General features: G+C 39.2%; 1 protein-coding gene and 2 pseudogenes across 1 annotated transcript in view; all 3 read left to right on the forward strand.

Moving 5' to 3' along the window:
* The window catches only part of LOC147005194 (igE-binding protein-like), a 1,079-nt gene extending 317 nt beyond the window's left edge, over positions 1-762 (forward strand). Inside the window, 2 exon segments of the mRNA XM_085836366.1 lie at positions 1-149; positions 152-762. The exon segment at positions 1-149 is cut by the window's left edge and continues 317 nt beyond it. Of these exon segments, the coding sequence (XP_085692492.1) occupies positions 1-149; positions 152-762 (760 nt within the window).
* A 25,759-nt stretch (positions 763-26,521) lies between these two features.
* Positions 26,522-40,475, forward strand: LOC147005195 (heat shock cognate 71 kDa protein-like; annotated as a pseudogene).
* LOC110294142 (igE-binding protein pseudogene) lies at positions 32,461-37,600 on the forward strand (annotated as a pseudogene).
* Positions 40,476-72,089: the final 31,614 nt, after the last annotated feature.

A 72,089-nucleotide genomic window follows, 5' to 3' on the forward strand; every position in this document is an offset into this window, starting at 1 on the left:
AATTAGCTCTTCTGAGAAAACAGACTTAGAGGAGGGAGCAGCTCGTTATAAGAGAGAAATGCGAGCTTATAGGTCAAGAAAAAAGCCAAAAGCAGCTGGCAAAGGCCAGCTTGCTGCTTGGCCTCAAGGTCATAGTGCACCTCCGCCCTATGCGAGCCCCCTCCCTGTGTAGTGCGTCAGCCCTGTGCAGAGAGGCAGTGCGTGGACTCGTTCATTTCAAGAGAGGCACAAAGGAAGATACAACAGGCATTTCTGGTCTTTGAAGGAGCTGAGGGTGGGTGTGTTCACGCTCCGGTAGATTATACACAGATTAAAGAGCTTGCCGAATCCGTTCGTAAATATGGAGCCAATGCTAATTTCACCTTGGTGCAGTTAGGCAGGCTTGCTGGCGAGGCATTAACTCCTGCCATCTGGCAAATGATTGCAAAAGCCGCTCTCCCCAGTGCGGGCAAATATATGGAATGGAGAGCACTATGGCAAGAGGCTGCACAAACGCAGGCCCGAGCAAATGCTGCCGCTTTGACTCCAGAGCAGAGAGATTGGACCTTTGACCTGTTAACGGGTCAGGGAGCTTATACCACTGATCAAACAAATTATCACTGGGGAGCTTATGCCCAAATTTCCTCCACGGCTATTAAGGCCTGGAAGGCGCTCTCCCGAACAGGTGAAGCCACTGGACAATTAACAAAGATACAGCGGCTGAACATCATTGTTCAGAGCCAGATAGGCCCAAAGAGATGGTTAAATGGAAAGATGTTTTAGGTAACAAATGGAAAGGACCGGATCCTATTTTGATAGGATCCAGGGGAGCTGTTTGTGTTTTTCCACAGAATGAAGACAACCCATTTTGGATACCAGAAAGACTCACCCGAAAAATCCAGACTGACCAAGGGAATACTGATGTCCCTCGTCTTGGTGATGTCCAGTGCGATAACAACAAAGGGAGAGCAGTGTTGGGAGATACAGAAATGGACGGCTAAATTTGAACAGACCCTTTGAAAATTGAGACTTGCCCCACGCACTTGGACCTGTCCCTGACCTAAGGACTATCTTTTCAACATTTTCCTTCTTTAAAGAATGGGTGGGGGTAGAATTATTTGGAGCTGTTCTTTGCTGTGGATTAGTGTTGCTTCTCTGATTGGTCTGTAAGCTTAAGGCCCAAACTAGGAGAGACATGGTTATTTCCCAGGCGCTTGCAGCACTAGAACATGGTGCTTCCCCTGATATATGGTTATCTATGCTTAAGCAATAGGTCGCTGGCCACTCAGCTCTTGCACCCCACGAGGCTAGTCTCATTGCACGGGATAGAGTGAGTGTGCTTCAGCAGCCCGAGAGAGTTGCACGGCTAAGCATTGCAGTAGAAGGGCTCTGTGGCATTTATGAGCCTATTCTAGGGAGACATGTCATCTTTCAAGAAGGTTGAGTGTCCAAGTGTCCTTCCCCCAGGAAAAACGACACGGGAGCGGACCAAGACCCCTTCGGGTGATGAGCCTGGGAGGAGGTTTTGTGTAAAGCCCCTATTTTGCACACTGTGGATTTGACCTCTATCTCCACTCTCATTATTATGGGTGGCCTATTGCTCTTAAATAAAAGAAAAGGGGGAGATGTAAGGAGCCGTCCTCACATTCGCCATTATAAGATGGCACTGACACCTGTGTTCTAAGTAACAAACAAACCATCTGCACATGCGCTGGGGTAGTTTCCCACCCCATGTGCTCTGCCTTTCCCGTGACGACAACTCTGGCTGATGGGCTGCAGCCAATCAGGGAGTGACACGTCCGAGGCGGAGGACAGTCCTCCATAAAAGGGAGGGGGCTCCGCCATCTCTCTCTCTCTCTGGCTCTCTTCTCCACTGGCTCCTGATGGGGTAAGCAATAAAGCTTGTGCCGCAGAAGATTCCGGTTGCCCTGAGTGTGTTCTTACCAGGGGGAACAAAAGCGGTGGGCAACATTCCTCTTACCAGAGATTTGAACTCAAACGTAGACCTACAACAGGAAAATGTAAAAAGAATGAAAGACTTTGGAGCACTTACTCCTAAGAGGGATATCTTCATCAAAGCATTCCCATCATACACATGAAAAAAGATAGAAAAAACAGAGGATATTGGTGATTCCAAGAAAACAGCATCTTCTGTATACATCAAGACTGACACACATGAACTCAAGGCAACAAGTGCAATGCCTACAAAGGGTCAAGCCCAGTGGACTCCTTGCACTGAGATAGGGAGAGCACATGGGCTTCCATTACTACAAGGAAGCTATTTGCAATTAATACGTGATTGGTATTTTCTCCAAAAGAGTCTCACTATGTGTATGAGCCACACTTCAGGGTAGGCTCCATCTTCAGGAGCTTGACAACATAAATCTAACTCAATGGCATTTTTTAAGTTTTTTGGCTCAGTTTTGTTTGATTTGGTTTGGGTTGTTTAGTTTTGGTTGTGATTTTGTAGGTGATTTCTTTGCATGTTCATTTTTGCAACATTTAAGGGAATATCTCAAACCAAACACGTGGTTGTTTGTTTGTGTGTTTCTGTGTGTTTGTATGTGTATTTTTGTGTATGTGTATTTCTGTGTCTTTGGATTCTTTAAAATAATATGTGAGTATTGGTTTGGTAACTCAAAGCTGAAGTAATGGCCACTCAGAAGACATTGTTAATTTCAAGACCACCTAGAGTAGTGGTTGTCAACCTGTGGGTCATGATCACTTGGGGTGACATATCAGATATCCCATATATTAGATAATTACATTATGAGTTCAAACAGTTTGGAAGTAATAAAAACAAAAATACAAAAACAAAACAAAACAGAAACAAAAACAAAACAAAAACACAAAACCTTGTGTTTGGGGTCATCAAAACATGAGGAAGAATAGGAAAGGCTAACAGCATTAGGAAAACTGAGAATCACTGACCTAGATTATTGAGTTTGACCCTGCATAATTAAAGGCAAACTCTTCCAAATTAAAAAACAAAAATGGATCACTACCAAACTAAAACATTCAGTCAACTGGAAATACAGTGCTCTGTGTTTACTCTCAGAATTAAACAAAAATGAATTTGCTAAGTCAACTTTGTGATATGTGAAAAGAATGCATGAGATCAGATGTGTAAAAACTTTTAAGTTCAAACTTAAAGTACTGCCTCATTGTTACACTTCAAAACTTAAAGCTGAAACCAACATAATCTAAGAGTAAGAGTCATTATTTCAGAAACTATAAATTTTATTACCATGGTACCCTGAGAGAGAGACAGAGACAGAGACACAGAGAGAGAGACAGATACACAGAGAGAGACAGAGAAAGACAGGCAGACAGAGATACTTAGAGACAAAGATAGAGAATATGTGACTAGCAACAGCAACAAGTTTTCAATTGTGAGGTTAATGGTCTTTCTTTCTTTTCTTTTTTTTTTTTCTTTTTTAGATTCTATATCTCTATATTCTTTTTTTAAAACTTTTTGTAATTAGGTATTTGTTTCATTTACATTTCCAATGCTATTCCAAAAGTCCCTCACCTGCTCCCCCACCAACTCCCCCAGCCACCCACTCCCACTTCTTGGACTTCGCGTTCCCCTGTACTGAGGCAGATAAAGTTTGCATGACCAATGGGCCTCTCTTTCCACTGATAGCTGACTAGACCATCTTCTGATACATATGCAGCTAGACACACAAGCTCTGGGGGGTACTGGGTAGTTCATATTGATGTTCCACATATAGGGTTGCAGACCCCTTTAGCTCCTTGGTTACTTTCTCTAGCACCTCCATTGGGGGCCCTGTGATCCATTCAATAGCTGACTGTGAGCATCCACTTCTGTGTTTGCTAGGCCCCTGCATAGTCTCACAAGAGACAGCTATATCTGGGTCCTTTCAGCAAAATCTTGCTGGTGTGTGCAATGGTGTAAGCGTTTGGAGGCTGATTATGGGATGGATACCCAGATATGGCAGTCTCTAGATGGTGCATCCTTTTGTCTCAGCTCCAAACTGTGTCTCTGTAACTCATCCCATGGGTGTTTTGTTCCCAATTCTAAAAGGGGCAAAGTGTCCACACTTTGGTCTTCGTTCTTCTTGAGTTTCATGTTTTTAGCAAATTTTATCTTATATCTTGGGTATTCTAAGTTTCTGGGCTAATATCCACTTAACAGTGAGTACTTTTTTTGTGAGTTCCTTTGTGATTGGGTTACCTCACTCAGGATGATGCCCTCCAGGTCCATCCATTTGCCTAGGAATTTCATAAATTCATTCTTTTTAATAGCTGAGTAGTACTCTATTGTGTAAATGTACCACATTTTCTGTATCCACTCCTCTGTTGAGGGGCATCTGGGTTCTTTCCAGCTTCTGTCTATTATAAATAAGGCTGCTATGAACATAGTGGAGCATATGTCCTTATTACAAGTTGAAACATCTTCTGGGTTTATGCCCAGGAGAGGTATTGCTACATCTCCCAGTAGTACTATGTCCAATTTTCTGAGGAACCGCCAGTTCTCACCTGAGGAATACCGAATGGCAGAGAAGCACCTGAAAAAATGTTCAACATCCTTAATCATCAGGGAAATGCAAATCAAAACAACCCTGAGATTCCACCTCACACCAGTCAGAATGGCTAAAAAATTCAGGTGACAGCAGATGCTGGCAAGGATGTGGAGAAAGAGGAACACTCCTCCATTGTTGGTGGGATTGCAAGCTTGTACAACCAATCTGGAAATCAGTCTGAATTAACCACTATCCCCCGAAGCTCTTGTCTCTCGCTGCATATGAATCAGAAAATGACCTAGTCGGCCATCAGTGGAAAGAGAGGCCCATTTGTCGTGCAAACTTTATATGCCTCAGTACAGTGGAATGCCAGGGCCAAGAAGTGGGAGTGGGTGGGTAGGGAAGTGGGTGGGGGAGTGGGGGGGGACTTTTGGGATAGCATTGGAAATGTAAATGAAATAAATACCCAATTAAAAGATAAAAAGTTAAAAAAGAAGAAGAAGAAAAAAAGAATAAAGCAGACAATAAAATCTCAATATATATATAAATTTGTACTGATAATTCTGGTCCTCTATACTCTACGACTCAAACTTAACTGACCAAAGTGTTTCTGAACAACATATTAACTGGCTAAGAATTTTCTCCAAGGTAAGTACCTGGGAATATGAAGCCCTTTAACTTCATGTTAAATGTTAACCATCCATCAGAAATATCATTTTTAAGGGCTGCTTATAAGATTTTCTTTTATGGCCTAGTAGGCCATCACTGGAAAGAGAGGCCCATTGGACTTGCCAACTTTATATGCCCCAGTACAGGGGAATGTCAGGGCCAAGGGGTGGGGGTGGCTGGGTGGGGGACTGGGGGGGGTAGTGTACTGGGGACTTTTTGGATAGCATTGGAAATGTAATTGAGGAAATTACCTAATTAAAAAAAAAGAAAAAAAAGAAGGAGGAGGAGGAGAGGAGAGGAGGGATGGAGAGAGAAAGAGAGAGAGACAGAGAGAGAGAGAGAGAGAGAGAGAGAGAGAGAGAGAGAGAGAGAGAGAGAGAGAACATTGCTAGACTCTCATATACCCCTATCTTCTGTCTGCTTCCGGGCACATCTCTCAATTCACACCATTCCCAATATGTCTCTTCTAACATGTCTCTCTTGGTGTGAATTCTATACAAATATTCAGGATGCCTTTCTGGGTTGGCTCTTTTCTATAGGCCTTCCTTATCTTGATGTGAAGTTTGTAAGAATTATTCATATGTTCCTGTGTTCGTTTTCAGTGAACTACTTCAATGCTCTATAGAATTACACCATGAGTGTGACCATTAACGGGCACTTGGATTATTTCCAGTGTGGTCTTTTGTGAATAAATCTATGGTGAGAGTAAAAAAAAAATAAGATATTCTTTTTATTACTGTGAGAATAAGTACCTAAAAAAATAACAGTGAGTCATAAACTGTATTACATTTTGAAAACTTATTCAAGCAAAGGAAAGTATTCATGTTGATCACCTAGAAGAGTAAGTGATTCCAACAAAGTAAGCCATTCCCTATTCTCCCACCTGTAACTTACGGTCCTTTAAAATTCTGAATGATGGACTACTGTCAGATGTATTCTGAAAGAGAATTGTTCTAAAGTATATATTTAAAACTAATTTTGCTTGATTTTAAGCTTCATATGAAATATAGTATAATAAAAACAACATGTGACATTTGTTCAAGAAAACTAGTGAAAAACTTTTGCTATGATTATTTCAAGGTTTACAGTGTTCACCTCCCACATTGAAGCTATCAACAGGGTTGACTAGAGGAGCTTACAGGCCATTGTGTGAAGTGGTATAAAAGAAGAATTCAGGCCATCTGACTCCAAAAATTTATCACAAACCTTGAGACACCTTAGAAGAAAACAGATCTAAATAACACTGTTCATGTCCTAGATACAATGGAACTCAGTTGCAAAACAAAAAGTAGATTTTAGCACACTCACTGTATACACAATGACTCAGTACAATGTTAAAGCTAGACTATGTATGAAGTTATGCTTTCATCTATTCTTCTATTTAATAGGAAGACTTCTCCCTTATCTATTCTTTGTCAAGAGAAATAAATGTGATCAAGTTAAAGTGATATCATCTCAAATATGAGTTTACAGAATCTTGATGCCATAGAACTGCAACTGTAAAATAAAACCAAATGAACAAATGAAAATGTCCACTACAAAACAATTACACTTAAGCCAAAGCTTTCTCTTTTAAATTCTTGGTTGTTCAGACTCTGGAAGGACGAATATGCAGCACTTTTCCTCAATCTGCTAAGCACTCAAAAATGAAAAATTAGCCCCATTGCTTGAGAATCAAAAGTTATGAGCTAACAATATTATGTTACTAATGCTGAGTCCACGATAAAAAATTAGAACGTTATTTTAAGATACATGAAACAACATATATTCCATGTCTTGGGACATGTTCCAAATAATGACATTTCATTTTTTAAAATAATGCTAACCAGCTATTGTGCTAACTTTCAGGAGCTACAAAAGTTGAAGTCACTGTGTTTGGTCCTTGACCTCTGTGTTCTTATACTATGCTTCCTGGTGAGTATCAATTTACATAACAAAAACTTTCATGTTCTCTTACTAATTTTTATGTCAGACATTTTAACTTTATATATCTGCATTTCCTAATATATACAAGTTGCAAATTACAGATGAAATGTCCACCAAGTGCTATAATTTCCTAATTGAAAATCTGTTTTTACTAAATAGTCACAAAGATAATAAAAAAATCACAAGGAAATTAATAGATATACCCAAGGAAGTTTACTACTTCCTGATATCCAATTCGATATCAGGATATCCGAAAGGAAACACAAAATAGTTAGCGAATTCTTTGTTGCATCAAAAACAAAAGGAATGTGAACTATATTTTACTACATTATTCTTTACATAATTAACAAGAAAAACAAGAAAATTGCTTGTAGATCAACATTTAAAATGGAACATCTTGTATCTAATGTTGGTCATGAGCCATTGAACTAAGATAGAGAGGGCACTAGTAACATAGACGTGTCTTGAAATAATATAGTTCGTCAATAATATGATTAAAAGTTATATGACATGTAGGAAGAAATAGAGAAACAGAACTCTGAGGAGCTATGAGGAGTGAGCAGGGCATACACGCCTGACCTTTATTACAGAGATGCAAATATAGAACCAGGTCACAAAAAAAGGAGGCAGTATGAAAATGCTGGTGTGCAAGATGTTTAAAATAGGTGTGATGTAACATGATATTCATTTTAATAAGAATATCTTCAATCTATATGCACTGTAGTTAAGAGGACAAGAAAAATAGAAGGCTCAGTTCAGACTTTATAAAATGTCATTATAGCGATACAAATAAAAATCAGAAAAGATGAGAGATGTTAAGAGCAGTCAAACAGAATAGAAGAGCAGGTGCAAAGATCTTGTTTGTGTTGGGTGGTTGGACATTGGTATGATTGATTTCTAAATGAAGTGTGCTAGGTACATATAGTGACACACAATTACAAAGTAAAAAAAAACAAGTCAAGAAACAAGGAAACAAGAAAAAAGACATTCTCTTGACTCATAAGTTACTTTACATGCTACAAAGTCTAGGACAGGGGAGATAATTCCTACCTACTGCAACCTACTTGTGAAAAAAAAAGAAGGGAGCCATCTGAAGATAAATATGGGGATTTAACATAAGGTACAAAACTAGGAGAAAGAAAGAGAGTGTCAACTTGGATCATTATAAACATCCACTAATCTAGAGAGGGCAGTTCAAAGAAACTTGAATGTATTATAAGTGAGCACTTAAGGACATAAAAGTCTGGCCATAAACTGCTCCTGAAAACTTCTACCACTGCTCACAAAATTGACCATGAAGGAATAAGTCTAATTTAGGGTTACTCAAAAGTTTGCAATTACTGAAGGCAATGTGTCAGATGGCAAATTACGGAAAGAATTTTTAAAAATGAGTGAATGAATAGGGTTTAATTCCAAAATATCAGCACCAGACCAGCTTGACTTTTGATCAGAAGCAAAGGAACAAGATCACATACTGTCCCTCTGGTTGACAGGGCCCTTTGTGTTCTATAGTTTTCCTACCAAATTTCAAAGAATTCCCTGCATCTGAAGCAATTTTTCACCTTTCATCTATCCAAAGCACACCAACTTCCTCATGCATTGGTTTTCCTCAACACTTTTCAGATGTGTTTATTGTTAATGTTGAAGCTTAGGGAAAAAAAAATCACTAAACAGAGGGTTAGCCCAGCAAGTGAGTCACTAATGGCTCACCAAGTGCTGTACTAAGGCAAGCACTACCTAGATATCTAGACAATATTTAATAACTCACAATGAATGAGCTTAGGAAAAGGGCTCAGGCATGAATATATAAGTGTCAAACAACAAACCTTATGACTCCAGGATGTGGAAATATGTATGACTGTCTTCATTCAAAGGACCAAAAAACCCAGAATTTGTTTAGCCATGCAGGTGGTACAGGATACCAGCACAGCATTTACAAAACAGAGACTACTAATCTGCCTACTTTGGCCTATATTAGAAACATAGGGCATTATAAATACTCAGTCTATATAGGAACCTGAAACTCATCTAGACCTCCCTGATGATAGGCTAAACTTATTCCTTCAAGTACAAACTCTGGAACATATTTTGATACTTATTTAATTAAAACCCAGGACAATTTAAAGATCTCCAGTAACAGAGACTTTTCCCAATATTTATGGCAACTACTTCCATTTGTGATTCATTTCAGTGACCAGGTTTACAAATCTGCAGCTTAAGAGTTTCTTCATAATATTTTCTTTACATTCAATGCAATCTAAGCTTTCACTGAGAATCTGTATGCTCAAAATGTAGGGGAAACCTTTTTCTCTGAGTGTTTGGAGGATTTTTACTTAAAAACATGTAACAGGTTTCTGTAGATACAAAATAAATTACCACAAAATAGGACTGTAGGGAGCCTGTTTGTCAGAGCATAATCTACACTTGGCATAGGCATGTCCTTTTCTCAAGTGACTCAAGAAGCAGAAGAGGATCCTGGAAGGCAGTTCCATTCTCATCCCAAGGTCATCCTTTCCCACTTCATAAATTCCATCCTTTATCATAGTGCTACATGACCCAAATTTTGTTTATTAATATTTAATGAACATGAAGTAACAAGCTTCTGTGTGGGGTTTTCATATGCTACTTGAGAGATGTTTTATAAACTCACACTAGTCTCCCCCAACCCAGGTCTGTGATCACTTTACCCACACTGTACAAATTTTGTTCAATGTTATTCCTTTTTATGTCTACTGAATTCCCTCAGTTTCCCTTCAGATTTTTTTTTGAAATAATGTGGAAATTTTAGACAAACGGATGAAACTAGAAAATGTAGTTAGCACAGTAACCCAGGCACAGAAGACAAATACCATGTATTCTCTCTTACTTTCTAGATTCTTATGAAAATGAGTATATAAAGGTCAGGATCAATATGGGTAATGGCCAAAACCAATATGAGTACAGAACAAATATGAGTAAATATGTGTAAAAATTACCACGTATAAATATGGAGCAAAGGGGGACATGAGAATCATTCCTGATTTTTGTGTATCATGGACCAGTGGCCACTCTGATCTCATATACTGAAATGGCACATGCTTGTCTCCACAACATGACACTTTATTACAAATGAAAAGAATTCTTTTCTGTAACATAAAATCTCTAACTTCATATGCTTCGAGTTTTATAGAATTTTATAAAAGAACAAGAACATAGCTGATAAACTCAAGCCAGCATATACTTGGGAAAGTAGAACTTTTAGAAGCCATCTAAAATTACCCCTTGTACAGAAAGTGCATATGCTAATAATTATCTAAGAAATATTCAATTTAAAGCTGTTTATTTTCTTTCTCACACAGTCTGGTGAGGGCCAAAGAGGCCGTATGGACAACATGATCCTACAAGACCACAAACTATTTCAACTCCTCTTTCTCATCTTTATATTCAGCCTGACCCCAGTCATGTACAGATTGCTCAACCAGGCATTATCCCCATTTTACTGTCTGAACAACTGCATTCTGTTACTCTTCCTGTTCCTCCTTCTTTTTACCCTGGAAAAGATTTTGAAAAACTACCTCCTACTCTTATATTGGATTATCCTTATATACCAGTTCTTTAACATCCTTGATCTCCAAGTAATCTTATTCTCCTTGTTCCCAGAAAAAAAGCAAATGAAATGTCACCTGTGAATAAATCTATAACACTTCCTATTGCACCAAATTCTACTGATACCTTTTTTAAGTGCTGGTAAATATAAATTTCCTCTTGGCAGTCAGATTAATATAAACCAAACCTCTGTACAATTTTGAGAGAAATAATCTTTACAGGCTTAAGAAACAACCTTTACCAGAGCATTATAGAATGTAAAAATTAAAAACTGATCAGGAAGCAGAAAACCAAGCCAGAACAGGGTCACAAATCCCTTCCAGTTAGGAACCAGCACCGGGTGACCTTGGGTGCGGAGTCTGTAGACACTCCCAAGTTCCCTAGAAGACTCTCCACACTATCTTAGGACCTCTGTTGAGTAGAACACAACTTCTATTACAAACCAATAGCATGGGACCTGAGACAGCATTAGGGAAGCAGAAAACCAGCCTGACCAGGGTCACAAGTCCCTTCTGGTTGGCACCAGTACCTGGCCACCTCGTGCACTATGTTGGCAGACACCCCTATGGTCCCTAGAGGACTCTCCATGAGATCTTAGGACTACTGACCAGACAGCTCCATGCTCCTCAAAGGAGACACCACTTCCAGGTACTGTAACATGTCCAGGATCTTTGACAACAGGATCCCAGGATAAAAGCTTGGTCATACCAGTATTTCAGTGTCTCAGAGGAACTTGACTACCAAAAACTCTGACACACCCATAATGTCAGATTCACAGGAGCCCACAAGATAAGGATCACATAGAAAGCTAGACTCTGAGGAGACCTGACTCAACAGGGATTATAGGAAGGACAGGTTCTAATCACATATATTGAGGACAGCAAATACTTGAGATAATCAGAAGTCAGGAGGCAAGCATAAGAACGGAAGCAACAGAAAACAAGGTTACTTGGCATCATCAGAAACAAACTCTCCCACCATAAAAATTCCTGGACACACCATCACACCAGAAAAGCAAGACATGGATCTAAAGTTACTTCTTATGATGATGATGGAGGACCTTGAGGAGGAAATACAAGAAAACACAGGTAAACAGCTAGAAGCCTTTAAAGAGGAAACACCAAAATGCCTTAGAGAGTTACAGGAAAATAATACCAAACAGTAGATGGCATTGAACAAAACAAAGCAGGATCTAAAAACGGAAATAGAAATAAACAATAAAGAAAACACAATGGAAGAGAACTCTGGAGATAGAAACACTAGGAAAGAAATCAGGAACCATAATATGAGCATCAGCAACAGAATACAAGAGATGGAAGAGAGAATCTCAGAGGCAGAAGATTCCATAGGGAACATGGACACAACAATAAAAGAAAATGCAAAACGCAAAAAGATCCTAATTCAAAACATCCAGGAAATCCAGGACACAATGAGAAGACCAAACCTACAGATAATAGGAGTAGATGAGAATGAAGATTTTCAATTTAAAGGGCCAGCAAATATCTTCAACAAAATTATAAAAGAAACTTTCCAAGCCTAAAGGTAGAGATGCCCATGAGCATACAAGAAGCCTACAGAACTCCAAATAGACAGATACTCCTCCTGAAACATCATAATCAGAACAACATATGCACTAAATAAAGACAAAATATTAAAACCAGCAAGGGAAAAAGGTCAAGTAACATATAAAGGCAGTCCTATTAGAATTACCGAAGACTTCTCACCAGAGACTATGAAAACCAGAAGATCCTGGAGTGATGTTATACAGACACCAAAAGAATAAAAATGCTAGCCCAGGCTACTATACCCAGTCAAACTCTCAATTACCATAGATGGAGAAACCAAAGTATTCCATTGCAAAACCAAATTCACACAATATCTTTCCAGGAATCCAGCCTTTCAAAGGATCAAAGGAGAAAAAAACAAAACAAAACAAAACAAAAACAAAAAACAAACAAACAATACAAAACAAAACTATACAAGGATGGAAAATACACCCTAGAAAAACCAAGAAAGTAATCCATCAACAAACCTAAAGAAAAACAGCCACAAGAACAGAATGCCAGCTCTAACAACAAAAATTATAGGAAGCAACAATTACTTTTTCTTAATGTCTCTTAATATCAATGGACTCAATTCCCCAAATAAAAACACATACATTAACATATTGGCTGCACAAACAGGACCCAACATTTTGCTGCTTATAAGAAATCCATCTCAGGGGAAAAGACAGACACTACCTCAGAGTGAAAGGCTGGAAAACAATTTTCTAAGCAAACTGTCTGAAGAAAAAGCAGGAGTAGCTGTTCTAATATCGAATGCAATGGACTTCCAACCCAAAGTTATCAAAAAAGACAAGGAGGGACACTTCATACTCATCAAAGGTAACACTTTCCAAGAGGAACTCTCAATTCTGAATATCTATGCTACAAATGCAAGGGTACGCACATTCATTAAAGAAAGTTTAGTAAAGCTCACAGAACACATTGTATGTCACACAATGATAGTGGAAGACTTCAACACCCCACTTTCTTCAATGGAAAGAAAAAATGGAAATAGAAACTAAACAGGGACAAAGTGAAACTAACAGAAGTTATGAAACAAAATGATTTAACAGATATCTATAGAACATTTTATCCTAAAACAAAAGTATATACCTTCTTCTCAGTACCTCATGGTCCCTTCTCCAAAATTGACCATATAGTTGCTCACAAAACAAGTCTCAACAGATATAAAAATATTGAAATTGTCCCATGCATCTTATCAGATCACCATGGACTAAGGCTGATCTTCAATAAAAACATAAATAGTAGAAAGCCAATATTCATGTGGAAACTGAATAACACTCTCCCCAATGATAACTTGGGCAAGGAAGGAATAAAGAAAGAAATTAAAGACTTTTTAGAGTTTAATGAAAATGAACCCACAGCATACCCAAAATTATATTACACAATGAAAGTATTCCTAAGAGGAAAACTCATAGCTCTGAGTGCCTCCAAAAAGAAAATGGAGACAGCACACACTAGCTGCTTGACAACTCCCTTAAAAACTCTAAAAGAAAAGGAAGCAAATACACCCAAGAGGACTAAACAGCAGGAAATAATCAAACTCAGGGTCGAATCAACCAAGTGGAAACAAGAACTGTTCAAAGAATCAACCAAAGGAGGAGCTGGTTCTTTGAGAAAATCAACAAGATAGATAAACCCTTAGCCAGACCCACTAGAGGGCACAGGGAAAGCATCCTAATTAACAAAATCAGTAATGAAAAGGGAGACATAACAACAGATCCTGAAGAAATCCAAACATCATCAGATCCTTCTACAAAAGGCTATATGCAACAAAACCAGAAAACCTGGATGAAATGGATAAATTTGAGACAGAGACCAGGAACCAAAGTTAAATTAGGATCAGATTAAGACCTAAACAGTCCCATATAACCTAAAGAAATAGAAGCAGTCATTAATAGTCTCTTAATATACTCCCAACCAAAAAAAACAAAAACAAAAACAAAACCGAAAAGTCAAGAACCAGATGGGTTTAGTGCAGAGTTCTATCAGACCTTCAAAGAAGATCTAATTCTAATTCTTTTCAAACTATTCCACAAAATAGAAACAGAAGGTACTCTACCCAATTCATGATATGAATACACAATTACTCTGATACCTAAACCACAGAATGCCCAACAATGATAAAGTACTTCAGACCAATTTCCCTTATGGATATAGATGGTTCATCCTTTTGTCACAGCTTCAAATTTTGTCTCTGTAACTTCTTCCATGGGTGTTCTGTTCCCAATTCTAAGAAGGGGCAAAGGGTCCACACTTCGGTTTTCGTTCTCCTTGAGTTTCATGCATTTAGCAAATTGTATCTTATATCCTGCATATCCTAAGTTTCTGGGCTAATATCCACTTATCAGTGAGTATATATTGTGTGAGTTCCTTTGTGATTGTGTTACCTCACTCAGGATGATGCCCTCCAGGTCCATCCATTTGCCTAGGAATTTCATAAATTCATTCTTTTTAATAGCTGAGTAGTACTCAATTGTATACATGTACCACATTTTCTGTATCCATTCCTCTGTTGAGGGGCATCTGGGTTTTTTCCAGCTTCTGGCTATTATAAATAAGGCTGCTATGAACATAGTGGAGCATATGTCCTTCTTACGGGTTGGGACATCTTCTGGACATATGCCCAGGAGAGGTGTTGCTGGATAATCCGGTAGTACTATGTCCAATTTTCTGAGGAACCAACAGAGTGATTTCCAGAGTGGTTGTACAAGCTTGCAATTCCACCAACAATGGAGGAGTGTTCCTATTTCTCCACATCCTCGCCAGCTACTGCAGTCACCTGAATTTTTGATCTTAGCCATTCTGACTGTGGTGAGGTGGAATCTCAGGGTTGTTTTGATTTGCATTTCTCTGATGATTAAGGATGTTGAACATTTTTTCAAGTGCTTCTCTACCATTCGGTATTCCTCAGGTGAGAATTCTTTGTTCAGTTCTGAGCCCCATTTTTTAAAGGGGTTATTTGATTTTATGGAGTCTACCTTCTTGAGTTCTTTATATATATTGGATATTAGTCCACTATCTTATTTGGATAGGTAAAGAGAGGTTTGCTAAAGGATTACTTTCTTGCCTTTTCTAGGGTGTAATTTCCCTCCTTGTGATGGAGTTTTCCCGTTATTATCCTTTGAAGGGCTGGATTTGTGGAAACATGTTGTGTGAATTTGGTTTTGTCATGGAATACTTTGGTTTTTCCACCTATGGGTATAGTAGCCTAGGCTGATATTTGTGTTATCCTAGGGTCTGTATCACCTCTGTCTAGGATCTTCCCACTTTCATAGTCTCTTGTGAGAAGTCGGTGTAATTCTAATAGGTCTGCCTTTATATGTCTTCACTTTTTCGCTTACTGCTTTTAATATTCTATCTTTATTTAGTGCATTTGTTGTTCTGATTATTATGTGTCAGGAAGAATTTCTTTTCTGGTCCAGTCTATTTGGAATTTTGTAGGCTTCTTTTTGTTCCTAAACTCTAAAGTGACAGAGACCTTTCCCCGTATTTATGGCCTCTACTTCCTCTTGGGATTGATTTTAATGAAGACATCTACAAAGAGCCAGTTTAAGAGTTCATTCATAATATTTACTTTCCATTAAATGTCATCTGAGCTTTCACTGAGAACTTTTATGCTCAGAACAAAAGGTGAACTATTTTCTCTGAATGTCTTTGAGAACTTTTACTTAAAAAAATATAATAGGTTTCTGTTATGGAAAATAAATTAGCACAAAGTAGGACTTTAGGGAGTCTGTTAGTTTATACTTGGTCTATACTTGGCATAGATATTTCCTTTTCTCAAGTGACTCAAGAGGCTGAAGAGGAACTTGGAAGGTAGTTATATCCTCATCCCAAGGCAATCCTTTCATACTTCATAAAATGTTATTTTGCATCATGGTGCTGACAAACTGCAATTTGGTTTATTAATATTTAATTAACAATAAGTAACAAGCTTTCTGTTGGATTTTCATATTCAAAATGGTTGGATCTTCCTTGACTGCACATTAGTCTTCCCCAACAGAGATCCATAATCCCCTCACCTATACTGGACTATGTGTACTCTGAGTAATTCAGCTTTGTTTCTATTAAATAGAAACCAGTTACTCTGGAACTTTGTTTTTTTTTTATTTTTTTAAAAGAATTATAGTATGAAAATTTCAGAAATACAGGTGGAAGTAGAAAACATCCTAAGCACAGTAACCCATACTCAGAAGACTAATACAATATTTTCTCTCTTACTTCCTAGACTGAAATATCAATTAGTCTATAAAGGTCAGGGTAAATATGGGTAAAGACCAAGATTGTAGAAAGTGTCCAAAAAAGACTCCCTGAGTTTTAATTGTGAGGCTAGACTTTAGCAGATGAGCCATCTCTACAGCCCATGCACATAACCCTCAAGAGACTGGAGGACCCAGGGTCTTTAGAGGTCAGCTGCTGTGGGGGTTGTGGAAATCCACTCAGAGATGGGTTGGGCTGGAGAGGAGATATGGGATGTGAAGCAATCGGAGGGAGGATGGGCTTGGGGAATAGAATATGGAGTGTAAAAGATAAATTACAAATGAAATTAAAAGAAATAAAATTTTAAAAAATCCCTAATTTTTGTAGGTCTTGATCAAGAGGCCATTCTGATCCCATATAGCCTAATTGTTATATGCTTCTCTCTAGTACAAAGATCGTTTACTACAAGTCAAAAGAACATTTCTTCAACATGAAATCTCTAACTTATTCTGCTTCCAGTATTACAGAATTTTTTAAAAGAACATAGATGATAAACTCAGGTCAACAAATGTTTTGGGAGAGTAGGTCTTTTAGAAGCCATCTAATATTACAACTAGCTCAGAAAGTTTAGATGCTAATAATTTTCTGTGAAATATCTAAATTAAAATTGTTTATTGTCTTTCTCCCACAATCTGGTGACTTTCAAAAAGGACCCAGGGGAAAACATGATCCTAAAGGAATACTAGTTCCTTCAAACACTAGCTCCCATTCTCTTCCTCCTCCTCCTTGTACTCCCCCTCATTCTCCTCCCCCTCTTCCTCTTCCTCCTCCTCCTCCTGCTCCTCCTCCTCCTCTTCATCGTCTTCTCTGTGGTCAATGACCCCTTTCACCCTTTGGTCTAGGATTATATCAAGTACCACCTCTTCCTCTTTTTGATTTTCATTATCCTTAGATAAGTCTTTCTCTACTTCCTAGACGTCCAAACAATCCTACTCCTCTACCTCGTCTGATAGTAAAGCAAACCAATACAACCTGCCAATACCTTAATAAATCAACCTCCTCTATCAAATTTCCCCATTAATTTTTGGACCTAGTGGAAAACACTAAATGAATTTGATGTCAGAATAAAATAAAGCAAAGCACTGTGGAATTTTGGGAGAAATAATCTTTAAATTAAACAACCTTTATGCAAGCATTACACAAAATGAAAATGAAGAGCCAGGCAGCACTATAAAGCATGCACTTATAGTCATTATGACTACTCTACAGTCTACTGTGTTATTGCCATATAATTAATCCTTCCAGAAATCCAACTTTGTTCCAGGAGACAAACTGGTTATTAGGGAAATACAACTGTAATGTACAATCATGAAAGCAGATGAAAAGATGATAAGATATCCCCTTATGAGTGTCACACATCAAATAAATATAAATCACAGAACATGGTGATATGTATATACACAAGATTTCCTGACAATTAGTGGGTAACGTGTCATCATTATATTTAACTCAAAGTGGATTCCACATCCATGGATTCAGACAACCATGCACACAAAAGATTCAAAATATGTGTACGGAGCACACATGGTTTATTCCACCACGAATCCTTCAACAATCCCTAGAAGCTGTATTTTACAGCATTCATGTCAACATGTGAATTATCACCAATCAAAAGTTTGTTCAATGTGTGTAAAAACTGATAGAAGTTAAAAGAAAATTATACATTATTTTAACTGGAGTACTTAAATGTGTACAATTCATACCACACACAAAAACTCTAGAAACAGGCCACCAAAAATACCAAAAGATTCTATTGCTTTTAACAAACTTTCACAAATAGTTTCAACTATAAAAAGGTGCATATTCCAAGAAGATCAAAATGAGATGGGTTATATACTGGAATGTAAGTGGCTTTTGTTTTCTTCTGTTTGTATTCTCACTCTGAAGGCTACTCATGTTTCTGAAGAGAAAATTAACCTATCTAAATCCAAACCGCATGAAAAACCTATATCTATTTGAAAACAAATAAACCCAAAAGTATCTGGGAACTCAAAATACTCTAATTGGCCTAAGCCACGACTTGCTTCCTGTTCTCTTAGAAACATGAATCCTTATCATTCAGTCTTAGACTGTACCCTGTAGCCCTCCATTTCTCTTCTGACTCCTCTTCTCCTAATTATCCAAGGAACCAGCATTGCAAACCACCTTGTGACAAAGTGGAAGCAACTTCAGCTACTTCAACTATGGTTGCCATTACAGCCACTTCTGATACCTCTGTCAGCAAATGTATAGATGTCAATGTCATCTGTCCTACCTCCTAGCACCCTCCAGCTTGATACTTCCACAAATGCTGTGGCAGCCAAGACTATCTCAGTGAGAACTTCACTGACATTTGTGTAGATGAATAACTATTAAGCATGTAGTTTGGGATTACTATGGCTTACAAAAGTGTGGGTTATATTCTCCTAAAAATATCCTGACTTCTCTAGGCTTGGGCAGATACAAAGTCCTAGTCACAGGTATGATTGCCCCCTTGTTGAATGGGCCATGAAGGAGCTGGTCTCCCAAGAGTTTTGACACACCTGAGAGCACAAGTAAGACCACAATAGCTAATCAAATTCCTGACCCAAGAGGGACACAACCAGAACCATCAGGACAAAGGAACCAAGAAACAGGCAGGGATCGGATACTTCTGGTTTCCTTCTGTGACACAGAGTTGATTCTGTGCTACAGTTCTCCATACCGAAATACTGCCTGGAGATAGCTGGACTTCTAAGAGTGCTGAAACACAGACTGACAATAGGGACAAGACACAATCAGAGACAGCAAGACAAGCTAAAACTACAGATAAACTGATGGCAAGAGGCAAGTACAAGAACATAAAAAATATAAGCAACAGAAACAAAGGATACATGGCATCATCAGAACCCAGCTCAAAATGATCATTCACCCTGTGTACTGGTTAGTTTTGTGTCAACTTGACACAGCTGGAGTTATCAAAGAGAAAGGTCCTTCAATTGAGGAAATGCCTCCATGAAATCCAACTGTAAGACATTTTCTCAATTAGTGATCAAGGGGGAAAGGCCCCTTGTGGGTGGGACCATCTCTGGGCTGGTAGTCTTAGGTTCTATAAGAGAGCAGGCTGAGCAAGCCAGGAGAAGCAAGCCAGTAAAGAACATCCCTCTGTGTCCTCTGCTTAGCTCCTGCTTCCTGACCTGCTTGAGTTCCAGTCCTGACTTCCTTTGGTGATGAACCACAGCATGGAAGTGTAAGCCGAATAAACCCTTTCCTCCCCAACTTGCTTCTTGGTCATTATGTTTGTGCAGGAATAGAAACCCTGACTAAGACACCCTGATCAATTTGGTTTCATCCCAGGGATGCAAGGATGGTTCAATATATGGAACTCCATCAACACATTCCACTATATAAACAAACTCAAAAAGGAGGGGCATGATCAGCTATTTGGATGCTGAGAAAGCATTTTCTAAAATTTAACCCCCCTTCATGATAAAACTTTTGGAAAGATCAGGAATTCAAGAGCCATACCAAAAAACAGTAAAAGGAATATACAGCAAGTCAGTAGCCAGCATCACACGATATCAGGAATAGACAAGTCTGCTAACTCTCTCTCTCTATCTCTTAAATATAGTATTCAAAGTTCTAGTTAAGCAGTTAAACAACAAAAGCAGGCCAAAGTGGTATAAATTGAATAGGAGAAAGTCAAAATATCAATATATTTGCAGATGATATGATAGTATACTTAAGTGACCCCAAGAATTCCACCAGAAAACTCCTAAACTGATATACAACTCAGTAAAGTGTCTGGATATAAAACTAAATCAAACAAATCAGTAGCTTTCTTCTACTCAAAGGATAAAAGGCTGAGAAAGAAATAAGGGAAATGATACCCTTCACAGCAGTCAAAACCAATATAAATTATCTTAGGGTAACTCTAACCAAACAAGTGACAATTTCTGTTACTTGAACTCCAAGTATCTAAAGAAAGTAAAATGAAAAGCACAAATGAAAATAGTCAATTTCACAATAACACCTGTTAAGCCAAAAGCTTTCTTTAATGTCTTCTGTTGCTCAATCTCATCAAGGACAAATATATGGCATTTTTCCATCCTCAGTTCAAACCTCAAAAAGGTAAAATAGCCCTAACATTTAAGACTCAAAGGATATGAGCTGAACAATATTATGCCACTAATACTGACACCAAGATATGAATCAGAAAAATATTTTAAGACACACTGTACTACATATACACCAGGTGTTAGGACATGTTGCAAATAATAACATTAAAAAAAAAAAACCCAATGCTAAGCAGCAACTGTGCTCTATCAGAGGCTACCTAAGTTGGAGTCACTGTATTTGGACTGGTCCTCTGTGTTCTTATAGAATCCTTCCTGGTGAATATCAATTGTCCCAAAACCAAACCTACATCTTCTCATATTAACTGTTATATCAGAGGATTTAACTTATTTTTCTGCATTTCCTAATATATACAAGCTTCAAATCACTGAGGAAATGTCAATCAAGTGCTTTAATTCACACTTTGAAAAATTATATTAACTTAATATTCACAAAGATAGTAATAAAGCATGATAATAATAACAGATATGCCCAAGAAAGTTGGCAACTGAATAATGTTCAGATCAAAATCAGGATGTCCAAAGGGAAATATAGATATGTATATGTACAGCTTGTAATTAAGTCTCTTCAAAAGTAAAATAATGTGAATTATTTTCCCACACTTTATTCCTAGAATAAGTATCAATAAAATTCTGAATGAACTTGCATGCAACAGTCCACATTTAAAATGGAACACCTTGTATCTCATGTATGCCATGGATCAAAGAACTAATAAGATAGAGAGAGTATTAGGAACAGATGTGTTGTGAAATAATAGTTCACAAGTAATAAGAATGAAAATAATATGGCATGTTGGGTGATTGGGCATAGGTGTGGTCATTTTCTAAATGAAATGTGCTAGGAAAATGAATTTACATATGTTACAGAGTAATAGAAAACAAAAAAAAAAAAGTCAGGTCCCTCAGGAAACAGTGGAGAAGTTCTCTGAACACATCAGTGACTGTTCAGGCTGCATGGCCTACATGGGAGAGTTCATTCCTACCTGCTGAGACCTCTTGGTAAAGTAAGATAGGAGCTAACTGCAGGTAAATATGGGGGATCAGGATGAGGTTAAAAACCAAGATAAAAGAACTATATATCAACATAGAACATTTTAAACCTCTCCCAAACCAGAGTAAGCTAACTAAAGATAGTTGAGAGGATTACAAGTCAGTGACTTAGAACAAGTCTGGCCATAAATTGCCTATGGCATTTTCTACCACTGTTCATGAAATTGATCTTGATAGGACAATTTTATAGGTACATCTTAAACTTTTGATTGCTGAAGGCAATGTGTCAGATGACAAACTAGAAAAAGAACACAATAGATAAGTCAATGATTTGGCCCAGAACAGTTTGATTTACAATCAGCAGCACAGGAACAAGAGTACATAATCTTCCTCCAGTTGACATGGTCCTTTCTGTTCTATAGTCTTCCCAAAATTGCCAACAAAACTTAATGCAATAAACACTCAAATCCCTTAAAGTGCCATGCAAAGTGATTATAGCATATACAGATCTTCTTCTTTTTCATTTTTTCTTTGATATTTTCTTCATTTAAATTTCAAATGTTATCCCCTTTAGCAGTTTTACACCCCCATTGGAGACCCCATATCACATCTTTCCTCCTCCTGCTTCTATGAGGGTTTCCTCCACCTACCAACTCAACCACTCCCACCTCCCCACCCACTATTTCCCTACCTGGAGCATCTAACCAGCCTTCATACAACCAAGGACCTCTCCTCCCACCAACTCATGAAAAGGCCATTATCTGCTATTTACACAGCTGGAGCCATGTGTACTCCTTTGTAGATGGCTTAGTCCCGGGGAGCTCTAGAGGAATTGGATTGTTGATATACTTTTTCCTGTGTGGTTGTAATCTCCTTCAACTCCTTTGGTCCTTTCTCTAACTCCTCTATTGGGCACCCTGTACTCAGTCCAGTGGTTGGCTGCAAGCATCCATCTCTGTATTTCTAAGGCTATGGCAAGGCCTCTCAGGAGACAGCTATATCAGGATCATTTCAATATGCCCATCTTGGCATCCACATTTCTGTCTGGGTTTAGAAACTCTATAGGGAATGAAGCCCCAGGTGTGAGAGTCTCTGGAGAGCCTTTCCTTCGGTCTCTGCTCTATACTTTATCTCCATATATACTCCTACGTGTATTTTGGTGTCCTTTTTAAGAAGAACCAAAGCACCCACACTTTGTTCTTCCTTCTTTCTGTTGGGTGGTCTGTGAATTGTATCTTGGGTATTTGATGCTTTTTGGCTAATATCCACTTACCATTGAGTACATATCATGTGTGTTCTTTGTCGATTGGGTTACCTCACTCAGGATGATATTTTCTACTTCTGTCCATTTCATGAATTCATATTCTTTTAATAGGTGAGTAGTACTCCATTGTGTAAATGTATGACATTTTTTGTATCCATTCTTCTGTCAAGGGACATCTGGGTTATTTCCAGCTCCTGGCTATTTTAAATGAGGCTGCTATGAACATAGTAGAGCTTCTGTCCTTATTACATGTTGGAGCATCTTCTGGGTATAGGCCCAGGAGTGGTATACCTGGGTCCTCAGGCAGTACTATGTCCAATTTCCTAAGGAGCCACCAAAATGATTTCCATATCTTCTAAGAAACATTTCAAATTCTTAGTAGACCACACTAAATGGTAAATTTTATTTTTTACAATTATAATCACCTCATTTTCACAATTTCATGAACTCTTCCCAGGGCTTCCCAAATTCCCTTCTTTGATCTCTGTAAAATTGGCCTCATTTCTGATTATCTATGATAACATATATTCCAATGTATATAAATACAACCTCCTCAGTCTATAAACATGAACTCAGGGATGACTGTTTTTGATTGCTTATCCAAATGAGAGGCTCTTCCCTGAACAAAACAATTTGCCCATTCTCAGCACTCATTAGTTGTCTGTAGTTCTTTGTCTAGGATTGAGGATTCATGACTGTAGCTTCTCTGATGTTTCTAGGAAAGCCAATACAACAGGAAAAAGACTCTTCCTCTGGCACATGCATTCTTATATCTCCATCTTCTGCAATGATCCCTGAGTCTTAGTATAGGAGCCATGCTGCTTAGGTTTCAGATGAGACTGGGGACCACAGGCTTTTGCTCCCTGCACTGTGATCTATTTCAGTTTTCTCTAAAGTTTTTGATCACTTCAAAAGGAATTATTTTGATGAGGGGGTGACAACTTCACTGATCTGTGAGTAGACAAAGAAATATTAAGCATAGAGTTGGGGATTACTGTGGCTTGCTAAAGTGGTGTTTATAGTTCCTCCTCCAAAATTCTGACTTTTGTAGCCTTGGTTATTGACACAGATACAGTCCCAGGCATGATTGTAGTTTTGTTGAATGGGCCTCAAATATATCAAATATCTTGGTTACCAAAGCACCTGTAGCAATATTGCACCCACAGAGTTACAATGGCATGGTAATCATTGATGTAATTTTTAGGTATCCTAGATGGGTAAGCATGTTGGTTGCTCTCCTCCTTTGGAATCATGCAAGCTACAGAGTGGAATTATGACAGATAGCACCCAGGAAGTTAGTTCTTAGGCCACATAATTTTCAAAACCTAACATAGAAAAAGTACTGTGAGAACAGCTGTACTGTTATTCAGATGAAACTGTCAAGAAGAAAGACTTTGTGTAAATAATTCAAATCTTCAGAATATGTGTTAAACTGACGAAGTTGGAACCCATCAAAAGAGACTCAAGCACATATGGAGGGTGGGGTTGTATATAAATACAAATATATATATATATATATATATCTGTGGAGAATCTCCATTTGTCAGAAGAATACATGAACTTGCTTCTAATATGCAATGTAGCCTGTACTGAAGATTTATATTTCTACTTCCTGTCTGCATTCCTATCAGAGTCCAAGCTCCTTGGCCCTGAAACTTTGGAACACAGGTGGACACTTACATATGTCAGAATTCAATCTTAAAAGACACTTATAATAAGATAATACTAAAAGAGAGCACGTGGATCCATACACCAGACTAAAGTGGGGATAGGGTATGAGTATATGGGAAACTCTTTGCCTCATGAGTGCTCCCAGGCCTCTTGGCAGGCCAATCAAATTTCACTACTGTGATTTTCCTAAGGACAAAAAAATAAAACCAGATTTTTCTTTAGTAATACAGGTGGTACATGATACAACAGCATTTAAACAACAGACACACCAATTCTGCCTCTCTTTGGCCTATATTGAAACATCTTGTAGTGTAACTACTCAATCTTTATAGGAACACGAAATGCATCTGAACCTCCCAGATACCAGGCTAAAATAGTTCTTAGTACATACTCTGGAAAATACTCTGGAAATTATTGAAATTTAAAAATAGAGCAATCCTATGCTCTTGAGTAACACAGATATTTTCCAGTATGTATGGCAAACAATTATCTGTGATGGATTATATTGAGCACTCCTACTAAGAGGCAGCCTAATAGTTTGTTTATAACATTTTCTTTCCATTCAATGCCATCTAAGCTTTCTCTGAAAACATGTATTCTCAGAACAAAAGGGGAAATATTTTATCAGAATGTCTTTGATGTCTTTTACTTAAAAACATGTAACAGGTTTCTGATACTGCAAAATAAATTACCACAAAATAGGATTGTAGGGAGTTTGTTTGTCATAAGATAGTCTAGAGTTGGCATAAACATATTCTTTTCTCAAGTAACTCAAAAGGCACAAGAGAATACTAGAAGGCAGTTCCATCCTCATGAAAAGGCCATAGTTTCACACTTCATAAAATTATATCCTGTTTCATAGCGCTAAGGCACGCTAATTTGATTTATTAATATTTAATGAACATGAGATAACAAGCTTCTGTGTAGGATTTTCATATTCCAGTTGGGTTGATTTTCCTTGACCCCACCATAGTCTCCCACAAACAAGATCCATGATGCCACTGCCTATACTGGACTATGTTTACTCAGCATCATTCCTTTTTATTTCTATTGAATCCCCACCAGTTTCCTTTAAAGTTTACTTTAAATTTTAAAAGAAATAAAATATTATAATTTCTGAAACACAGGTGGAGCTAGAAAATGCTATAAGCACAGTAACCCATGCTCAGAAGACAAATACCATGTATTCGTTCTCATTTCCTTCCTAGAATGTAATAAAAATCAGTGTATTAAGGTCAGTGCAAATATGGGTAAAGATAAAGACAGTAGAAAGAGGCCATGTGAATCATACTATCTTTTTTCAGGTCATGAGCCAGAGGACACTCTGATATCATAGAGCCTAATTGTTACATGCTTCTCTCCAGTACAAAGAACCCTTACTATACAAAAGCCTTTTTCTCCAACATGAAATCTCTTAATTCTTCTCCTTCCATTGTTATAGAATATTTTAAAAAAAAAACTTAACTGAAAAACTCAGGCCAACACAAGTATTGAGTGAGTAGAACTTTAAGAAGCCATCTAAAATAATGCCTTGCTAAGAAAGTGTACATGCTAACAATTCTCTGTGAAAAATATCTTATTTAACGTTGTTTATTTTCTTTCTCCCACTGTCTGGTGATTGTCACAGAGGCCCCAGAGGACAACATGATCCTCAATGACCACTAGTTGCTTCAACTCTTCCTCTTATTCTTGCTCTTCCTCCTCCTATTTGTCTTCCTCCCTGTGTTCTAGAATTTGTTCAACTACCCACTCCACCCTTTGGTGCATGATTACATCAACCACCTCCTATTTCTCCCTTTGATTTTCTTTACCTTTATATAACAGTTCCTCTATGCCCTGGACCCCCAAACAATTCTCCTTGCTTGGTGACAGAGACGTAGTCCCAGGAACAATTGCTCTCTTGTTGAGTGGGCCTTAAATCCAACTAAGCCTTCGGTTACCAAGGTACATGTAGCATTATTGCACCCATAGAGTTACAATGCCATGGTAATCACTATTGTGGTTCATAGGCATCATAGCTGGGTAAGCATGTTGGTTGCTCTCCTCCCTTGGAAACTTGCATGCTACTGTGAAATTATGAAAGCTCGTCACAGGAGAGGAAGGTGCTGGGTCACATCATTTTAAAAACCTAACCCAGAATAAGTACTGTGAGAATAGCTATGCTGTTATGCAGAGGACAATGACAAGGAGAAAGTCTTTGTGTAAATCTTTAAAATACCCAGAATATTGTAATATTGTATAAATATAATGGTTACAATGCAGAAATAAAAAAATTTATATTTGACCAAAGATATCATAATATAAAAAAGGTATATGTTCTTATAATAATGAAAAAAATGGGAACTTCATACAGATCTACATAAATTCTTATGACTGTTACAAATACAATTTCTTCATCTAATTTGATATTTGCATGCATTACTTAAGTAAAATTTTGTACTCTTTTTTCTGCAGATCATTTTATTTCAAAGTATTCTAGAAATCAATGTGTGTTTGATAGGTTTGTATATATAAACAATGATAAACTACCTCTTAATGCTATGCATGACCTTAAGTATTTTCATAATATACAACATATCTTCTTTGTTCCGTGTTTATGTGTGTGTGTGTGTGTGTGTGTGTGTAGTGTATTAATATTTTTATATTGTATATTTGGACGAGTTCATCGGTTTATCTTTGCCTTCTGATAGTGTTTTCCTTCTCTTTGACACATTCTATTTGTAAGGCTGTCCTTTGAATTCTTCCATTAGATTATTGGGATTTTCAGCTTCATGTTCATTTTAGTTTGAGTCCCCCTCATTGTTTCTATCTCTTTATTGGATTCTGCTTGCAAGTACTGCATTTTCCTTCTCATCTCCACCAGCCTTATCCTTTTTTTAATTAGGATTTTCTTCATTTACATTTCAAATGCTATCCCGAAAGTCCCCCATACCCTCTCCCTCCACTCCCCTACCGCCCACTCCCACTTCTTGGCCCTGGTGTTCCCCTGTACTGAGGCATATAAATTTTGCAAGACCAAGGGGCCTCTCTTACCAGTGATGACCGACTAGGCCATCTTCTGCTACATATGCAGCTAGAGACACCAGCTTTGGGGGTACTGGTTAGTTCATATTGTTGTTCCACCTAGAGGGTTGCAGACCCCTTTAGCTCCTTGGGTACTTTCTCTAGCTCCTCCTTTGGGGGCCCTGTGTTCCATCCAATAGCTGACTGTGAGCATCCACTTTTGTGTTTGCCAGGCACCAGCATAGCCTCACAAGAGACAACTATATCAGGGTCCTTTCAGCAAAATTGTGCTGGTGTAAGCAATGGTGTCAGCATTTGGAGGCTGATTATGAGATGGATCCCCGGGTATGGCAGTATCTAGATAGTCCATCCTTTCACCTCAGCTCCAAATTTTGTCTCTGTAACAACTTCCATGGGTGTTTTGTTTCCCAATTCTAAAAAGGGGCAAAGTGTCTACACTTTGCTCTTCTTTCTTCTTGAGTTTCTTGTGTTTTGCAACTTGTATGTTAGATATTCTAAGTTCCAGGTCTAATATCCACTTATTAGTGAGTACATATCATGTGAGTTCTTTTGTGATTGGGTTACCTCACTCTTGTTGATACCCTTCAGGTCCATCCATTTGCCTAGGAATTTCATTAAATTATTCTTTTTAATAGCTGTGTAGTACTCCATTGTGTAAATGTACCACATTTTCTGTATCCACTCCTCTGTTGAGGGGCATCTGGGTTTTTTCAGCTTCTGGGTATTATAAATATGGCTGATATGAACATAGTGGAGCATGTGTCCTTCTTACCGGTTGGGACATCTTCTGGATATATGCCCAGGAGAGGTATTGCTGGATCCTCCGGTAGTACTATGTCCAATTTTCTAAGGAACCGCCAGACTGTTTTCCACAGTGGTTGTAAAAGGTTGCAATCCCACCAACAATGGAGGAGTGTTCCTCTTTCTCCACATCCTCGCCAGCATCTGCTGTCACCTGAGTTTTTGATCCTAGCCATTCTGACTGGTGTGAGGTGGAATCTCAGGGTTGTTTTGATTTGCATTTCTCTGATGATTAAGGATGCTGAACATTTTTTCAGGTGCTTCTCAGCCATTCGATATTCCTCAGGTGAGAATTCTTTGTTTATCTCTGAGCCCCATTTTTTAATGGGTTATTTGATTTTCTGGAGTCCACCTTCTTGAGTTATTTATATATATATTGGATATTAGTCCCTTATCTGATTTAGGATAGGTAAAGATCCTTTCCCAATCTGTTGGTGGCCTCTTTGTCTTATTGACAGTGTCTTTTGCCTTACAGAAGCTTTGCAATTTTATGAGGTCACATTTGTCAATTCTTGATCTTACAACACAAGCCAATGCTGTTCTATTCAGGAATTTTTCCCCTGTTCCTATATCTTGGAGGGTTTTGCCCACGTTCTCCTCTATAAGTTTCACTGTCTCTTGTTTTATGTGGAGTTCCTTGATCCACTTAGATTTGACCTTGGTACAAGGAGATAGGAACGGATCAATTCGCATTCTTCTACATGATAACCGCCAGTTGTGCCAGCATCATTTGTTGAAAATGTTGTGTTATTTCCACTGGATGGTTTTAGTTCCCTTGTCAAAGATCAAGTGACCATAGGTGTGTGGGTTCATTTCTGGGTCTTCAATTCTATTCCATTGGTCTACTTGTCTGTTGCTATACCAGTACCGTGCAGTTTTTTGTTTGCTTGTTTGTTTGTTTTTTGTTTTTTTTGTTTGTTTTTTGTTTTTTTTTTTTTATCACAAATGCTCTGTAGTACAGCTTAATGTCAGGCATGGTGATTCCACCATAGGTTCTTTTATCATTGAGAAGAGGTTTTGCTCTCCTACGTTTTTTGTTATTCCAGATGAATTTGCAAATTTCCCTTTCTAATTCATTGAAGTATTGAGTTGGAATTTCGATGGGGATTGCATTGAATCTGTAGTTTGCTTTTGTCAAGATAGCCATTTTTACTATATTGATCCTGCCAATCCATGAGCATGGGAGATCTTTCCATCTTCTGAGATCTTCTGTGATTTCTTTCTTCAGAGACTTGAAGTTCCTATCTTACAGATCTTTTACTTCCTTAGTTAGAATCATGCCCAGGTATTTCATATTATTTGTGACTATTGTGAAGGGTGTTGTTTCCCTGATTTCTTTCTCAGCCTGTTTATTCTTTGGGTAGAGAAAGGCCATTGACTTGTTTGAGTTAATTTTATATCCAGCTACTTCACTGAAGCTGTTTATCAGGTTTAGGAGTTCCCTGTCCACAAGCCTTATCTTTCTGTTTTCCTGGGCATCACCGTGGTTTCCTTCCTCTTAAGCTCTTTCTCCTTAATTTCACTAAGCTGATGCTTTGTGTCATTTAATACTCTGAGTATTTGATGATGCTGATGAGTATTCATTTAAAGTCTGTGCTCTGGAGAGCATCTATTTCATTACCACTGGCAAGAATTTCTACAAGACTGGTAGGTTTTAGAAAGATGTTGGCTTGACCTTTCAAATACTTTGTACTTCTTCAATGAGATCTAAGCATGTTGAATACTTTGAATAGTCCTAAGCCTGATATGGACAGAGCAGTTTGCAGTAGAAGAGAGGATATTTAGGTAAGTTAGGTTTCCCTGACAATTGCATCTGTTCATGTTGGGCAATCTATGAACTAATTCACCATATTTTCACCAGCTATATATCTGTAATAGTCCACATTGGTTTCAAGGGAAAGAGAAATCATTTGTTTTTATAATGGAGAGCTATATTTACATACAAAGATGTAGATGTGGCCAGTATAATGACAGTGGCATATTAGATATGCATGGGGTCAAAAGAATTACTAAAGAATTCCATCAGCAGATGAGGAGCTACAGGTGATTGATGACTGTTGAGAAGGCGAGAAATACTCTAGTTCAGAGAAACACTCACATATGGAATGTAATCCTAATTTTTCAGCCCTGGACAGAAATATATATTTAAAAAAGGTAAATAAGCTCAGTAGGTGTGCTCATTGAACACAGAGGCAGCATTAGGTGATTTGTGTGGTCCTATAGACAGCATAGCCAGGCCTATATACAAGCAACCATATCCAATGGAGGTGTTGACACTGATGTTGGCACCATCTACTCCTGTGTGGCTGTCTTCCAGCATAAAAATGTGTAAATAATTACCATTGACAATAGTAAACACACCACACTTGTCTGTGTAGCTTTCACTGACACAGAATTAACTGGGAATGCTGCTAAAAATCTGGTTTAAATGAACTCCACCAACACAGTTTTGATCCCAAATGTCTGATTGGATATAGGTTTGATGATACTATTGTTCTGTATAATATGAAGCACTGGCCCTCATATGGTAAGTGATGCAGGCAGGTCCAAGATCTAATTCAAATACAAAAGAGAGACAAATTCTCCCCAGCAGAAGTGTACTCAATGGTTATGAAAAAGATGAAGGAAATTACAGAAGCTTACCTTGGAAAGGTGGTTATCAATGCTATGGTCACTGAGGCAGATTACTTCAAGGACTCTCAGAGGATGGCAACAAAAGGTGCTGGAACTACTGCTGGCCTCAACAGACTTTGAATTTTCAATGAACCAACTGCTGATGCTATTGCTTATGGTTTGGATAAGAAGGTCACACCTGTAAAGAAAGTTTTGATTTTTTACTTTGGAGGTGCCACTTTTGTTGTGCAAATTATCACTATTGAGCATAGAACTTTTAAAGTCAAATCAACATCTGGAGAAACCTACTTGTGTGGAAAAGACTTTGACAACTGAATAGTCAAACATCCCATTGTTAAGTTTAAGTGAAAGCACAAGAAGATATCAGTGAGAACAGCAGAGCTGTCGAGCTCCTCTGCACTGCCTGTGATCAGGCCAAGGGTATCCTCTCCTTCAGTACCCAAGCGAGTATTGAGATTTATTATCTCTATGAATGAATTGACTTCTATAGCTCCATTACCCAGGCTCAATTGGAGGGATTAAATGTTGAACTGATCTGTGGTGAGCTGGACCCTGTAGAAACAGGTCTTCAAAATGCCATTTAGACAATTCACATATCCATGATATTGACCTGGGGAGTCTTTTTTTTACCAGAATCCCCAACATTCAGAAACTTCTGTAATACTTCCTCAATGAAAGCTAACTGAACATGAGCATTAACCCCAATGCAGCTGTTGCTTATGGTGCAGCTGTCCAGGAAGCCATTCTAAGTGGAGACAAGTCTGAGAATGTTCAGGATTTGCTGCTTTTAGCTGTCACTCCTCTTTCCCAGGGTATTGAAACTGCTAGTGGAGTCAAGACTGTCACAATCAAGCACAATATCATAATCCACACCAAGCAGACAGACTTTACCACCTACTCTGACAACCAGCCAGGTGTAGTCATTCAGATGTATGAAGGTGAAAGGGACTTTGTAAGGAGCCGCCCTTGCAATGGCGCTGATATCCGGTGTTCTAACTGGTAAACAAGTAGTCTGCGCATGTGCTGGGGTATTTTTCCACGCCTTGTGCCCTGCCTGTCCTGTGGCATCATCTGGGCTAATGGTGAGCAGCCAATCAGGGAGGTACACGTCTCCAACCACTCTTTGTGGGTTATAAAATGACTGAGTTTCCTGTATTCGGGGTCTTCCTGATAAGTAAGCAATAAAGCTTTGCCATAGAAGGATCCGGTTGTCCGAGTGTGTTTTGCTGGCAAAACGTTACAAGGACATAGTGGCGCAGATAGCCGGGACTATATCATCACCAGGCACCTAAAGGAGACCCCCGTTTCACACGGGGCAGATTCAGAACTACAGGACAATACAGCTCTGCAAGGTATGGCCTTGAACTTTCTTCAGCGTTAGAAGCCTTTCTGTTCCTTTTCACAGGGCTTGTTCTTTTCTTTAGGTTGCGTACAGTTTCCACAGGAAGAATTGCTAACTAGTGTTCAGACGAGGTCAGGCAAGGTTAGAAAAAAGGCAAGAAGATAGCATGGGAGCCTCACACTCTGTGGTGACAGCCTTACAGTCGGTCCTGAGGCAGCGTGGCTTGAAAATCTCCACCAAGACACTAGAAGGCTTTGTAAAAGAGATAGATCGCATAGCACCATGGTTTGCGTGCTCAGGGTCCTTAACTATCCCCTCTTGGGAGAAACTCAGGGGAGATTTAGTTAGGGAGCAGGAGAACGGCAAACTTAAAGCAGGAACCATGCCATTGTGGAAGCTCATTAGATCGTGCTTAAAGCATGAGGAATGTCAACAAGTAGTTAAGGCAGGGCAGAAAATTCTGGACGAAGTTCAAGAAAGGCTATCAGAGGCAGAGCGGGTAGAGAGAGTAGGAGCAAAGAGGAAACATGGTGCATCAAATAAGCATACAGGCCTTTCCACAGGTCTCGAACCCGAGGAAAAGATTATGTTGGGGAAGAATACCCGGGGAGAGATAAGAAGAAAGGAGGAGAAAAAACAAAAGAAAAAAGCTCAATCAGCAGAGGTCCCTAGAAGAGGGAGCCTATACCTGCCACTAGATGAGTTTAAGGAGCTAGCTCTTAGCAGCTCAGAATCAGATGAAGAACTTAGCCCCTCTGAGGAAACAGACTTGGAGGAGGAAAAAGCTTGTTATGAGAGAGAAAAGTACCAGCCAGATAAAATGCAAGCTAATCAGTCAAGAAAAAAAAAAACAAAAGAGGCTGGTGAAGGCCAGCTTGCTGCTCGGCCTCCGGGCTCTCGGCTTCAAGATCATAGTGCACCTCTGTCCTATGCAGAGCCCCCGCCCTGCGTAGTGCATCTGCCCTGCGTAGTGCATCAGCCCTGCGTAGTGCATCAGCCCTGCCCAGAGAGGCAGTATGCAGACACATTCATTCCAAGAGAGAAACAAAGGAAGATGCAACACGCATTTCCAGTCTTTGAAGGAGCGGAGGGTGGGCATGTTCACGCTCAGGTATAGTATACACAGATTAAGGAGCTTGCCGAGAGTCTGTCCGTAACTATGGAGTCAGTGCCAATTTCACTATAGCACAAGTCAAAAGGCTTGCAGCCTTGGCAGTGACTCCCGGGGACTGGACAACGGTGATAAAAGCTGTGGCTCCAAATATGGGAATGTATCTTGAATGGAAAGCATTGTGGCAAGATTTCTGCCAGACACAGGCAAGGGCTAATGCTATCATGGAAGGGGATCAAAGAACGTGGACTTTTGAATTACTTACAGGTCAGGGACCACACGCTGCTAACCAGACAAATTATCATTGGGGAGCATATGCTCAGATCTCAGCTGCCACTGTTAAGGCGTGGAAAGCACTACCTAGGAAGGGGGAGGCGAGTGGACATTTGACAAAGATTATCCAAGGTGCACAGGAGTCATTCTCAGATTTTGTAGCCAGAATGACAGAGGCAGCAGGGAGAATATTTGGAGACCCAGAAGCAGCTATGCCTTTAATTGAACAATTGGTTTGTGAACAAGCAACACAGGAATGCAGATCAGCAATCACACCTAGGAAGAATAAAGGGTTACAGGACTGGTTAAAGGTTTGCCGTGAGCTTGGAGGGCCACTTACTAATGCTGGATTGGCAGCAGCCATTCTGCAGGGGAGGAAGCACTCGGATTCAGCTGAGCTCAAACTTTGCTTTAATTGTGGCAAACCAGGACATTTTAAAAAGGACTGCAGAGTCCCTATAAAAAGGTCAGCACCAGGATTGTGTACGAAATGTGGTAAAAGATATCATTGGGCTAAGGACTGTCGTACAATTAGAGATGTACAAGGCAGGTTCTTGTAGCCAGGACCCCCTCAAGTGGTAGAAAATAAGAATGAAAGCATTTCAAAAAACGAGTTTCAGACCCTCAAGTCCCAGGGCCCCAAAACATATGGGACTCAGGTGAGCAACAGGTGGACACCAAGGTCCGCAGGGCAACAGAAGGCTCGGCTGGATTGGACTTCCATGCCTCCACCCAATTCATGCTGATGCCTCAGCTGGGAGTGCAGCCAATTCCTACTGATTACAAGGGACCTTTGCCATCTGAAAGTGTCGGTCTAATTTTGGGCTGGGCTTCTCTCACATTACAAGGTCTCATTGTTCACCCTGGAGTTGTAGATCAGGATTATAAAGGGGAACTCCAGGTTCTCTGTTCTTGTCCACAAGGTGTCTTTTCTATATCATAAGGGGATAGAATAGCATAACTAATAATTCTGCCAAGCCTATATGGCTGTTTTCCCTCCTCTGGTGTCCCTCGAGCTGCCAGAGGAATTGGTTCTACTGGAAATGATTCTGCTTACTTAATAATGTCTTTAGGTTCCAGGCCATCCTTAGAGTTAGTTATAGAAGGGAAACAATTTAAGGGGATTTTAGATACAGGAGCAGACAAAAGTATTATTTCTTCTCACTGGTGGCCAAAAGCCTGACCCGTAACTCAGTCATCACACTCTTTACAAGGCTTAGGGTATCAGTCCTGTCCCACTATTAGCTCCGGTTCTTTGAGCTGGCAAGCGCCTGAAGGTCAAGCGGGACAATTCACTCCTTATGTCTTACCACTCCCAGTTAATCCCTGGGGGAGAGATATTTTACAGGCAATGGGAATGACCTTGACTAATGAATACTCACCACAAGCTGTTCAAATGATGAGAAAAATGGGCTATACAGAAGGAAAAGGATTAGGGAAAGGAGAGCAGGGTGGACTTGAACCTATCTCTCAAGAAGGCAATAAGGGAAGACAAGGTCTGGGTGTTTTCTAGGGGCCGTTGGGGGCTCTATGCCCATACCATGGCTTATGGAGGAAGTTGGATGGGTTCCTCAATGGCCTCTATCCTCTGAAAAATTAGAAGCTGTAACCAGAATAGTCAAAGAACAGGTACATTTGGGACATTTAGAGCCCTCTACCTCACCCTGGAATACTCCAATTTTTGCCATTAAGAAAAAATCAGGCAAATGGCGCTTATTACATGATCTCAGAGCAATTAATGCACAAATGCGCCTGTTTGGGCCAGTTCAGCGAGGACTACCATTGCTTTATGCCTTACCAAAAAATTGGGAGATTATAATTATAGATATTAAAGACTGTTTTTTCTCTATACCTCTGTGTCCTCAAGATAGACAAAGATTTGCATTTACCATCTCAGCCATTAACCATTTGGAACCTGATCAACGGTACCAATGGAAGGTCCTACCTCAGGGGATGGCAAATAGTGCTACCATGTGTCAACTGTACGTGCAAATGGCACTTAAATCAGTTAGAAATCACTTTTTATCTCTGCTCGTAGAAATTTATATGGATGATATACTCCTTTGTCATGAAAATTCACAATTATTGCAAGATGCATACCCTATATTAATACAGACATTAGGTCAATGGGGATTGCAAGTAGCCACTGAGAAGGTGCAAGTTGCTCAAATGGGAACCTTCCCAGGGTCACGTATTTATCCTGATAAAATTGTTCCTCAAAAATTAGAGATTCGCAAAGATCAATTACATACCTTAAATGATTTTCAAAATTTACTGGGATATATTAATTGGCTGAGACCATTTTTGAAAATTCCATCAGCAGAGTTAAAGCCTTTATTTGATATTTTAGAAGGAGATACTCACATCTCCTCCCAAAGAGCACTTACCCCAGCTGCATGTCAAGCTTTACAAACTATAGAAAAAGCCTTACAAGATGCCCAATTACTACGTATTGATAAATCAAAGTCATTTGAGTTGTGCTTATTAAAAACTGCACAGTTGCCAACAGCAGTCTTGTGGCAAAATGGACCCTTATTGTGGGTCCACCCTAGTGCTTCCCCAGCAAAAATTATTGAATGGTATCCTAATGTAGTCGCTCAACTTGCAGTTAGGGGAATAAAAGCTGCCATTACGCACTTTGGAGAGGAACCTCATATACTAATTGTGCCTTATATCTCTGCTCAAGTTCAAACCTTGGCAGCAACGAATGACGATTGGGCAGTCTTGGTTGCCTCCTATTCAGGAAGAATTGATAATCATTTTCCTAAACATCCAATTTTGCAGTTTGCCTTAACTCAAGCCATAGTGTTTCCAGTAATTACAGCTAAACACACACTTGCAGATGGGGTGGTAGTATATACAGATGGATCCAAATCTGGCATAGGTGCATATGTAATAAATGACCAAGTAACATCCAAACAATATAATGAGACATCACCCCAGGTTGTAGAGTGTTTGGTGGTACTAGAAGTCCTTAACACTTTCCCAGGACCACTCAATATTATATCTGATTCCTTATATGTAGTTAATGCAGTCAATACACTTGAAGCTGCAGGCTTAATTAAACCATCTAGTAAGCTTGCTCACATTTTCCAACAAATTCAGTCAGCCTTGTTACACAGAAGACATCGTGTCTATATTACTCATGTCACAGCTCATTCTGGCCTTCCTGGCCCTATGTCTCATGGAAATAACTTAGCAGACAAAGCCACTAGAATCGTGGCTGTTGCTCTGTCTTCCCAGACAGAAGCTGCAAAAGAATTTCATAAACGCTTTCATGTGACAGCTGAGACTTTACATCACCGCTTCTCATTAACTAGAAAAGATGCTAGAGAAATTGTTACTCAATGTCATAATTGCTGTGAATTTTTGCCTGTTCCTCATGTCGGAATAAACCCACGTGGCATAAGGCCTTTGCAGGTCTGGAAAATGGATGTTACTCATATCTCATCCTTTGTAAGACTTCAGTATTTACATGTTTCTATTGATACCTGCTCTGGTATCATATTTGCTACACCTCTAACAGGAGAAAAGACCTCACATGTAATTCAACATTGCCTCGAGGCATGGAGTGCTTGGGGACAACCTAAACTTCTTAAGACAGACAATGGACCAGCCTATACTTCTCAAAAATTTCAACAGTTCTGTCATCAGATGAATGTGACTCATATGACTGGTCTTCCATATAATCCTCAAGGACAAGGCATTGTAGAACGTGCCCATCGCACTCTCAAGTCCTATTTAATCAAACAAAAGGGGGGAGTCGAGGAGGCTCTACCCTCAGTACCAAGAGTAGCTGTTTCTATGGCACTCTTCACTCTTAATTTTTTAAATCTTGATGCTCAAGGCCATACTGCTGCTGAACGTCACTGTTCAGAACCTGATAGGCCCAAGGAAATTGTAAAGTGGAAAGATGTCTTGACAGGAAAATAGAGAGGCCCGGATCCTATTCTAATAAGATCCAGGTGAGCTATATGTGTTTTTCCAAGGAGGAAGATAATTCCTTTTGGATTCCGGAGCACCTCACTCGAAGAATCCAGCTCTCGGACCATGAGTCACAAGAACAAGATCTCAAGACATCGATGGATCATACTCCTCATGCTGGAGATTCTGGTTCCTTGTATATATGGTGAGTTTAGAGGGGGAATTATGTCAACTTTCCCTCTTCCTATGCCAGTAATGCATAATGCACAAATATTACCATGCTTTTTTACTACAGATCAAGAACTAGGACTTGCCTATTTGCCTTTAGATGAACAGATTCAGGCCTTGCAAGAAAATAGAACTTTCTTCATACAGGGAAGCCTGTACTTTGTACTAATTTCTTCTTGCAAGATAAGAGTCAATGCATATCCTTGTATAGTCAATCAGCAGCCTGGTTAAAAAGAGCCTCTTTTGGCGGAGCAGCTTTTGACATGAAGGCTGATGCCATAGTTATAAGAGGATGGTGGCCCAGGCGAAAAGGTGGAAGTTCTGGAAATAAGCCGCCTTCACAACCTAGAATGGCACCCTTTTGCAAGGAAGGGTCCATGGAAGATGTAACGCTACCTTGGACAGGCTGCCAAGCTAAAAAATATACTTGGGCAGTAGAGAAATATTTTTCCTTTTCCCAATATATTAGTAGAGAGTATAATGATACTTTTGCTGGATATGATTTTAGTAATATGGACCGCTCCGAACTAATACTAATCCTTTTGATCAGTGGTTGCTTTGTGGGGTTAATGGAAGCTGTACTGATCTCGCCCCCATGGCAATGATTGGAGGAGGTTCTAGTGAAAAAGGAGAAATGACCTTTGATTAGAGAAGTACCCCGTGCCAGAATGAAAAACATGGTTCAAATTTTAAATGGACTACATCCAATGTTAAATATAAAAAACAAAATGAGGTAAATTTTACTGCCACCCCGGTATGTGTATGGCCCCCGTTTTTATGGGTGGTAAGTAAAACAAGCTTGAATCAGAATCAGGTAGAGATAGATTGCTCACAAGAAAAATGTTTTTATGCCCTATGCTGGGATGCCAATAAATATCCTTTTGCTTTGGTTACCCGCATGCCTAGATTTGTCCCTGTTCCTGTAGATGCCCCTAATAGTTGAGTTTGTTTCGAGAGAAAAGAGATTTTGGTATTTCTGCTATTATAGTTGGATTGGTGGCCACAGTGGCGGTTGCAGCCTCTGTCACGGCCTCGGCACTCACTCTATCTACTAGTATTCAAATAACACAAACTATTAATGAGCTTTCTATGACGGTCACAATGGCTTTAGATAAGCAAGCCACACCCAACTCACAAATACAAGGAGGGTTGATACTGATAAATCAGTGCATCGACTTAGTCCAAGAGCAGGTAGATATTCTTTGGCAGTTGGCTCAATTGGGTTGTGAATACAAGATGCCTGGTCTTTGTGTTACTTCTGTTCAGTTTGAAAATCTTACAAGAGCAGCAAATTTATCAAAAACTTTGTCTCGCTATATGTTACAGAATTGGACCATGGAATTTGAACAAACGCTTCGAGAATTGAGATTTGCTATTCTACAAGTGAATTCTACGCGTCTTGACCTTTCACTGACAAAGGGTTTCTCCACCTGGATTTCCTCTGCATTTTCCTACTTTAAGGAGTGGGTGGGGGTAGGCTTGTTTGTCATGATCCTATGCGGTAGAGCGTTGCTTTTGCTCTGGATGGTCTGTAAACTTAAAGTCCAAACAAAAAGGGACAAGATGGCAATAACCCAAGCACTTGCAGCACTAGAACACGGTGCCTCCCCTGGTATATGGTTATCTATGCTTAAGCAGTAGGTCACTGGCCGCTCAGCTCTTGCACCTCACGAGGCTAGTCTCATTGCATGGGATAGAGTGAGTGTGCTTCAGAAGCCCAGGAGAGTTGCACGGCTAAGCACTGCAGTAGAAAGGCTCTGTGGCATAAAATGAGCCTAATCTAGGGAGTCATGTCATCTCATATGAAGGTTGAGTGTCCAAGTGTCCTTCCCCCAGGAAAAAACGACATGGGAGCGGACCAAGACCCCTCCTGGTGATGAGCCTGGGAGGAGGTTTTGTGTAAAGCCCCTATTTTTGCACACTGGGAATTTGACCCCTATCTCCACTCTCATTATATGGGTGGCCTATTGCTCTTAAATAATAGAAAAGGGGGAGATGTGAGGAGGATCCGGTTGTCTGGTTGTGTTTTGCTGGTGAAATGTTGAAAGGACAGGACTTCATGAACAAGGACAACAACCTACTTGGAAAGTTGAGGCACACAGACATACCTTCAGCACCCTGAGGGGTTCCTCAGTTTGAAGTTACTTTTGACATCAATGTTAATGGCATCCTCAATGTTTGTGTTGGAAATAAAAGCACAGGGAAGGAGATCAAGATCACAATCACTAAAGACAAGAGCCTCTTGAGCAAGGAGGATATTGAGTGCATAGACCAAGAAGCTGAGAAGTACAAATCTGAGGATGAGAAGCAGAGAGATGAGGTTTCCTCCAAGAATTCACTAGAGTCTTATGCCTTCAACTGTTGAAGATGAGAAACTTCAAGGAAAGGTCAATGATGAGGACACACAGAAGATTCTTGGCAAGTGTAATGAAATCATCAGCTGGCTAGATAAGAACCAGACTGCAGAAAAGGAAGAATTTGAGCATCAGCAGAAAGAACTGGAGAAAGCCTACAATCTTATCATTATCAAGCTGTACCAGAGTGCTCATGGTATGCTTGGGGGAATACCTGGTGGCTTCTCAGGTGAAGGCATTCCTCTATCTGGTTGTGCTTCATAAGGCCCAACCATTGAAGAAGTGGATTAAGTCAATCCAAATACTAGGGTTCAACATTATTCCATAGGGTAATGTTACATGACAGTTGTAATAGGGAATATATAGTAAAACTATTTAAATTATCACAAAGAAATCAATGAGTAGGAGTTGTGTGTGTGTGTGTGTGTTTATAGCTAGAAAAAAATCATAAAATGACATACTGCTATACCAATATATAAGTACCTCACTCAGTCCTCATTAAAATGACTTCCTCTTACAGTAGATTTGAACTAAAATATAGACCTACAACAGGAAAATGTAAAAATAATGAAAGACTTTGGAGCACTTAGTCCTAAGTGGCATATCTTCATCGAAGCCCCCCCAACCCCCCATTATACCCATGCAGAAAGATTGAAAAATCCAGAAGAGATTGATTATTCCAAGAAACAGGGTCTCTGTATGCATCAAGGCTGACACACACATGAACTCAAGACAACACCTGCAGTGTCTACACAGGTTCAAGTCCAGTTGGCTCCTACTGGGAGACAGGCAGTGTGCATGGGTTTCCATAACTACTAGGAAGGTATTTCAATTAATACATGATTGGTATTCTCTCCAAAAAAGTCTCACTGTGTGTTTTAGCCACACTTCAGTGGAGGCTCCATCCCCAGAAGTAGTTTGACAACACAAAACTAGCTCAATGGCATTTTGTAAAGTTTTTGGTTCAGTTTTGTTTTGTTTGGTTTGGTTTGGTATCCTTTGCTTAGGTTTTGGTTTTGTCGGCAATGTTTTTGCATGTTGATTCTCCCAGTATTTAAGTAAAAATAATAAAACAGACACCTGGTTGTTTGTTTGTGTGTGTGTGTGTGTGTGTGTGTGTGTGTGTGTGTGTATTTTTTGTAGGTGTATGTTTGTGTATGTGTATGTTTGTGTGTGTTTGGATTCTTTAAAATAATTAGCAAGGCATGGTTCAATGGCACAAAGCTACAGTCATGTCCACTCAGAAGACATTGTTAATTCCAAGACCATCTAGACCAGTGATTGTCAACCTGTAGGTAATGATCCCTGGGGTCATGTATCAGATATCCCACATATTAGATACTTACATTATGATTTCAAACACCTATGAAGTATTAAAAGAAAATAAACTTGTGTTTTGGGGTCACCAAAACATGAGGAAGTATAAGAAATGATCACAGCATTAGGAAAATTGAGTATCACTGACACAGATTATAGAAGCTCACCCTGCACAATTAAAAACACAGTGCCCCAAATTTCAAAAAGAAAAGGGGATCACTAATAATCGCAAACATTAAGTCCACTGTAAATGCAATGCTCTGGGTTTACTCTCAGAACTAACACAAATGACTTTGCTTAGTCAACTTTGTTATATGTGAGAATAATGCATGAGACCAGATGTGTAGAAACTTATAAGTTCAAACTTAAAAGACAGTTTCATTATTACAGTTTAACACTTAAAAATGAAACCAAGATAATATAAGCAGTAGAGTCATTTATTTCAGAAATTAGAAATGTTATTAGCTTAGTACCCTGTGAGACAAAGAAAGAGAGAGAGACAGAGAGAGAGAGACAGAGAGAGACAGAGACAGAGGCAGAGAGAGACAGAGACAGAAATATAGAGCAAAAGAGAAAGACAAGGACACAGAGAGAGAAAGAGATAAAAAGAGAGAAAGAGAATGGGAGAGAAAGAGAGACAGAGACTGAGACAGAGTGACAGATATTATGTGACTAGCAATAGAGAAACAAGTACTCAGTAGTGAGCTTAATGCTCTTTCTCATTATTCTTACTAAGTACTCTGTTATAATCACAAGAAAATTCAGCTTTTTAAATGTTGGTACTTCCCACATACCACTTCATTTTAAGATAATATGTCAAATAACATGAGATTAACACATAAATTGTCCTATAAGAACAATCAGAATAAACAACTCATCTCCTTTTTCTTTTTTATTTATTTATTTATTTATTTATTTATTTATTTATTTATTTATTTAATACTTTGTTGCTTCCAGATTGACCAGCAAGGAAAACATAACCACCGGTTCTTCTTAAAGCAGTTTACTCAGGCAGCTTCTCTCTTCAAATTCCCCATGCCTCGGGGTACAAGCGTATCCCCTCAAGATACAACCACGCCTCAAACAATCACCACAGGTCACATCACCTCACCAGGCAGGCTTGCTCAGCCAATCAGGGATTAAGGGCAAGGCATCCACCAAATATGGGCTTGTTTACTGCCTGGCATAGATTTCTGTCTGGCTGGCCAGGAAGTTTGGAATGGCTTCCCACAATTCCCCCTTTTATATTCTTTGAAGCAAGCTCCGTGGGTGAAGATAGCGGTCTGATCCCCAGTGTGCAGAAATAGAGGCCATGTACAGGATTGACTCTTAGGCTCACAGGTTTTTACCCAGAGCAACCCTGACCTGCTCCCGTGCAGTTTTTCCTGGGGGAAGGACACTAGGACACTCAACCCTCATGCAATCAGACATACCTTCCAGAGATTGTCAAACAGCTTCCAGACTAACCTCTGTGCAGTGCTTAGCCTTACAACCCGACGGAGTGATGGCTTCATTGTTCATTCTTCATGGCAGCAAGCCAAATCTGAGGTGACTGCCCTGCTTCCACTGTGGCAAAAGCTTGCACCACCATGGCGGCAGTGCAGACCTGGGCATTCCGCAACCGACACATACACCATACACACAGCATGCATGCCAAAAACAAGGGCCACAGCGAGGGCACCTATCCCAGTCCATTCTTTCCCAATGCCAATCCAGGATCCACTCGGGTAGAATTCACAGTGACAATCGCCAAGCGAAACTCATTCATCTTGACTTCCAAATTTGCAGTCCAATTTAAACACCGACAGTATCCCCCATCTGGGTTCTGCACCCATCAGGGGCAGACCCATGCTCATCACCAGCATGATCAGCTTCTTCATTTTGACAGCATCGCACTAGCTGGTCCGGAACCCACACTGGCTCTGCGCAATTCTGTGGAAACATGAAAACAGACCCTCTTGCCCAGGCCAACATGGGATCCGGACCATTCCATGATCCTGTAAGCACATCCTTCCATTTAGCATACCCCAGTCTACTGGGGCTGGTATTAGCATGTCGTTCAGCAGCAGAACTACCTTCCTTAACCAATTGTAAAAAATTTAAGGTAAAAAGAGCTAAGGAGAGTCTTATCTTTGGGGTATGGCCATAGCCTATTCCCCCTTTTTGTTTTATTAATAATTCTTTTAAGGTTCTATGTGCTCGTTCAATGATTCCTTGGCCTTGAGGATTATATGGCAGGCCGTGTTTAACTTGTACTTCCATCTGTTGACAAAAAGACACCAGGGTTTTGGCAGTATATGCAGGGCCATTATCTGTTTTAAGTTGTTGGGGTTTACCCCAAGCTGCCCAGGCCTCCAAACAATTCTGTATAACATGGGAGGCCTTTTCCCCTGCCATGGGAGATGCATAAACTATTCCTGAACATGTGTCAATGGATAAATGAATGTATTTCAATTTGCCAAATTCTGAAAAATGTGTCACATCCATCTGCAACACCTGTAGAGGGAGCAATCCTCTAGGATTCACTCCATAAGAAGGTGGGTGTTGAAACTCAAGGCAACGTCCACAGGTAGTGACTATATCCTGAGCTTGTGCTCTAGAAATTCCAAATTTTCTCTGCAGAGTTTTAGCATTAACATGAAATTTAGAATGAAATTGTGAGGCTAACTCCATAGGGGATGCTAAAAATATGAACTCCATACGAGTACAATTATCCACAATATCATTTCCCCTACTTAAGGGTCCTAGAAGCCCACTATAGGCACGGACATGTCCAATATATAATGGTTGGTGTCTTTCCCACAGCAACTTCTGTAATTGTAAGGCAAAGGCTTGGATGGTACTACGAGCTTTTATTTGACCAGCCACTTCTAGGGATAAAACTAAATTAACTACATATTGTGAATCTGAAATTAGATTAAAAGGAAAATCACAATCCTTAATGACCTCAATAACTATTTGTAATTCCACCATCTGCGGAGTACAGGGATAATACTGCCTGACCACAGGATCTTTCCCCTCTACCATATATATTCCACATCCGGTTTTTGACACATCAGTAAACACCTTAACTGCATCCTTAATGGGTGTTTTTCTCACCACTTGAGGGAAAATGACTGGATATTCCTTAAAAAAGGTCATTAACGGATGTTTGGGATAATGATTATGAAATGGGCCCTCATTAATACAGGCTAAAATAGCCCACTCATCAATATTTACTGTTAGGACCTTTTGCTGATACCCATCATAAGGGATTACAATAGAGCTGGGTTTTATACCAAAAAATTGTAAACAATGCTGAATTCCCAACAAGGCTAAAGAAGCCACTGTTGTAGGGTAATGGTCTAATGTCCTCCCAGCAGATATTTTGGAATGGATCCATAACAATGGGCCTTCTTGCCACAATAACCCTGTGGGTTGCATCTCAGTAGGTAATATTATCAAAATGACAGGTAACCGTTCTCTACAACGCTGAAGCTGGACTTTAATCAATTCTTCTTCCACTAGGGTAAGGGCCTTTCTTGCGTCAGGTGTTAATTCCCTTTTGGAAATTAACTCTGAGTCTCCTTCTAAAATGTGAAACAGAGGTTTTAGTTTAACATTTGGGATCTTCAAATAGGGCCGAATCTAATTGATAGTGCCTAACAATTTCTGAAAATCATTTAAAATATGAAAGAAATCAACCCACAACTGTATCTTTTGAGGCCAAACGGCCGTAGGGGCGATCCTTGCTCCTAAATAGGACACTATTTTATCTTGTTGCACTTTCTCTGGGGCAATATGCAAACCCCATTGCCTCAAACTCTACACCATCTTTCCATAGGCTTCCTGCAAATACTTTTCATCCTTTGCTGCAAGCAGGATGTCATCCATGTAATGAACACAGCGAAGTTTGGGATATTCTTTCCTAATTGGTTCCAATGCTTTTCCTACATAAAGCTGGCACATGGTAGGACTATTAGCCATTCTTTGAGGCAGCACCACCCACTCAAATCTTTGATTAGGCTCTTCATGATTACAGGAGGGCAAAGTAAAAGCAAATCTAACACTATCTTTCAAATCCAAGGGAATGGAAAAGAAACAATCTTTAATATCAATTACTATTAGAGGCCACTTTTCTGGCAGGGCAGATAAGAGAGGCAGACCCCTCTGAATGGAGCCCATCACCTGCATCTGTGCATTAATAGCTCGCAGATCATGTAATAACCTCCATTTGCCAGATTTCTTTCTGATAACAAAAATTGGGTTATTCCATGGAGATACAGAAGGTTGAATATGACCCAAAAGATATTGTTCTTCAACTAATTCCTTAGCAGCTTGTAATTTTTCTGAGGATAATGGCCACTGAGTCACCCACACCGACCCCTCAGTTTTCCAAGTTATGGGAATGCATCCCCCAGCAGCCCCTAGGAAAAACCCATTCCTTCCCGAGGCTTTCTTTTAATTGAGAGAATCGGGGACTTCCTTCCTTGCAACCCTTTCCCAACCCGAAGGATGGGTGCCATCCCATGTCTTTCATCATCTTCTGGGAGGCATCAGAATACTCATTAGTAAGTCTTAATTGTAGATTCTTCAATAAATCCCTACCCCATAAGGTAATGAGCAGCTCAAGCACATATGGTTGAAACATGCCATCATGCCCTTCCTTATCTTTCCAAGGGAGCATCCTGGCACTTATGTCTGGGCTCTTTGCATAGCCCAGGCCTTGTAATACTTGTTCTGACTCCTGAATCGGCCATCCTTTTGGCCAGTCCTTTAACCAAAAGGCAGTAAGAAAAATTACCCAAATGGCTAGAAAAAGAAAGTAATCCATAGACTGTCCCTATTACCCTCTTACTTTCACTACCCTCTTACTTTTACTTTCTTGTCTCCAGAGCCGGAGAGCCTTATTGGCTCTTTACCGAGAGCCTAATCCCAACCCCGGGATGGTGAGTTACTTAACGTACTCATCCTGCAGAAAGTTCTGAACCTCTTCGGTGGGGGAGTCGGTTCCCGGGTTTCTTCGGCACCACTTGTTGTGTCCAACTCAACCAGCAAGGAAAACACAACCTCCAGTTCTTCTTAAAGCAGTTTACTCAGGCAGCTTCTCTCTTCAAATTCCCCGCGCCTCAGGGTACAAGCGTATCCCCTCAAGATACAACCACGCCTCAATCAATCACCACAGGTCACATCACCTCACCAGGCAGGCTTGCTCAGCCAATCAGGGATTAAGGGTGAGCCATCCACCAAATATGGGCTTGTTTACTGCCTAGCATAGATTTCTGTCGGGCTGGCCAGGGAGTCCAGAATGGCTTCCCACAATACTCTAGATTTTATTCTACTCCTAGGACACCCTCTGACTGTTCCACATCCCATACACACTCCACCCAACCGTCTCTCCAGAAGGATGTCACTACAACCCACCCCACCAGACCACTAAACTCCCTGGGGCCTCTAGTCTCATAAGATTAGGTGCATCATCTCTGAATGAACACAGACTAGGCAGTCCTCTGCTGTATATGTGTTAGGGGCCTCATATCAGCTGGTGTATGCTGCATGGATGGTGGTCCATTGTTTGAGAGATCTCGGGTGTCTAGGTTAATTGAGACTGCTGATACTCCTATAGGGTCGCCCTCCTCCTCAGCTTCTTCCAGTTTTTCCCTAATTCAACTATAGAGGTCACCAGCTTCTATCCATTGGTTGGGTGCAAATATCTGCATCTGACTCTTTCAGCTGCTTGTTGGGGCTTTTAGAGGGCAGTCATGATAGGTCCTTTTCCTGAGCACTCCTTAGCCTGAGTAACATTGTCAGGCCTTGGGGCCTCCACTCAAAATGAATCCCATATTGGGCTTGTCCCTGAAACTACTTTTCCTCAGGCTCCTCTCCATTTCCATTCCTGCAGTTTTTTTTTCAGACAGGAACAATGATGGGGCAGAGTTTTGACTGTGGGATGGCAACTCACTTGAATTCCTGTATATCTGCTGGAAGTGGGCTCTACAAGTTCGCTCTCTGAACTGTAAAGCATTTCATCTAAGATCCCTCCCTTTGAGTCATGAGAGTCTCTCAACCCCCAAGTCTCTGGTATGCTCTGGAGCGTCCCCCCAATCTCATAACTCCTAAGGTTGCCTGTTTTCATTCTTTCTGATAACCCTCAGAGCTTTAGTTCTCCCCCACCCCCATACAAGATTATATTGTCCTCTTTCCCCACACCCTGTCCACTTTCCCTCACAGATCCCTCCCTCCCTCCCACCTTGTGATTGCTTTCTACTCTCTCACAAGTGGAACTGAAGCATCCTCACATGTGTCCTTCATCTTGTTTATCTTTTTCAGTTCTGTGGGCTCTATCTCGTATTCTGTATTTGTTTTTGTTGTTGTTGTTCTATTTTTTTTTTTTTTTGCTAATATCCACGTACTACTGATTATATACCATACATGTGTTTTGGGTCTGAGTTACTGCACTCAGGATGATATTTTCTTTTTCTGTCCATTTGCCTAGAAAATTCAGGTTTTCCTCCATCTTAATGGCTGAGTAGAATTCCACTACGTAAATGAATCACATTTAATGTACCCATTCTTCTGTTCTGGACAACTGGTTATTTCCAACTTCTGTCTATCACAAACAAGGCTTCTATAAACATAGAGGATTATGTGCCCCTGTGGTATTATGGGGCATATTTGGGTATCTACCTAACAGTGTTATAGCTGTGTCCTAAGGTAGATCTATTTCTACTTTTCTGAAGAAGCTCCAGAGTGATTTCCACACTAGTTTTTACTGAGATTGCTTCAAGTATCTCTCCATTTAATTTTATATTGGCTATTGATTTGCAGCCAATTGCTTTTATTATTTTATGTATGGGCCTTGAATTCCTGATCTCTCCAATATTATTAATATGAAGAAGTACGGTGTTTTATCAAAGTTTTTTCTGCATCTAAGGAGTTGACCTTGAGATTCTTTTTCTTTGAGTTTGTTTATATAGTAGATTACATTGTTGGATTTTCTTATATTGAACCAACCTTGCATCCCTGGGCTGGAGCCGACTTGATTGTGGTGAATGATGGTTTTGATGTGTACTTGGATTTAGTTTGCAAGAATTTTATTGAGTATTTTTGCATGGATATGGCAATAACTTTATTGAGTGTTTTTCAGGGAGATTGGTCTGAAGTTCTTTTTTTGGTGGGGTGGGGTGACTCCTTGTGTCGTTACATATCAGAGTGATTGTAGCTACATAGAATGAAGTAGAGTTAATTTTGTATCTGGAAACTTTGCTGAATTTTTTATCAGCTTCTATTTCCTTCTGTTTCTATTTTATGGAATAGTTTGAGAAATATGGTTATCAGGTCTTCATTGAATTATTACTGTCTTATAAAATTATGCACCAAATCTCTCAGGCTTTGGTTTTTATTGGTTGGAAGATTTTTAATAACTGCTTGTATTTCCTTAAAGGATATGGGTATATTTCGATAGTTTCCCTGCTCTGAATGTAACTTTGGTATGTGTTATCTGACTAGAAAAACATCCATTTCATCTAGATTTTTCCAGTTTTTTTTTTTTTTGTGTAAAGGCTTTTGTAGTAGGAGCTGAGGATTTTTTTTAATTTCCTCATTTCTGTTATTATGTCTCACTTTTCATTTCTGATTTTGTTAATTCATATAATGTACTTGGGCCCGTTAGTTATTTTCACTAGGGGAATATGTATCTTCTTGATTCTTTCAAAGAACCAGCTTTTGGATTTTTTTGATTCTTTATATTGTTCTCTTTGTTTCTATTAAGTTGATTTCAGCTCTGAGTTTGACTCTTTTCTGAGATCTACTCCTTTTAGGTGAGTTTGCTTCTTTTTGTTCTAGAGCTTTCAGGTGTGCTGCTAAGTTGATAATGTAAGATCTCTCCAGTTTGTTTACCAGGGTATGCACCACAGGTCCCCATGTATTTATCTGAAACAAAAATCACATTTTGATTCAATATACAGCTTCCTAAAGAAGGCCAACACCTTAGTGACAGAGTATATTTGGAAATGAAAACAAAGCATAAACAGACTGTGATGTTGGCAAGGGTTCTTCCTGTCTGTAAATCATCAGCTGAAGTTGCTTTATCTCCTGACTTTTGTTTCTTTATTGCCAATAAAATTATATTACAAAAAATGTAAGTGCTGAGAGTTCTGGTCCTCCATACTCCACCGCTCAAAATTAACTCACCAGAGTGTTTCTGACCAACACATTCACAGGCTAAGAAGTTTCTGCAAGCTAGGTACCTGGGAATAGGAAGCCCTTTAATTTCATGTTAAATGTTGCCCATCCCTCAGATGTACTATTTTAATGGGCAGTCTAGAAGATATTCTTGTTTCATTACTGTGAGAATAAGTACTGACACAAAAACAATGACTCATAAACTGAATTATATTTTGAAAACTTATGTAAACACCAGAAAAGTATTCATGATGATCACCTAGAATAGTAAATGATTCCAACAAAGTAAGCCATTCCCTATTCTCCCACCTGTAACTTATGGTTCTTTAAAATTCTTAATGCTGAAAGGACCCTGATATAGTTGTCTCTTGTGAGGCTATGCTGGTGCCTGGCAAACACAGAAGTGGATGCTCACAGTCAGCTATTGATGGAACATAGGGCCCCCAAATGTGGAGCTAGAGAAAGTACCCAAGGAGCTAAAGGGGTCTACAACCCTCTAGGTGGAACAACAACATGAACTAACCAGTACACCCAGAGCTGGTGTCTCTAGCTGCATATGTAGCAGAAGATGACCTAGTCGGCCATAACTGGTAAGAGAGGCTCCTTGGTCTTGCAAAGTGTATATGCTTCAGTACAGGGGAACACCAGGGCCAAGAAGTGGGAGTGGACAGTAGGGGAGTGGAGGGGGAGTGTATGGGGCACTTTCAGGATAGCTTTTGAAATGTAAATGAAGAAAAACCTAATTTAAAAAAAAGATAAGGCTGGTGGAGATGAGAAGGAAAAGGCAGTACTTGCAAGCAGAATTCAATAAAGAGATAGAAACATTGAGGGGGACTCAAACTAAAATGAACATGAAGCTGAAAATCCCAATAATCTAATGGAAGAATTCAAAGGACAGCCTTACAAATAGAATGTGTCAAAGAGAAGGAAAACACTATCAGAAGGCAAAGATAGAACAGATGAACTCGTCCAAATATACAATATAAAAAATATTAATACACACACACACACACGGAACATACAGGATATGTTGTATATTATGAAAATACTTACGGTCACGCATAGGTTTAAGAGGTAGTTTATCATTGTTAATATATACAATCCTATCAAATACACATTGATTTCTAGAATATTTTGAAGTAAAATGATCTGCAGAAAAAAAGAGTACAAAATTTTACTTAAGTAATGCATGAAAATATTAAATTAGATGAAGAAATTGTATTTGTAACAGTCATAAGAATTTATGTAGATCTGTGTGAAGTTCCCATTTTCTTTTCATTATTATAAGAACATATACCTTTTTTACATTATGATATCTTTGGTCAAGTATAAATTTTTTTATTTCTGCATTGTAACCATTATCTTTATAATTTTTTATACAATCTCACCTTCTGCATGTGCAGAGTCTGTTTTCATGGGTTCTAAGGTTGTCAGTATTATAATATTCTGGGTATATTAAGGATTTACACAAAGACTTTCTCCTTGTCAGTGTCCTCTGCATAACAGCATAGCTATTCTCACAGTACTTATTCTGTGTTAGGTTTTTAAAATGATGTGACCCAGGAGCTTCCTCCTTTGTGACAAGCTTTCATAATTTCACAGTAGCATGCAAGTTTCCAAGGGAGGAGAGCAACCAACATGCTTACCCAGCTATGATGTCTATGAACCACAATAGTGATTACCATGGCATTGTAACTCTATGGGTGCAATAATGCTACATGTACCTTGGTAACCGAGGGCTTAGTTGGATTTAAGGCCCACTCAACAAGAGAGCAATCGTTCCTGGGACTGGGTCTCTGTCACCAAGTAAGGAGAATTGTTTGGGGGTCCAGGGCATAGAGGAACTGTTATATAAAGGTAAAGAAAATCAAAGGGAGAAATAGGAGGTGGTTGATGTAATCATGCACCAAAGGGTGGATTGGGTAGTTGAACAAATTCTAGAACACAGGGAGGAAGACAAATAAGAGGAGGAAGAGCAAGAAGAAGAGGAAGAGTTGAAGCAACTAGTGGTCATTGAGGATCATGTTGTTCTCTGGGGCCTCTGTGACAATCACCAGACAGTGGGAGAAAGAAAATAAACAACGTTAAATAAGATATTTTTTTCTCAGAGAATTGTTAGCATGTACACTTTCTTAGCAAGGCATTATTTTAGATGGCTTCTTAAATTTCTACTCTTTCAATACTTGTGTTGGCCTGAGTTTTTTCAGTTAAGTTTTATTCTATAACAATGGAAGGAGAAGAATTTAGAGATTTCATGTTGGAGAAAAAAATCTTTTGACTTATAGTAAGGGTTCTTTGTACTGGAGAGAAGCATGTAACAATTAGGCTCTATGATATCAGAGTGTCCTCTGGCTCATGACCTGAAAAAAGATGGTATGATTCACATGGCCTCTTTCTACTGTCTTTGTCTTTACCCATATTTGCACTGACCTTAATACACTGATTTTTATTACAGTATAGAAAATGAGAAGAATTACATTTTATTTGTCTTCTGAGCATGGGTTACTATGCTTATTGCATTTTCTAGCTCCATCTGTGTTTCAGAAATTAAAATATTTTATTTCTTTTAAAATTTAAAGTAAACTTTAAAGGAAACTGGTGGGGATTCAATAGAAAGAAAAAGGAATGATGCTGAGTAAACATAGACCAGTATAGGCAATGGCATCATGGATCTTGTTTGTGGGAGACTATGGTGGGGTCAAGGAAAATCCACCCAACTGGAATATGAAAATCCTACACAGAAGCTTGTTACCTCATGTTCATTAAATATTAATAAACCAAATTGGGGTGCCTCAGTGCTATGAGACAGGATATAATTTTATGAAGTGTGAAACTATGGACTTTTGATGAGGATGGAACTGCCTTATAGTTTTCTCTTGTACCTTTTGAGTTACTTGAGAAAAGAACATGTCTATGCCAACTGTAGACTGTAGGCAGCCGCACGCCTAAAAGATGACACCAACCTCTGGTACACCAGCGTTGTAAACAACGCCATTGTGCAGGTGCCAGCCCTAATCTGGTGCCAGCCCCTCCCGAGCGGGTGTTACATATCAAAGTGCCAACAGACTGAGGAATCCCAGGAGGACAGGTAGCTCTCCCCAGTGCTGGGGTAGATATAGGCAGTCCGCCTGGGGTTTCCGGAGTTCCCCCGTAGCATGGAGGTGTTCCTGAAATAAAGAAAGGCTGTTGAGAAGAATCCCACCATGATGCGTTTTTTTCTTGCTGGACAAGGTGAGCACAACAAAGTGGTGGCCCATACGGGGAATGGAGGATTTCATGGATTCAGAACTCTTCAGCTGAGGAACTGTGGTACCAGTCAGTCTCCCAAAATTGATCCCTGGTTAAAAGGAGGGATATGTTGCTCTTGCCCATAGACCCAGTGTGGGTAGCTCTTAGTGTTTTTGTTTTGTTTTTTGTAATTTCTGGCCTCTGCTTTTGGGTGATAGGAGCAGTTAAGGCAGGTCAAAAAATTTTTATGGAACAAGAAAGTATGTCAGAGGAAGATAGGAAACATATAAATAAAAGAAAGAAAAGGGGCAAAAAAGAGAGAAAAGGAAAAGGGAGGAAAGGAAAATTCAAAAGGAAAAGGAAATAATGAAAAAGGAAAGGAAATAGCAAAAGGATATCCCTCATTAAAAGACTTAACAATAAGTTCAGCAAGTTCTGACTCCAGTGACTCAGAGCTTGATAAAGATGAGGAAGCTGACCTAAAAGAAGAGGCAGCTCGGTATGAGAGGGATAGGTACGAAAAAAGGGGGGTCGGGTGACAAAGAACTAAAGTGCTGACCGCTCCACCTCTTAACCCTGAGTATATAGGAAAAAAGGAATCGACAAAAGCTGGTAAACAAGGTACCTCATTGTGCCCAGAGGTTTGGAAAGAAACTAAACTGACTTTCCCTGTATTCTTAGATGGCCAGGGATGACGGTATCATGAGCCAATAGATTTTAAAACTATTAAGCAACTGGCTGAGTCAGTCCGTACCTATGGGGTGAGTGCAGCTTTTGTAGTTACACAGGTCGAGGCGCTTGCTAGATATTGCCTCACCCCGGGGGACTAGAATAATATTGCTCGGGCTTGTTTGTCATCTGGACAGTGTTTAGATTAGAAGTCCTTGTCCTATAAATATACAAACAGTCAGACAGCAGCAAATTTAGCCACAGGACAAGATCCTCAGAGACATTGGGATGCAGACATGCTTCTAGGTTTAGGACGTTTTACTTTAGATCAAACAAATTATCCTGAAGCAGTCCATGCCCAAATAAATGAGGTATCTACCAAAGCGTGGAAGGCATTGCTGAACAAAGGCCCAGTCTCAGGCAATCTTACGAAAATCTTGCAGGGTCTCACAGAATCATTTTCAGACTTTGCAGCATGCCTCATTGAAGCAGGCGCTAAAATTTTTGGAGACCCTGATATAGCTATGCCTTTGGTAAAACAGCTAGTGTATGAGCAATGCAATAAGGAGTGTAGAGCAGCTATTACACCCTATAAACATAAAGGTTTACAAGTTTGAATAAAGTTTTGCAGAGAACTAGGGGGCCCGTTAACCAATACAGGCCTGGTGGCAGCTGTAGTACAATTGGGTAGATCTAATAATGATACTTGTTATAAATGTGGCCAGAGAGGACATTTTAAAAGACAATGCCCCAAAAATGAGAAAAGGACTCCATTAGATAAACCTAGAAGCCAGAAATATGCCATAAATGTAGAAAAGGAAAACATTGGGCTAATGAGTGCAGATCAACAAAGGACATAGAAGGCAGACCATTACAAACAGGATATAATGGCACTAGGCCAAAAAACGGACCGCGGGGCCCACGTTCCCAGGGCCCTCAAATATATGGGGCTCTTCAGAAAGACCAGACGAGACCTTGGCCTTCTCTCCATCATCTGAGAGACCACGGAGAGCCACTACTGGCTCCACAGAATTGGACCTCCACTCCACCACCAGACTCGTATTAACCCCACAGATGGGGGTACAGCCCATAGATACAGATTTTAAAGGCCCCCTTCCCAAAGATACTGTAGGACTATTGCTTGGCCTTTCATCTTCTGCTTTAAAAGGATTACAAATTACCCCTGGAGTGATTGATCCAGATTATACGGGGGTTGTAAAAATCTTAGTGGCCTCCCCCAGTGGTATTTCAGCTATCTCACCAGGAGATAGAATTGCTCAATTATTACTATTGCCAAGTTTGCATAAACATTTTCCAACAAATAATAAAATAAGAGGAGAGAGTAGACTAGGTTCTACAGGTTCTCGGTTCACTTTCTTATCAATGGAATTAGGAGATGGCCCCATGTTAACTTTAGAAGTTAAAGGATGATCCTTTCTGGGGTTGCTAGACACAGGTGCAGATCGCAGTATTATCTCCGCTCATGATTGGCCGCCAAAATGGCCTTCGCAAACATCATCTCAAAGCCTCCGCGGTCTAGGTTATAAGACTGCTCCCCTTATAAGTGCTAAGGAATTGACTTAAAACCATGAGGAAGGTAAGTCAGGAAAAATTTTTCCTTATATTGTGAATATTCCTGTAACCCTATGGGATAGGGATGTCTTAACCCAAATGGATCTTATACTAACTAATGAGTATTCCCCACAGGCCCGAGAAATTATGTCTAATATGGGCTACACCCCAAGAAAAGAATTAAGAAAGTCATTACAAGACATGACTAGGCCAGTACCTACAAAGTTTAAACAAGATAAAAAGGGATTGGGTTTTTCCTAGGGGCCGTTGAGGGTGGTATACCCATTACTTGGAAAACAGAGGAGCCTGTATGGGTTCCTCAATGGCCTCTTTCCTCTGAAAAATTAGTAGCTGCCAAAGAAGTAATAGAAAAACAATTAAAATTAGGACATATTCAACCTTCCCAGTCACCTTGGAATACACCCATATTCGTGATTAAGAAAAAATCAGGCAAATGGAGGCTCCTGCATGATCTTCGAGCCATTAATAATCAAATACAGATTATGGGCCCCATACAGAGGGGTCTGCCCCTACTTTCTAATTTGCCCAAAGAGTGGCCTATTATAATCATTGATATTAAAGATTGTTTTTTCTCTATTCCCCTTGCATTGTGTGATAGTGAGCGCTTTGCCTTTACTCTTCCTTCTGTAAATAATGAAGAGCCTGATAAATGGTATCAATGGATAATTTTACCTCAAGGGATGACAAACAGTCCTACTATGTGTCAACTTTTTGTAGGAGAAGCCCTACAACCTGTCCGTGATACATTCTCAAAGTTAAGGATAGTACATTATGTAGATGATGTCCTTCTTGCCTCAAAAAAATAAAAAAAGTTTAGATAAAGCCTATATTAAGCTAGTAAACGAATTAAAAATAAAACAAATATTTATAGCTCCTGCTAAAGTTCAAATGGGAAATTTAGGAGAGTTCTTGGGTGCTCAAATTACTCCACATTTTATTACACCTCAAAAGATAGAATTACGTAAAGATCATTTAAAAACATGAAATGATTTCCAAAAATTGCTAGGTGATAAAAAATGAATTCGTCCATATATGAGGCTATCAAATTTTGAATTAATCCCTCTTTTTGATATATTGAAGGGTGATCCACAGCTTTTGTCACCTCGTGCTCTCACCCCTAAGGCCCGAGTAGCATTAGAAAAGGTAGAAAGGTGTTTAGAAACGGCCAAACTGTATAGATGGAAAGAGGGAGAGGACATCCTCTTATGCATTTTAAAGACATTCCGTCAACCAACAGGAGGGTTGTGACAGTCAGGTCCTCTATTGTGGATTTATCCTCATGTATCTCCCAATAAAACCCTTAAATATTATCCCATTGCTGTAGCTCAATTAGCGATTTTGGGCATTAAATCGTGTATTCAACATTTTGGAGCACCCCCTCAAAAAATCATTACACCTTATAATGCTAATCAAATACAGATTCTAAGTTTTTTCATAGATGATTGGGCTCTATTGCACTGTAGTTTTGATGAGGAATTAGGTAATCATTATCCAAAAGATCCTTTGCTACAATTTTTTAGTGAACATCCAGTGATTTTCCCCAAAGTCACAGCATCTAAACCCATATCAGGTGCATTGGATATTTATACACATAGTTCTAAAACAGGTGTTGGTGCCTATATAGTTAATTCTCAAAAGCCTGTTCTTTTTCAATACAATCCTGGCACCCCACAACTTACTGAATGTAAAATTGTGTTAGTAGTATTCAAAGCTTTTAAGGAATCTTTAAATCTAGTCTCTGATTCGGCTTATGTAGTAAATGCAGTACATGCATTAAAAATTACAGGACCCATTAGACCTACCAGCCCTGTGTTCACCATCTTATTAGAGTTACAAAAATTGATTTGAAAAAAACACATAAATTCTTTATTCAACATATACGAGCTCACTCTATCTTACCAGGCCCTATGGCAAAAAGAAATGCCTTAGTGGACGCTATCACTCGCATGGAATTTATTTTTCATGCCACCCCACTGGAGCTTACAAAAGATTTTCATCGATTGTATCATGTTCCTGCTACTACACTTCAACAAAAATTTGATATCTCTCGAGCCTCAGCACGAGATGTGGTGTTACAATGCCCACAGTGTGTACAATTTCACCGCCCTCCTCATGTTGGTATTAACCCTCGCGGATTGCTTCCTCTAAAACTGTGGCAAATGGATGTTACTCATGTCTCAGCATTTAAAAGATTAAAATATGTTCATGTTTCAATTGACACCTGTTTAGGTGTCATTTTTGCCTCCCCCATGTCCGGTGAGAAATCCCCAATGTGGTTGGCCACTGCCTAAAAGCCTGGGCAGCTTGGAGAAGGCCAGATAGTTTAAAAACTGATAATGGCCCCACATATACATCAAAATCATTCCAAACCTTTTACAAAATAATGCAGGTTAGTCACTCTACTGGCGTTCCCTACAATCCACAGGGCCAAGACATTGTAGAAAGAGCACACCGAACCTTAAAAGAACTCTTACAAAAACAAAAAGGGGGAATCGCCGATGGCCAGCCACCCAAAGAACAATTATCTTTAGCCTTCTTTACTTTAAATTTTTTAATTCTGGACGAACATGGTCATTCGGCTGCAGATAGGCATGCCATGACCTCGCCTATCCTTAAACAGGATGTCAAATGGAAAGATGTCCTAACTGGAAAATGGTATGGCACAGATCCCGTTATTTCAAGATCCAGGGGAGCTGTTTGTGTTTTTCTACAAAGTCAAGAACACCCGATTTGGGTACCAGAGAGGTTGACGCAAAAATTGCTCCCCCCAAAAAAGATATAGATTGTAATAGTTACAGAAGGACATGTTTTTTAGCAGAATGTTGGCAGGGTATACTGCTGTGGTTGTGAAATTTCTCACCTTTGTGCCTATAGTAGATTTTGAAATGTTTGTCACCTATGCCCATTAGATGCCCCTTGTATAAAGTTGTATAAACTAATTTCTCTCAGTCTCTTAAACAGATTCACCTCTTATCTGAGTAGAAATTTGGTCGGCTAGAGCGGAGCAGTTGTCCAGAAAACTGCTCCTCCAGATTGCCAAACTCAACAGCACTCGACTAGACCCCATCACCTTGGGGGGACTTCACCTCATGAAAACCAATGCCTTCTCATATTTTAAGGAGTGGGCGGGAATATTGGCCTGGGGAGCAGTGGTCCTCCTGGGTTGTGTCTTTTGTGTCTGGCTGTTGTGTCGATTCAAACGAGAGCACGCTCAATATAAGGCAGTGGTGTACCAAGCATTGATGGCAATTAAAGAGGGTGTCTCCCCTGAAGTTTAGTTCCTCTTTTGTAGAGTTTGCCCTAGGTCATTTAGCAGTTACTGTCACACAACACTGCAGTATTCAGATACAGGCAACTTTCCTTATGCACAGACCAACCTAAGACACGGGACCAAGTGGCAATAGGGTAACCCTAGAACGGGTAAGGCTGTGACATGAAAGGATCGACCTAAGACAGGAGCTGTAGCCGATGGACAGACTTGCCCAGACCTAGTCCAGCATCATATTATTAAACAAAAAAGGGGGAGATGTAGGCAGCCAAACGCCTAAAAGATGGCGCCGACCTCCAGTACACTGGAGCCTTAAACAACGCCATTGCGCAGGTGTCAGCCCGAATCTAGCACCAGCCCCTCCTGAGCGGGTGTTACATATCAAAGTGCCAACAGACTTACGTGTCCAGGAGGACACGTAGCTCTCCCCAGTGCTGGGGTAGATATAGGCAGTCCGCCTGGGGTTTCCAGAGTTCCCCCATAGCATGGAGGTGTTCCTGAAATAAAGAAAGGCTGTTGAGAAGAATCCCACCGTGTTGCGTTTTTTCTTGCTGGACAAGGTGAGCACAACAGTAGACTATCTTATGACAAACAATTCCCTACAATCCTATTTTGTGGTCATTTATTTTGCAGTATCAGAAACCTGTTACATGTTTTTAAGTAAATGACATCAAAGACATTCTGATAAAATATTTTTTCTCAGAGAAAGCTTAGATGGCATTGAATGGAAAGAAAATGTTATGAACAAACTATTAGGCTGCCACTTAGTAGGTGTGCTCACTAAAATCCATCACAGATAATTGATTGCCATATATACTGGAAAATATCTGTGTTACTCAAGAGCATAGGATTGCTCTATTTTTAAATTCCAATAAGTTTCAGGGTACTGTCCAGAGTATGTACTAAGAACTATGTTTAGCCTGGTATCTGGGAGGTCCAGATGCATTTCGTGTTCCTAAAAAGACTGAGTAGTTACACTACAAGATGTTTCAATATAGGCCAAAGAGAGGCAGAATTGTTGTGTCTGTTGTTTAAATGCTGTTGTATCATGTACCACCTGCGTTACTAAAGAAAAATCTGGTTTTATATTTTTGCCCTTAGGAAAATCACAGTAGTACAAGTTTCTACACCCTGGAATCATAAAATTAGTTGTGAGATATCCAGACATGCTATGCACACTCCAGTGAAGTTGGCTTGGCCTGCCAAGAGGCCTGGGAGCACTCATGAGGCAAAGAGTTTCATGGAAACTCACCTCCTGGAGTGTTGGAGTTCTCATTAACCCGTATACTCATACCCTATCCCCACTTTAGTCTGGTGTATGGATCCACGTGCTCTCTTTTAGTATTATCTTATTATAAGTGTCTTTTAAGATTGAATTCTGACATATATAAGTGTCCACCAGTGTTCCAAAGTTTCAGGGCCAAGGAGCTTGGAATCCAATAGGAATGCAGACAGGAAGTTACCTATTCAGTAACTAATTAAGCTTTACAAAAGATGGAGCCAAAGCAGGTCAAGGCTAGTCTGCAGAGTGTTTACCATGAAAGAGCCAGGGAAAACCACTGAGATAGAAATCTTCAGTACAGGCTACATTGCATATTAGAAGCAAGTTCGTGTATTCTTCTGACAAATGGAGATTCTCCACAGATACTTAAATGTTTCTAGAAATTATCAGGGCCCAGGAAATAGGAGGGTTGTGGTATTGCAGTATTCTTGAGAAGGTCGGCTAAAGTAGAACCCCTAGTGAAGGGCTTAACAATAGACTAGCTTTACACCTGGCTCCCTTCTTAGTGGCAGCAGCCTGATCCCTGCCTTCTTTTGATGTATACATCCTTTTGTATTGCATCACTGTAACTTGGTGGATTATATCTCATCTGGTTTCTTGCTATTCTGCTGTATAAAAAGTTTGATGCTCGACCTGACAAAATACATTCAGATTCTACACAATCTCGCCTGTTAGTCTGTCTGTCATTCCCGCCAACTCCTTGTCCATCTGCACCCAGAGACCTGTTCCATGCAGACAAGGGACCCAGAGGGTCTGTGGCACAGACACATACCTGATTGCTTTTCAAAAGTTCTTCTCCTGTGAGTTATTTAATATTGTCTACATGTCTAGAAAGTGCTTGCATTGATGTAGCACTTGGTGAGCACTCAGAGTCTCACTTGCTAGGCTAACCCCCACTTTAGTGATTTTTATCCCTAAGGTTCAACATTAAAAATAAACTCAGCTGAAAAGTGTTGACGGAAACCCATACATTCAGAAGTTGGAGTGCTTTGGATATATGAAAGGTGAAAAATTGCTTCAGTTGCAGGGAAGTCTTTGAAATGAGGGAGGAAGTCTATGGATCACAAAGGACCATGTCAAGTAGAGGGACAGTGTGTGCTCTTGTTCCTGTGCTGCTGATCCTAAGTCAAATTGGTCTGGAGCTGATGTTTTTGAGATAATACCCATTCATCCACTCATCTGTTGAGTCATTTCCCTAATTTGTCATCTGCCACATTGCTTTTAGCAGTTTTGCCTAGTGGGGAAGAAACAGTCTCTCCAGTTTGTCTTTGGATCAACATGTAGGACTCTCATTTCCTTCTGGATCATGTGTTCCTGTACACTTCCATGCTTCTTGTCATGATGATAGTGGACTGAATCACTGAATCTGGAACCCTGCCCCAATTAAATGTTACCCCTTATAATATTTGCCTTGATCATGGTGTATGTTCACAGCAATAAAACCCTAATTAAGACACTTACACTAAAAATCTTCCCCTCCAGGATATTTACACTGCTGGCTTTCAGTCTTAATTCTTTCTTTCCTTGCAACTCCATAGGAAACATTAGTCATATTTGCTAAATTCACCCCACATGTCCCCTCACAATTCTGTTTGACTCTTGCCCCACCTCACAGCATTCCTCTTTTATTAACATGTTAGTGAAATATAATATTTCTAGACACATCTATGGGACTAGTTGTCTCTTCATTCTTAGTACTTCATTGAATCATGGCAGACATTTCCTAAGAGGATTTCCATTTCAGAGGCTGATCACCCAGGGTGCACCTTCAGGATTCCAATTTTAGTTGCCATGGAATAAATTCTCAGTGTGGAGAAGATTTTTGACATTATTTTTATTGTTGCTGCAACTAAGGGATTAGCTGAAAATTCCCATTTCCTAAAGGAGATCCTGATATTAATCTGAATCATATGTATTGATAATCTTTTTGGATACATGTTTATTGTTTGAACACTTTTATTTACTCATAGTAAAACTTGAGATTGTAGTTTTCTTAGTAACTAAAACGCAGTGTCTCTACTTAGAATAATCCAAGACCTATATTTGAACTTGAGATTTATCATGAACCCACTAGTCACTATTATTTTATATCCAAGTTTTTAATTGGATATTTTATTATTTTACAATGCAAATATTATCCCCTTTTACAGTCCCTCCTCTGGAAACTTCCTATCCCATATCCTCTTACCCTTCTTTTTCATAGGTGTTCCCCCTACCCACCCACTCCTGCCTCACTGCCCTAGCATTCCTCTACACTGGGCATTAAGCCTTCATAGGACCAAAGGCCTCCCCTCCCACTGATCCAGACAGGGTCCCTTCAACTCCTTCAGTGCTTCCACAACTTTTCCATTGGGGTCCCTGTGCTAAGTCCCATGTTTAGATAGGAGCATCTGCATCTGTATTGGTCAGGATCTGGCAGAGCTACTCAGGAGACAACTCTATCAAGCTCCACCTGTTAGCAAGCAATTCTTGGCATCAGCAATAGTAACTGGCTTAGGTGTCTGCATGTGGAATGGATCCCCATATGGGGCAGTCTCTGGATGTCATATCCTTCAGTCTCTGTTCCACTCTTTGTCCATGTATTTCCTTTAGACAGGAGCATTCTGGGTTTAAATTTTGGAAATTGGTGTGCGGCCACATCTCTCAAATGGGACTGGAGGGTACCTAACCTCTGGATATGGTTTTGATAGGTTCTCCCTCCCCTTTGTAGGGTATTTCAGCTAATGTCATCCTTATGGGATCCTGAGAGGCTCTTGCTTTCCTGGTATCTAGGACTTTGTTGTTGGTATCACCAGGTCCCATCCCCATTGCTACAGACCTCTATTCAATTTTCCAACACCCTGTACATCTCCTCTATTTCTTCTTATACCCAATTCTACTGCTGTTTTGTCCTCCATTTCCTCTGTTCCTTAATAGTCAATCCAACCCTCTTCTTCCTTTTATTAAGTTTTTCCCCTTCTAAGTATGACTGAAGCATCCACTCACTGGTTTTCATTCCTCTTGAACTTCATATGGTCCTTTAGTTGTATCGTTGGCATACCATACTTTCTGCCTAATATCTACTTAGAAGTGAGCACATACCATGTGAGTTCTTTTTGACTGAATTACCTCAATCAGGTTGACTTTTCTAGATCCATCCATTAGACTGCGAATTTTGTGAAGTCATTGTTTTTAATAGCTGATTAGGACTCTATTGTGTAAATGAACCACAATTTCTGTATCCATTCATCTGCTGAGGGACATATGGGTTCCTTCCAGCTTCAAGCTGTTATAAATTTGACTGCTGTGAACATAGTGAAGCATGTGTTCTAATTTTATGTTAGAGCATCTTTTGGGTATATGCCTAGGAGTGGCATAGTGGGCCCGCAGGTAATATTATGTCCAAATTTCTGACTGCCAGACTGATTTATATATTCAGTCTGGTAGTCTATGTGTTTTTATTAGGGAAATTGAGACCATTAATGTTATGAGATGTTAAGGAATAGTGATTTTTCCTTCCTGTTATTTTTGTTGTGAGAGGTGTAATTATGTTTGTATGGCTATCTTCTTTGGGGTTTGTTGAAAGAAGATTACTTTCTTGCTCTTTCTAGGTTATAGTTTCCCTTCCTGTGTTGGAGTTTTCTGTCTATTATCCTTTGTAGGTCGGAATTTGTGGAGAGATATTATGTAAATTTCTTTTTGTCATAGAATCTCTGGGTTTATCTATTGTAATTGAGAGTATAGTAGCCTGGGCTAGCTTTTGTGTTCTCTTATGTTCTTTATGACATCTACCCAGGATCTTTTAGCTTTCATAGACTCTGTTGAAAAGTCTAGTGTAATTCTGATAGGTCTGCCTTTATAAGTTTCTTGACCTTTTCCCATTAATGCTTTTAATATTCTTGTGTGTGTGTGTGTGTGTGTGTGTGTGTGTGTGTGTGTGTGTGTGTGTCTGTGTGTACTTGGTGATTTGACTATGATATGATGGATGGAAGGTCTTTTGTGGTCCAACCTATTTGGCGTTATGTAGGCTTCTTATATGTTCATGGACATCTCTTTATTTAGGTTAGAGAAGTTTTCTTGTATATTTTTGTTGAAGATATTTGCTGGCACTTTTGTTGTTGAGAATCTTGAACCTGTTTGATACCTATTATTATTCACTTTCATCTTCTCATTGTATCCTCGATTTCCTGGATGTTTTGGGCTAGGAGCTTTTTGCTTTTTTGCACTTTTTGATTGTTGTGTTAATATTTTCTATGGTGTCTTCTGCAACTGAGATTCTCTCTTCTATCTCTTGTGCAATTTTCAGGTGATTGTGTGTGATCTCATTTAACTCTGAATGGTAAGATGACAAAATGGCGATTGTTTGAGCATAAGATAGAAATGTATATCTAATGAGTCTATGTATTAAATATATTGTTCTTCAATATGAATTAAAAGTATTAACTTCAATAACAGTATATGTAATAGAATGTTATTTTTTTCCAATAGCAATCTTTCATCATACGTAAACCATTACCTTAAGCCACAAATGTGAGGTGAGGTCAGCACTGCTGAGGTGATTGACCATTTCTCTGCTTATATGCAAAGAATAGCTTTTCCAATTTGAAGACAGTATTTATTAATTTTCTTAATTAATTAATTTTTCTTATCACTTTACATCCTTCTCACTGCCCCTCTACCAGTCACCCACGCCACCAGTACTTCACTCATCCCTCCTTCAATTCTTCTAGGAGTGCATAAGTTCACCCTGCCTATTCCCCAGCCCTGGCCTTTCCAGCCTCTGTGAGACTAGACACTTCCACTGTCACTTAGGTGAGACTGGCAGCCCAGCTAGAAAAGCATAACCAATGGAGAATCAACAGCTTTGTACACTTCTGTTGTTCAGAACCCACATTAAAACCAAGTTGCACATCTGGTATATATGTGCAGGAGGGCTAGGTCCAGCCAGTTTTCATTGGTGGTGCTTCCATCTCTGAGATTCCCCAAGAATCAAGGATAGATAATTCTATTGGACTTCCTGTGGAGGCACTATCCCCTTAGGGGTTGCAACCCTTCCTCCCATTCTTCCATAAGAGTCTCCAAGCTCCATGCACTGTTTGGCTGTGGGTGTCTGCATCCAGTAGAGTCAGTTTTGTGTGTAGAGCGTCTTAGAGGTCAGCCATGCTACACTTCTGTCTGCAAACATAACAGAGTATCACTAATAGTGTCATGGATTGGTGTTTGCCCATGGGATGGATCTCAAGTTGGGCCATTTATTAGTTTGCCATTTCCCAAGTCTATGATCTATTCCCAATATCTGAAAATCTTGTAGACATGATAAGTTTTGGGTCAGAATTTTGTGGGTGGGTTTGTTCATTTTTTGATCCACCAGGGTTTCTTTCTAGATACTGGAGGCAAACTCCCTATGCTGCATTTCTCCAATGCAATGAGTCAGAGCTAAGGACAAGCCCATAGATTCTTGGTCACCTCCTCTATTCCATGTCTCTGTCTTCCTTGAGATCCTCTCTATCTCCCCATCTTCAGACTTTCATTCATTATGGCATTTGTTCCCTACTCCTCTTATGGCATCTCCTTCCCTCTACACCTAACTCTGAATATTGATCCCCTCTTGAGGCCTCCTGCACATTCCAATCTTTGTGTTTCTGAACTGTAGCATAATTGTCTTTTACGTTAACGTTAATGTCTACTCATAAGTGATTACATACCATGTTTGTTTCCAGGTGTGAGTTACCTTTCTCTGGATGACTTTTTTCTAGTTCCACCCATTTACCTGCAAACTTTATGATGTAATTAAAACCCGAGTAATATTCCCTTGTGTAAATATACTTCATTTCTTTATTCATTCATCATTCTTCATTAGAAGGACAACAATTTTGGTTCAACTTTCTGGCTATTACATATTAAGCTTTTATGACCTTAGCTGTGCAAGTGTCCTTGTATCAGGACAGACTATCCTTGGCATATATGCCCAGGAATACTATAGCTGAGTCTTGAGTTAGATGTTTCTCTATTTTCTGAGATATCAGCATATTGGTAAGTAAACTGGTTGCACAAGCTTGCACTGCCATTAGCATTGGAAGAGTATTCCCCTTGCTCTACATGTTGGCCAGCATGAGCTGACATTTGAGTGTTTTTTTGTTTTGTTTGGTTTTGTTTGGTTTTGTTTTATTGTTTTTTGTTTTTTTGTTTTTTGTTTTGCTATTCTGGCAGGTGATTGATAGAATGTCAGAGTAGTTTTGAATTGCAATCTATGATAGCTAATAGTGATAAGCATTTCCTGAAATGTTCATGTCTATTTGAAATTCTTCTGTTGAGAACTCTGTTAAGCATTTTGTGCTTTGTTGATGGCTAGTTTCTTGAGTTCTTTATATAATTTTGAAATTAGATTTCTGTAGGATGGCTGCCATTCTGTCCCATTGGTGGTGTCTTTAGCCTTACAGAATCTTTCAGTTTCATGTGGTCCCATTTATAAACTGTTGATCTTACTGCATGCTCTATTGGTATTCTGTTTTGCAGGGTGTCTCCTATGCCAACGTGTTCAATGCTATTTACTACTTTCTCTTCTGTTAGATTCAGTGCATCTTGTTTTATGTTAAGGTCTTTGATCCATTTGCAGTTGAGTTTTGTGCAAGGTGATAGATATAGACCTATTTGCATTCTTCTTCAGGCAGACATCTACTTAGAGCAACACCGTTTATTGAAAATGTTATCCTTATTTTCATTGCAAAAATCTGTCACCTTTATCAAATTCTATTCTTACGTATGCTTAGGTCTATGGAATTATGTTTGGGTCTTCTCCTCTATTCCACTGATCTACCTCTCTGTTTTAATGCTAATGTCATGCATTTTTATTAACTACAGCTTGAAATCTCCAAAACTTCTTTTATTGTACAGAATTTTTTACATATCCTGGAATTTTGTTTCGCCATATGAAATGAAATATTGCTCTTTCAAGGTCTGTAAGAATTGTATGGATTTACATGGGGATTGTGTTGAATCTCTACATTGCTTTTGGAGGAATGGCTAATTTTAGTATATTAATTCTTCAGATCTGATCTATGAACATAGGGGATCTTTCCGTTTCTGCTATAGTCTTTTATTTCTTTCTTAAAAGACTTGAAATTCTGCTTACATGGGTGTTTCACTCCAAGATGTTGTATTTTGTTTGTATCTATTGTGAAAGGTTTTGTTTTCTGATTTCTGTCTTAACCCAAATTTCATTTGTATTTAGGAGGGCAATTGATTTTATTTTTTAGTTAACTTGTATCCAGTAACTTTGCTGAAGGTGTTTTTCAGCTGTAGGTGTTCTGTGGTAGAATTTTTGGGTCACTCATGTATGTTATTATATCAGCTGCAGATAGCACTTTGATTTCTTTCTTAATAGTTTTTATCTACTTGATCTTCTTTAGCCTTGTTACTACTGTAGCCAAAATTTCAAGTATGATATTAAATAGATATGGAAAGAATAGACAGCCTAGTGTTTTTCTGGATTTTAGTGGATTAGCTTAAAATTTGTCCACATTTAATTTGAAATTTGCCATTTGATTTCTGTAAATTGCCTTCCTTATATTTTCTTATATTTCTTGTATCTCCAATATTTCCAAGACTTTTCTCTGGGGTGTTGGATTTTGTCAAAGGCTTTATCAGCCTCTAATGAGATAATCATGTGGTTTTTCTCTCTTAAGTTTCTTTACATTACATTGACAAACTTTCATAGGTTGAAGCATCCCTGCATGTATGAATACATCCTACTTATGATGATGGATGATTTTTCTTGTGTTTTTATGCCAAAATAAAATATTCAGTCGGTGGGGATTTTTGTATCAATGCTCACAAGGGAAATGGGTTTGTAATTTTCTTCCATTTTTTGTTGATGAGTCTTTGTGTAGTTTGGGTATTGTGATGATTGTGACCTTATGAAATGAATTGGATAAAATTTCTTAGCACTGCTTTCTTTGTCTTCCAATATTTTGGGTATACTTAATATTAATTTTCATTGTATTTTAGGAAACCTTATCTTCTTTCTTATTTATTCCTTGACCAAGTAGTCTTTCAATAGAGAATTTTTCATTTTCTGTGAGTTTAGAATATGACAACATTTTTGTATATGTTGAGACTTGCTTTGTGACTGAGTATATTGTTAAATTTTGAGAATATTCTCTGAGGTACTGCAAAAAATGTATATTCTTTTGTGTTAGTGTGAAATCTGTAGGTATCTTATATAGCTGTATTATGTGTATATATGTATATATATATATATATGTTTTACATAATATATATTATATATAATATATTAGACATAGACTTCTATAAATATAATATAAATATAATAATGTATAATATATTATAATACAACATATAATATATGATACATGTTCATGATATATTATATATAATATATTATATATTATATAATGTTTAATATATAATATAAAATACATAATATATTATATGTAATATCATATGTAATATACCAATCATAAATCATAAATCACAAATCATAAACCATATATCATATATCATATAATATATTATATTTTCTGATATATTATACATGATTATGATGTATTATATATTATATAATATATCATATATATTGTAAATGTTATAAATATAAAAATAAATAGGAATTCTTTATATGTTAATATAAGCCTTAATTTTGTGTGCAGATACAATTCTTTACACAAAATGTTAATAAAATTGTGGCTATGAATTTTAAAGTCTAGAAATTTTCAAATAGAAAAGCTAAGAAGTGCGCCTCACTTAGGTAATGTGCCAAAAACTGTCATTTTCTTCTCATTAATATTGCCAAGGCATCTGTTGTCACAAAAGCACATATGAACGCATATAACTCAATCATACCCTGTATATGGATGCACAAATCTAGTTAGAAAATATGTTGGAACTTTTTATTCGGTATTTTAAATATATTTCAAATATTATCCCCTGTCCTGGTTTCCCCTCTAAAAGCCCCTATTCCATCCCCTCTCTCTGCTTCTATGAGGGTGCTCTACCATCCACCCACCCTTTCCCACATTACCACCTAGTATTCACCTACACTGGGGAATGCAGCCTTCACAGAAAAAAAGCCTCTCCTCCCATTGATGCCAGATAAGAACATCCTCTTCTACATATGCAGCTGTAGTCATGGGTCTCTCTATGGGTACTCTTAGTTTGTGGTTTAGTTCCTGGGAACTCTGAGGGGTCTGGTTGGTTGATATTGTATTTCTTCTTATGGGGTGGAAAGACCTTCAGGTCCTTCAGTCCTTTCCCTAACTCCTTCATTGGGGGGTCCCTGTGCTCAGTCCAATGGTTGTCTACAAGCATCCACATGTGTATTTGGTATGTATTCACCAATAAGTGGATATTAGGCAAAATGCTTATAATACCCATGAAATTAATCACAAAACATATGATGCTCAAGAAAAAGGAAGACCAAAGAGTGGATGCTGCGGTCATTCTTAGACAAGTGGAGCAAAATACTGATAGGAGGTAGAATGTAGGAGTGACTTGGGAGGAAGAAAGGAGAGAGAGTGGGGGAAAAAGGGAAAAAATCTGGTTTGGGAAGAGATGGGGGAGATGAACATAAAGCCAGGAATTTGAGCAGAGTTGTGTAGCAATGGGGAATGGGAATTGGAGTTAGCAATAAGATAGTCTCCAATACCAAGAAAGAAAGTGGCTCTTAGGACTCAAAAAGGATGAAATTAACTGAAATGCCCAACAAAGGGCAGGGAGAACCTGTAGAAACCATATTGAGAAGTTATGCAACATGCCTGTTTGAGAGAAGATGTCACCCACTCATCTCCAAATTTTTAACAAAATATTGCTCCTGTGTAAAGGAAATAAATGAACAAAGGGTGGAGCAGAGACTGAAGGACAGGCCATTCAGAGGTTGCCCCACCTGGGTATCCATCCCATGTACAGACATAATGCCAGACAATATATTTGTAACCAAGATGTGCTTGCTGACAAGAGCCTAATACAACTGTGTCTGGAGAGGCTCTGCCAAATCCTGACAAATATAGATGTGTAAGTTTTTTGAAACTAAAATTTGCTCTGTCTTCTTGAACATTGACATACTGACCATCTTAGATTGTAAAGAAACCTACCCTATAGTGTTGCCACCCACAGAAAGTGTGATGAAATCTCTCCCAGTTGCATTGTGGAAGGTAATTTGTTTAGCAGTTGGAGTAATGTTACTTCTACCATTTGGAGTATTGTCTGTAGAAGTTGGAGTGATGTTATCTGAAGCATATTCGGTATTGCCTTCTGCCTCAGTTGGAGCAGTGTCATCTTTGGTAGTTGAGATAGTCTGATCTGACCAATCCATTTGTGGAAGTATCAGGCTGGATGCTGCTAGGAGGAGTGATGGCATTTGTATCTCTACGTTTGCTAACAGAAACAGCAGAAGCAGTTGTGATGGCAAACATAGTTGTTGTAGCTGAAGTAGATTCAACATTGGGAGCAGGTGGCTTGCAATGCTGGTTCCTTGGGTGCTTAGGAGAAGAGGATTCAAAAGAGAAAAGGAGAACTGTAGGGTTTCTACGAAATGAGCCTCAAAGTATAGGACAATGTTTTGTGTTTCCAAGAGAACAGGAAGCAGGTAGTAGTTAGTGTTCTGAGTTCCCAGACCCTTTCATGTCACTTGCTTCCCCATAGCTTCTAGATCTAAATGAGGTGCTGATTTAGATAGTTTAATGTTCTCTTAAGAAGTGAGAATAATCTTTAGAGAGAGAATAGAAACAGAACAAAACAAAAGTCAATTTTATTGCAATATGTGCCCCATCTCATTTTGATTTTCTTGGAATATACTTTTTCATATAATTGAAGGTTCATATCGAAGTTTGGGTATAAGCACTAGAATGCCTTGGTAACTGGGAAGGTGTGTTACTAGAACAGAGCCGCATGCCAAGAAATGTCTGTATTCAAGTGTTCTATCCAAAATGATGTATAATTTTCTTTTACCTTTTATAGATTCTTCAAAACATTAAATAGTCTTTGGCTTGTGAATAATTCTCACACTAATTTTAATGCTGTGTAATATAGCTGCTGTGGATTATTGAAGGTATTATGGTAAAATAGAATATGCCCTGTACACATGCAACATATTTTTAAGTCTTTTTCAGCAAATTTTGTCGAATCCATGTATGTAGAATACTTGTTGTGTTAAATATAATGATGACTCCTACTCAATAATTTTAGGAACATGCTGTGTGGAGGCATACTTTTAATATATACCACCATGTTTTGTAATTAATAATTATTAGATGGATGACACTGAAGGGGACATTTTAATTATAGAACTTGGTGGTTGTACTATTATTGTTTTTCATCTGTTTTCATGATTGTAAGTTGCAGTCATATTTCCGCTAAAGAACACTATGCCTTCTGGAATAAGGTTAGGTTTCTGGAAAGTTTAAATTTATGCAAATAGCACATTAATAAATAAGATAGTCACAATGAGGAAAACAGTAGATGCTTTATAATGCTACTCATCTTTTTATTTTCATTTTGTATAATGCTTGGTAAAGGGTGTTTCTTAAACCTTTGAGGCATATCACCCAAAATTCCACAGTGCTTTGGTTTATGCTGTCTTGACTGAAAAAAGGAATTCATTATTTTCCAGTATCATCAAAAAGTATCAGTGGAATTTGGAGCTTTAGCAGTAGTTATACAGTTATTGGTCCTCGTTTGTATTTGCTTTTACTGTGGGAGGAGTTTGGTTGGGAGGATTTCTTTGAGGGCTAGGATCTGAAACTACGTTTGAAATAGAACCAGGAATTTCAATAAAAATAGGTGGAGGTTGTAATATTATTTGAATGCCAGGAATATCAAGGGTATAAGAACTTGGCTCCAGAGTTCCTGAACTAGTGGCTAAACAGGGTGGTACACCAGATTGTACATGATTGGGATTGGGCTGAGGAGTTGAAGCTGGTGAGTAGGAGTTGGGCTGGTGAGTTGAAGAAGCTTGTGTTCTTCTACGATCAGGGTGTCTTCTGGGTGCTCTGTGACACTCACCAGACTGTGGATGGAAGGACATAAACAATTTTAAATTAGATATTTCAGAGAGAATTATTAGCATATTCGCTTTCTGAGCAAGGTGTAATTGTAGACGGCTTAAAGAGATCTGCTCTTCTAAGACATGGGCTGGCCTGGGGTTATCAGCCATGGGCTTTTAAAAGATTCTCTAACACTAGAAGTAGACAAAGTTAGAGATTTAATGTTGCAGACAAAAGTATTTTGACATATAATAAAGGTTCTTGTACTGGAGAGAAGCATATGGAAGTTAGGACACATAAGATCAGAGTGGCCTGTGGCTTATGATCTTCAAAGACCAGGTTTGCTTCTCAATGCCTCTATCTGCTGTCTTGGCCTTTGCACATAATTATTCTGAATTTGATATAAT

The sequence above is a fragment of the Mus caroli genome, unplaced genomic scaffold (genome assembly GCF_978045245.1).
Source record: "Mus caroli unplaced genomic scaffold, Mus_caroli_1 scaffold_4, whole genome shotgun sequence".
In the NCBI taxonomy this organism is placed as follows: Eukaryota; Metazoa; Chordata; class Mammalia; order Rodentia; family Muridae; genus Mus; species Mus caroli.